Here is a 72,089-nt window from a genome sequence, read left to right as displayed (position 1 = left end):
TAGAACAACCCTCAGGCTTTGAAAACCACAAGAATCCAAATCACGTGTATAGACTGACAAAAGCCTTGTACGGTTTAAAGCAAGCTCCTAGAGCTTGGTATGAAAAGCTAAGTTGTTTTTTACTAGAAAATGGATTTATCAGAAGAAAGATAGATACTATTCATAAAGTCTAAGAAAGATGAAATTCTCCTAATTCAAGTATATGTAAATGATATCATATTTGGAGCTACAAATAAAGAATTGTGCAATGAGTTTGCTAGCACTTTGCAAAACGAATTTGAGATGAGCATGATGGGTGAATTAAATTTCTTCCTAGGAATTCAGATCAAACAAGAGAAACATGGAATATTTATAAATCAATTGAAGTATATTAGTGATCTACTCAAAAAGTTTAATATGGAAGATGGAAAAATACTAGGTACACCTATGAGCGCTTCATTGAAATTAGACAAAAATGAACAAGATATACCAGTAGATGTCAAGTTATATCGTGGAATGATTTGGTAGCTTACTATATCTGACTACCAGTCGATCTGATATAATGTTAAGTGTACGTTTGTGCGCAAGATTTCAGGCGGCACTAAAAGAGTCACATTTGTTAGTTGTCAAAACAAATACATAAATACCTGATAGGAATTGTGGAAATTGGGTTATGGTATTCTAAGTATACATTTTTGAGATTATCAGCTATTCAGATGCTGATTTTGTGGGTAGTAAAATGGATAGAAAGAGCACGAGTGGTACATATCATTTCTTAGGACATTCGTTGGTCTCTTCGTTTTCCAAGAAGCAAAGTTTAGTAGTTCTTTCCATAGCTAAGGCAGAATACATAGCGGCAAGAAGTTATTGTGCTCGAATGCTATACATGAAGCAACAACTGACAGATTTTGGATTAAGCTATGAAACAATCCCTATAATATGTGACAATATGAGTGCAATAAAGATTTCAAAGAATCCCATATTACATTCACAAACTAAGCATATAAAAATACGACATCATTTTCTTCGTGATCATGTGCAAAAAAGGGGATGTGACACTTGAGTTTGTATGCACCGATGAACAATGGGCAAACATATTCACGAAACCACTTGCGGAGGATAGGTTTATCCAAATTAGGCATGAATTAGGTCTGATGCATAGTCGATAGGTTGCCTAGAATTATATTAGAAGACATAATTTAGGGGGAGCAACATTACGTAATTTTCACAATTGGTATCACATTCGATATCACATTAATTAACATTTAGTATTCTCACATTATCTTTGAAATTTTCCATACTGTGTATGTTCACAATGCAATTTACATTCAACAACACAACTTTATGCATTAGCAAGGGGGAGAACTAAAATTTTCAAATATGATGGTTGAACAAGTTTTTAAAACTTTAAGATTTTAAAGGTGAAAAGAACATAGGTTATGTTCACTCATGTATTATTACTATACACCTTTTTGTTGATGTCAAAAGGAGGAGAAAAATCAGGAGCAAAAATTGTTAAAAATCAAATCAAGAGCAAAAATTGTTTAAAAGTCAGGAGCAAAAGCAAAAATTGTAGGCAAAACTAATTATGCAAAGGGGGAAAAGAATAATAGAAAAAATTGTTGGAAACACTAGTTGTGTAATGGGGGAGAAAAATCAGGCTATAGGAGAAGAATCAAGCTAAACAACTTGTGTACTCACATGAGCACATTTCATTTGGAATCGGGCTAAACAACGTGTGTATGAACATGAACATATTTCATTTGGCATGAGCATATTTCACTTACTGAATATTTGATACATTATTTGAGGGGGAGCCTTGTTAGGCATAACTCATTTTATTCTATATTTTTGATCATGCATTTGTCATCATCAAAAAGGGGGGATTGTTGACTCTAAGAGTCCAATCCGGTTTTGAAAATGACAAATTACTTGGTATTTGATTTGTGCACTGAGATTGTGAACAAGAACAATATTTAGCATGCACGGAAAGATAACAAGTCATGGAAGCCATGAAGACTAAAGCATACACATCTTGGCACAATCCATGGAACTAAAAGAGTTGAAGAATGAAGATGTAAACGGCAAAGTCAAGAATGTCATGGGAATGGGTACTTAGAACTAATGTATTTACATTTTCATATGATTTAATTTGAGGCTCAACATACTCTAGAATGACCTTCAGTCTTATGCATTTTATAAAGATCATTAGGGGATATTTATGGACTTAGAAATATTTTTAAAATCCTGAAAAATATTTTTATAAAAGATCCTAGAAAGAGAGTAAGGCATATTTTTCAAATTAAAAGAAAAAAATCCAGGAATTGGTAACTTCAGTAGACCGAACTCAATGTTCAGTCGCCTGAAGAATTTCTTTAGGACCTCAAAGATTAATTTCAGTCACCTGAAGAATTAATGGTGAAACATAAAACTTGGACGAAGCACCTTAGTAGACTGAACTTAGACTTCAGTCGCATGAACTCAACACTTCAGAAGATTGAACCCGACCTCAGTCACCTGACCCTGTGTCTAGGTTAATTTTTCAAAGTTCTAAGAAACTTCAATCGCCTGAACCTGCGGAAAGTTTAAAAATCTAATTTTTAATGAAAGAACACGCGAGCTATTTCTTTGATCCAACGGTTGGGATTGATTCTAAGGGTAAGACACCAATATATTGAACATCTAAATTCTAGTGCGTAACCTAAGATCAACGAGAAGAGAAGAGAACGTCTTTTTGAAAAAGACTTGAGAAACTTGAACATATAGTCATATGATTGTCTGCACACCAACTCATTCTCATTAGGCTTGGGCAAATCAACTAAGAAAAATAAAGGGATTTCATATACACTTCTTGATTTCTATTTGGTATTGAGGTTTGGTAAATAAATCTAGTCGTTAATAGTTATTCTCAGAGTTTCTTCATATAATCTAATTTGCGGATTGATATTTATTTTTTAAAGAGCTTGTCATTGCTAAATCCATTTTTGAATATTTGTTAAGAGGTTGATCTTGAGTGTGCATATATTAAATCATTTTGATAAGATTATCACTTGAGAAAATCTTTTGTTATTGATTAGATATTTTTTGTTCAAGTGAGTTCTCATTCAAAGACTTGATATTTTTAATATTTCAAAACTACTTATTTGAATATCCTTAGTGTTCATAACGATATATTATTGAGGGATATTTTCTAAAAATATTACATTAGGTTTTTAATCTTTGGAATACATATCGTTTATATATTTGCATATTGCAAAGATTGCATTGTGGTTGAATATTAGGAAGTAAACTTCTTGATTTTGATCGTTATAATAGTCAAAGATAAATCTTTTGATAAGATCATGGTTGATATTTATGCATTAAAGAAGTTGAACTTGAATCATAATTTCTCCAAGGCTTTTACTTAAATCATCATTTTGGGAGATTTGATAAAAAGGGAAATTGTGTGTTGAAGCATTTCATTTATAAAACGATTGTATCGTTTCATACATTCTGAGCTTCAATTTTCATCATATGATTATGTGTTAGGAATTTCCATTGTACTCACTAGTTTTGCTAGAAGCAACATTGAGTGTTTTGCAGATTTGATATTGTATTGTAATCAAGGTTCGGGTTGTGAACCAGGTTTGAGGACAGAGTTGTATCTCTAGTAAGCAGTGGAGTAGGAGGAAGTTGTACCTCTTGTAAGTAGCGGATGTAAGGGAAGCTTCATCCCAATTTAAGGAGTAGAGATTATAGTGGAATCCTTGAGCAGGTTGCTCAAGGCGAGGATGTAGGCCGGGTTGGCTGAATCTCGTAAAATCGTGTTTGCATTCTCTCTTCCCTTATCTTTTCATTTTTTATTTTTTTTGCACTGCATTTTATTACATGTATTGCATGTGTATGTTGAATAACTCCACATGCACTTAATTGGGTAAAAAGGATTCATTGATAAAATAAATTAAAATCAACCTCAAATTTTTTGCATCTAATTTGTTAAACATAGAAATCAGGATTAAGTGGTAAATAAGTTTGAAAGATTTTAAAATACCCGATTCACCCCCCCCCTCTTGGAATTACACCTAAATCAAAGGATGATATAATCATGCAACACACAATGACTGAAAGATATTATCACTAGATATAGAGTATAACAATGAATTATGTGAGATAGCATCTAATTTTTTAGAGCCGTATTTTTCTAAGTAAAGTGGCTGCCCCTCAAATTGTGCATTCTCTTTATTCTTGCAACTTGAGCATAAGACATAAATATTTTAACAATTTATAAATACACAGCATGACAAAAGATTATCATTTAAGATCATTTCATGCAATTTTGTCTTTAAAAGAAATCCCCCTTTAGAGATAATCAACAAGTGTTTTGGGGATAAAGTTTTCCACAAAAATATTTGTTGACCTCATTGGTTACACCCAGTTTTGATTATGACAATACTCTTGGTACTGATAGTTGTACTAAGAATTACATGCAGGTTCACCGTGCACGTGTATTTGGACTGAAAGACATATCATGATGGCGTGCGGTTTTCGTGCCGAAGAATGAAGATTTTTTGTGTTGTATTTGTATTTATGTGTTTATCTCTTCATTCTGGGATGTAATTTATTACGAACAGTGTGCGTGTATGGCTTGTAATAATTTGCATCATGCATGGTAGGTAGATATGCTCAAAATGACCATAGTTGGACTTCAAGTACCTACGCAGACCTTAGGGATTTTTCCATTAGGAAAGAAATTCCTTAGGTCTCTAAACAAATGCATAAAAAGTCCTTATTATCATATTCATATCAAGGGAATTATAACTGGCTAAAATATGGACTTAAATTGAAAAGGTTGAGAGCCTTGTAAAGCAGCTTGGATGACCGATCAAGTCAACATGTTGACTTAATTTCAGGCTATCGAACCTCTTTTGAACTTATCTTCCTCGGGCACTCGAGTGCTCTTTAGGGCACTTTTCAACTACTCGAGCAACCGTATGTTTACGTTCAAATAGAGGCTTGGGCGACTGAACTACCTGGTTCGGTTAACCGAACTCAACTTCGGGCACCCGAACCTCGGACATTTGGCTACTGACTTTGGTTCAGCCAACCGGTCCTCAACTCGGGCACCCGAACCTCTTAAAATTGAATTTTTGACTATGTCTGTTCGAACACCCAAACCTCAGGCCAGACACCCAAACCTTGCGGGTTAAAATAATTTTTACTGATTTTTAAATGGGGTAAACTAGGTTAATTTTCTTAATGATGTTATAAACAATTCTAATTATATCCATTGTATCCCCAATGGTCAAAAAATCCTCCTTGCCTATATATACCAGTTCATTTGTCTTAATTAGCAAGGATTAGCAAACTTGATTAGGACAAAAATTATCTCAACTCTCAAAACCCTAAAAACCCTATATTAGCCAAATACTTCTTGAAAACACTTACTTACTCCTCATTCTCTTTCTCTAAGCATTGTGAGCATCTCTATAAGGCTATTGTGCTCAAATCTCTCTAGCTTATACTCTTTTTTGGTATATTGATTGATTGATTTTATTTGAGAGTATAGACTAAAAGTTCTTTCACCGATTTCATTTGATAAATATAGTGTTGAAAGACTTTGAGGGTTTTTGGTTCTTGCATTATTGTTGCAAGTTACCTAAACCTAGATTTTGTGTGCAAAAATCTTTTCTCAAAAAGCTTGTTTTTCAAACAACTCCATTGTGCTTTATTCATTAAAATATTCTATTGAGTTTGTTTGATTTATCTTGCTTAGCATATTTGAAACCCTGATGTGATATTGTGATACTCAAATATTGTGTTTCAAATCTTGCTTAGATATACACTCTAGATCTGGACTAAAAGTATATACTTGATTGAGTGTTTACCACACATTAGAGCACTGAGCATATTTACATATCATTCGTGCTTGCATTATTGACTGAGCTATATTGGTGCACACATCTGGTTGTGTTGAAGCACATTTCCATGTAAAAAAATTTTCATACAGATTGATTGTATTCTAGGCACGGGCCTGAAGAGGGAGACTAGCTCTGTGGAATAGTCTCGGATTGGCTTAAACCCTGTTAAGAAAGCTAGGTGCGCCATCCTATTAAGGCATGTCGGTTGAGGTCAACCCCTTGAATTGACCTAGTTGTATAGGTGCCGCTCCACCTGTTTAAGAGAGCCTTTTAGTGGTAATCCTTGTGCTGCTGTGGCCAAGGCGGGGACGTACGCACAGGTGGCTGAACCCCGATAACATATCGTGCGTGTTCTTTACATTTCCACAATTTACATTTACTGCACGTGTATGTGTTTTTGATGATTGCATAGACTAACCCTAGGCTAAATTACATTGTTGTTAAAATCAGTAGACCTAGGCAACAAATTTTTAAATACCCAATTCACTCCCCCCCCCCCCCTCTTGGGGTTGCACTATAACTATCAATTGGTATCAAATCCTCATTACTTAGACTTAGAAGTTATTTTGTAAAAGATCATAATGGCTCGTGTTAGTGCATCCCCTTCCTGTGAGGGAAGATTCGTCACACACCCACTTGTATTCTGTTGTATTGATTATGCTGTATGGAAATTTAGAATAACTGTGTATTTAAAAGCTCTAAATTGGAAATTTTGGAAAGTCATTGATCAGGGTGATTGTGTGCCTATGAAGTCTATTGGGTGTACTGATGTTCCTAAATTTGAGTTTGAAATGAATGATCATGATAGGGACTTAGTACAAGTAAACTTTGATGCCATGAATACCTTACTGCATGCTTTAGATTCTAACGTTTTATGTAAGGTTAGGGCTTGTAGTAGTGCTAAGCATATTTGGGATAAACTTGAGTGGAAATATGATGCGTCCATGCAAAAGGGGGTCATCTCTCCATGAGACTCAGGCTCCACTGATCTTAAGGAAAGTAACCAGTGTTATGTAGCTTTAACCAATAATAAGGTTACTTCAATTCCATCTGTCTTAGTAGATGAATATGAGCATGATTCTTGTGCTGATTTGAATATTGCATTTGATACTGAATCATACGATAGCACTGATAGTGAAAGCATGCCTACTTATGAGGAATTGCAAATTGAATATCTTAGGACTCATAAGTTACTTGTTAAATGTAACAAGAAATATTCTACTTTGGAAAACAAGTATGAAGCATGCATGAAAGAATCTGACTCTAAAGTTCTTGCTGAAAGAGAAAATATTTTGAAAATCAATAGTCTAGAAAGTAAGAATTAAATCATTAGAAAATGAGATAACTTTTTTGAAATCTAAAATTTCTAATGATGATAGTAAATATTACTTGATTGCAGATCTTGAAAGTAAAGCAAACAATATGTCTAAAGAACTCTTGAAACTTCAGAATGTTTGCAAAAATTTGAAAAACTCAAAAATTCAAGATCTAGAGAAGAAAATAGAAGACCAATCTAAGATAATCTATACGTTCACTAGAGGCAAGGAAAACTTTGATAAACTGTTAGGTGCACAAAAGATGACCTTAGATAAAGAAGGTATAGGTTATAATGGGATTGAAAATAAGAAAAGAAAGAACCTATATATGGGGTACTTTGTAAAAGAATCAAAACACTATGCTAGTACCTCCTCTAGTCCATACATTCACACCACATGTATCTTATGTAAAAAGAAGGGGCACACAAAATTTGATTGCCCATTTAAAAGGAAAGATGTGAAACCTAAACAAGTATGGAAAGCCAAAGAATCACCAACCTCTAACTCATCAAAAGTAAAAAGAAGAAAAATGGTTTGCGTGATTAAGAAAGAAAAGGAAGGACTTACTCAAACAAGAATTACATGATCACATAGCTCTTCCTTAGTAGTTAGGATTAGTTATAGGGTGCAGCATTCTCTAAAAGGTTAGGAAGTGGCTTGGGGCTAATTAATATGAAATCCTATATATTCACCATTCAAAAGCATACCAAGCATCTTGGAGAATTAAGCCAATACGTAAATTCAAGTACAAAACCAATCTGGTCTAAATGAATATTCTTGTTGGTTTAAATATATATCATTGGCTATTTAAATAAAAATCCTCTCCTAAATGGACATGGCATGAGTGTCTTGCATTTAAACCTCAAATTGCTTAACCCTTGCTCAAATATGAACATCTTACGTTAAGCATACTCAGTCCATTGTTCTTCTCTGAGGTTTGGAATTAAAGTCATAAATCTTGTCCTAATCTTACCTTCAAGTCATTTCATTATCATAAATCCTATAGATAATCCATAGGGTCTCTTGCTTTAAGAATTATATCAAATAAGAACAAGTGGACCATTGTCGGGCGACCGAACCCATTATTACATTTGTACTTCGGTCGACCAAACCAGAAGGTTGACTAAGTCGTTGACCACACTTCGGGTGGCTGAACTATCAAGGTCAAATTATGTTGGGCTGCCGAACTATCTTCGGGTCCCTGAATATATACTCGGGCTACCGAACTGATCATTTTGGGTGACCAATTGTATTTGTTCAAAATCTGTTCGGGCGGCCGACCCTCGAAAATACAAAAATGGCACTTGAAATTTAGCCGATTGAACCTTGTTTCGAGCTGCCGAATAGACTCAGAGACCCTTCATAATTAAGGTTGTTTAGGCGACCGAACCAATGTTCAGGCACCCGAACCCCGCTGATATATATGGTTCTCTGAAAATTTCAATTCATTTCTTCCATTTCCTTGAGAGCCTTCCTAGTTTTCTCTCTCACATCCTTCCCCAGTTTTGTGTGAGATCTATTTGCATGGCCATAGAAAAGAGACGTGTTGCCATGGGTGTTCCATTGGATCAGTGGTTTCCCACACCCGATCGAAGAATAAAATATGAGAGGTTGTTTCGTCTGAAGGATCCCATTCTGGGAAAAGTCCTCGATATCGAATTCATGCAAACCCACTTCAACAATGTTCTAGACATGTTTCAATATCAGGGATGGTACGAGCTCATCGCCTTTCAGCCCAGGGGGATGTACCTGCTGCTCGTTCAGCTCTTCTATGCCAACCTTGCCCAAGATGGCCAGGGCTACTACACCAGAGTGCTGAAGATAGATATCCATTTTGATGATGCATACTTGGCGGAGACGTTTGATATCCAGAGTGGCGACTTCATCTACCCCGATTCTTCCTGCACCTGGATAGCTGAGTAGGACTTCTCTGTAAGTAACTTCGTTAATTTGGTCATGACACATCCAGTAGCTAATTTGACCCATACCCCCAGCTACAAATCCTTGACTTTAGAGGCAAAGGTGGTACACCACTTGATCTCCTATAACATTTTGCCCAAGTCAGGATCGAAGGATCATGTGTCCTACTTAGACTACTTTGTCATGTGGTGTCTCTTCACCAAAAAGAAGTTAGACCTACCTAGATTGATCCTACGATGGATGTTTGTCAAAACCGTGGGAAAGAGGATCATTTTACCCTACGGTGGGATTTTATCTAGGATATTTGTTAGGGAGAGGCTGAATAGGTCACCACTTGCCACCATCAAGAAAGTACGACCATCCGATGTCTTCAACTGCACCACCTTAAAGTTGATGGGATACGAGCTAACTGGCCACATGTGGTTGCCTACCGCACATGAGAGAGAGCTAGGAGCTCAGGAGGTCCCGCAAGAGCTGCCCCATGTACCATCTACCACTGAGATCATGGCAACCATCACCAATCTCTCCACCTCATTTTAGGAGTTTCGAGTCTCCATGACTGAGCAGACATCTTCTTCTCAGGCTAGACTTGACTCCTTTTACAGGAAGTTCACTAATTTCTGGTCCGAGGTGCGGGCTAACTTCCACATCCTTGGTGAGCGACTGCGAGAGATGAATGATGAGGATATTGGTGAGGACGACTAGATAGAGCTGAGTGGGAAAGAGGGAGATGATGATCATGATGACGGAGAGACCTAGGATTGCTTCATGAGGATCCAGTTCGTCATTCTACAACTCCTTATTTTATCATCTATGTTATTTTATTCAGATACATTTCTTTTATTTGGTCTGTACCTATACTTAAAACAGCTTATATATCTGTTCCTATTTGACTTTCACATTCACCACACACACACAGATACTACGTAGTACTTTGATTTGCATGTGTTTGTTTTTAAATGATTATTCTGTTAAATACACGCTTAGCATAGAAAGCCTCCTACATGGTAGATGCAGTGGTTGAGAATTGCCTACTGGTAGACTATAGGATCTCGCATGTCTTACTCTTGAAATATTGCCTGTTTGAGAATCGTTTTTGTGCAGGTTAATTTTGGGAAATGTCCTGTTTACAACCGGCATGCTACCAAATTTTCTGTAGACATTTGCCCAAAATAATTGAAATAATTTACTTTTTTGTGTGCAAATGTGATTTATACTTAAAATCTAAATACTTACGCTTGGCTCACTTGCGTTCTTTTTGGTTAAACTCCTTGCATATTTATTTAGAATACTGGCAGATTCTTATGAATTGTTTACATCTTTAAAAAATGCTGCCAAATTTTTGAAACCTTTGCACTTAACCTAATATCATTTTATTACTACTAAACTCTGTTGACCTTATAGGTCACGCTCGGTTTTGGTTATGACAAATAATCATTGTATTTAATGGGTGTTTGAGGTTTTGTGCAGGAACTAAAATTGTTAAAATCGAGATGGGCACAAAGCAAGTAAAGCTTGAAGACAAATTCTTGTTTTCAATTGTAATATATTCAGTTGTGTAATTGGTCTGTAATAGTAAATAGGGACTGGTTTGTAATAACCTCACACACATCACATGTATGATCTAATAGGTAAGCTCAAACAAACCATAAACTAAAAGTGACCTTAGAATGACCTTAGGGTTTACCCTTCAGTAGATCGAAAATCGATCGACATCAGAATTTTTTGGTGTCTTTAATTGGACATAAATGACCCTAAGACACTCACCATTGCACCTATGTATGTTAGGCACTTGATTAGTGTTTGTGTGATTTAAAACAGGATCGAAATGCTCACATTGTGCACTTTCAGTCAACTGACCTTAGTAGTTCATTCTGCCCCAGTCGACCGAAACAGGCTTGGGTCAACAATTGACCAAAGTCCTGGTCGACCAAACTAGTGTAGTTCAAATGCCCCAGTCGACCGAAACCTCCTAAGGTCAACAAATTGACCATCTGATCAACCGAGCCAAATTTGTATTGCAACTACCTTGTCGACTGAGGGTCTCGGGAGAAATCCCAACTGTCTGATCGACCGAACCATTCAGTTCAAAAGTGTCCTGGTCGATCGAACCATATGAACTTTGGTCGATCGAACTTGTTCTAGTCGACCGGACCTCTCGGATTGCCTTGATTTTTACCGCGGTTAAACATTTTTTAAACAGGGTTAAAATATTTGAAATGTCATTAAACTTTCCTAATAATTTCTAATAGGTCCCCAACGGTCATAATTCATAGGGTGTCTATATATACCCTTTCATTTGGGAAAATTAGGTACTTGATTAGCAAAACTAAAATCCAAAATTTTCTCTCAAGCAAAATATATCCTACTGCTCATACTCTCTCTAAAAACACTCCAACTTACCTCTTCACTTCTCTATATCCTCTGTAAGTGTATTGAGTGTCGGTATTTAGAGGTTTGCTCTTTTATTTGTTGAGTGTTTAAATCAATTTTTTACGAGAGCATAACCTAAGTATTCTTAGGAGGCTTTGCTAATAAGCCTACCCTAAAAAGACTTGTGTTGAATTTTCGAGTGTTGCATTCTCGTTGCAATAACTTAGGAAGTTTGTATTTGCTTTTGGCTTGCAAAAATATTTTCAAACTTACTCAAATATCTTGTGGAATCTGTATTGATATATTTGTAAAAAGATATTTGTGTTTGTTACTTTAATCTTTGTGGCAATATTTATTCAAGTATATATCATTTGCTAAATACAAAGATTGCATAGCTTTTGCAAACCAAGCATATACACTATATTCATGATTGAAACATCCTATTGATTGACATACTTGAAACTCGCTTGATATTCTGTGTGAACACGTTTGATTGAACATTTTGAGATACACAGATTGTTATTGACACTCTTACATACTCACTACACTGATAAAAAATATATTTGAAAGTTGAACTATTTAGACCACACTGAGCTTACATATTAAATCATCTGTGGTGTATGTGATTAAACGCATTTAGGTACAAATCTGCTTTACATGAAAGCACTTTTATATTGTACCATTTGATTGTAAAATTTAAGTGTTTCCAAGCGTAGCCTGAGGGGGCGGTAATCCAGCCCAGTAAGGATTGGTGTAATGGTTGAGGTCAGCCCTTGAATTGACCTGGTTTGTATCGGTGCTGCTCCACCCGTTTAAGTGAGCAAGTTATAGTCGTAATCCTTGTGCTTGTTAGCCAAGGCAGAGATGTAGCCAATTGGCCGAACCTCCATAACATTTCTGTGTGTCACTTTTATTTTATTGCTTTCTAGTGCATGTTGTTTTGATTAAGATTGCTTTACTTAATTTCTGGCATATTTACTTTACTTGCACTTGATTGTTCTTAAGGTTGTGAATATACTGGTCTTAGGTGATTGACCTAGAGTTTAAATTTAAAAATACCAATTCAACCCCACCTCTTGGGATCACGGTAAAGCTAGCAATTGGTATCAGAGCCACGTAGCATAGAATAGTTGTTATTTTGCAAAAAATCACATATGGCTCATAGCTCCATGACCCCTTTCCCTAAAGGGCCATCCTCCACATGACCTCCTGTTTTCAGTGGTGTTAATTACACCTTTTGGAAATAGAGACCTTCAAAATACTGATTGGAAGGTGTGGAGGATTGTCTCTAAAGGAAACTCTATCCCTATGAAAATTGAGGGTGCAGCTACAGTTCCTAAGACTGAGGATGAATATGATAATGATGATATGAAAGCTGTTAGTCTTAATGCCATTGCCATGAATATTTTATATTGTAGTATTGACGTAAATGAATTTAACAGGATTATGGCATGTTCTACCACAAAAGAAATATGGGATAAGTTAGAGGTCACATATGAGGGCACTAGAGATGTGAAAGACAGTAGGATAGACATATTGACCAGTGAGTATGAGGCTTTTAGGATTAATGTCGGTGAGTCCATTCAAAGCATGTACACTAGATTGTATAATCCTTGCATAATCATCCATTGGGGGGAGTATAGAACATCAAAATTGTTAACGTGCTGCATGCTACTTATACTTCCTTGATGCATATTCTATTTGAGTTAATTGATTAAAATATGTCATATACAATTCATTATAACTCCAAACAGGTCACTTAGGTACAGAGTTATGATTGGGAATAGTCTACTTTCAAACGGCATGCTGCCGATTTTTTTTAATCTTCCCAATATACTTCTTATATCTAATTGATGTGCTTTACCTTCACGCTTTATTGCTTAACCCTTTTTACTGTTGCCAAAAGGGGGAGAAGAGGCAAAAGTGGGTATTACTGTGCTTTATTTTACTTACATCTCTTATTACCCATATCTTTATGCATAAAGTCAGGGGGAGCCTTTCTTGGCTGAATCCACTTTTGCATAAGGTATTTGTCATCATCAAAAGGGGGAGATTGTTGACCTCATTAGTCACACCCAGTTTTGATTATGACAAATACTCTTGGTACTGATGGTTGTACTAAGAATTGCATGAAGGTTCACCGTGCACGTGTATTTGGACTGAAGACATTTCATGATAGCATGCGGTGTTCGTGCCGAAGAATGAAGATTTTTGTGCTGTATTTGTATTTATGTGTTTATCTCTTCATTCTGGGATATAATTTATTACGAATTGTGCGTGTGTATGACTTGTAATAATTTACATAATGCATGGTAGGTAGGTATGGTCAAAACAACCATAGTTGGACTTCAGGTACCTACACAGACCTTAGGGATTTTTCCGTTAGGACAGAAAGTCCTTAGGTCTCTAAAAAAAAGCACAAAAAGTCCCCATTATCATCTTCATATCAAGGGAATTACAACTGGCTAAAATATGGACTTAAATTGAAAAGGTTGAGAGGGTTCGGGCGACTGAACCCATCCCATGTAAAGTAGCTCGGGCGACCAATCAAGTCAACATGTTGACTTAACTTCGGGCGACCAAACCTCTTTTGAACGTATCTTCCTCGGGCACTCGAGTGCTCCTCAGAGCACTTTTTAGCTACTTGGGCGACCGTCTGTTTATGTTCAAATAGAGGCTCGAGCGACCAAACTACCTGGTTCAGTTAACCGAACTCAGCTTCGGGCACCCGAACCTCGGACATTTGGCTACTGACTTTGGTTCAGCCAATCGGTCCTCAACTCGGGCACCTAAACCTCTTAAAATTGAATTTTTGACTATGTCTGTTCGGGCAACCGAACCACAGGCCGGGCACCCGAACCTTGCGGGTTAAAATAATTTTTACTGATTTTTAAATGGGGTAAACTGGGTTAATTTTCTTAATGATGTTTTAAACAATTCTAATTATATCCATTGTATCCCCAACGATAAAAAAATCCTCCTTGCCTATATGTACCAATTCATTTGTCTTAATTAGCAAGGATTAGCAAACTTGATTAGGGCAAAAATTCTCTCAACTCTCAAAACCCTAAAAACCCTATATTAGCCAAATACTTCTTGAAAACACTCACTTACTCCTCATTCTCTTTCTCTAAGCGTTGTGAGTATCTCTATAAGGCTATTGTGCTTAAATCTCTCTAGCTTGTACTCTCTCTTGGTATATTGATTGATTGATTTTATTTGAGAGTATAGCCTAAAAGTTCTTCTACTAATTTCATTTGATAAATCTAGTGTGGAAAGACTTTGAGGGTTTTTGGTTCTTGCATTATTGTTGCAAGTTACCTAAACCTAGATTTTGTGTGCAAAAGTATTTTCTTAAAAAGCTAGTTTTTCAAACAACTCCATTGTGCTTTATACATTGAAATATTCCATTGAGTTTGTTTGATTTATCTTGCTTAGCATATTTGAAACCCTGATATGATATTGTGATACTCAAATATTGTGTTTCAAATCTTACTTAGATATACACTCTAGATTTAGACTGAAAATATATACTTGATTGAGTGTTTTGCACACATTAGAGCACTGAGCTTATTTACATATCATTCGTGCTTGCATTATTGACTGAGCTATATTGGTGCACACATCTACTTCTATTGAAGCACATTTCCGTGTACAAACATTTTCATACACATTGATTGTATTCTAGGCACGAGCCTGAAGAGGGAGACTAGCCCTGTGGAATAGTCCCAGATTGGCTTAAACCCGGTTAGGAAAGCTAGGTGCGTCATCCTGTTAAGGCGTGTCGGTTGAGGTTAGCCCCTTGAATTTACCTAGTTGTATAGGTGCCACTCCACTCGTTTAAGAGAGCATTTTAGTGGTAATCCTTGTGCTGGTGTGGCCAAGGCAGGGACGTAGGCACAGTTGGCCGAACCCCAATAACATATCGTGCGTGTTCTTTACATTTCCGCAATTTACACTTACTGCATGTGTATGTGTGTTTGATGATTGCATAGACTAACCCTAGGCTAAATTACATTGTTGTTAAAATCAGTAGACCTAGGCAATAAATTTTTAAATACCCATTTCACCCCCCCTCTTGGGGTTGCACCATAACTATCAATATTGAATTTTAGTCCAGCAAGATGATTGCAGTTAACTAGAACAAATCATTCTTAGAATAATCATGATGCACAAAAAGTGATGTTCTAGAAACACAAACTCATATTATAGTGCAGTTATATATATATATACAGGATGTGTGCAATGAATTTGGGAGAATTTTGGTTGCATTTCGTCTGAAAATAGAGTTTTTCCCATGGAAATCTGCTTAAAACAAAATTGATTTTTATCATATGAAGCTCAATAGTGATGCATCATCCAAATGCCATTTAAGTCCTTTACTTTGAATAACATGATCTGTAAAGAATTTAAACACATGCTCAAGCTTCAGATGTTTCAAGTTAATTTGAGCTAAGTCCAAGTAATTTAAAACAGATTTTGCATGCACATCCATTAATATTTAGAAAAAGTTTGAATATTTTGGGAAATGTCAAATGAAAATCCGACAACATGTCATCTGTAAATAGGACATTTCCCATAAAAACTTGCATTAAAAAGATTCAAGTAACCAGTATATCATCCAATTTGACCATGCGAGAACCTAAAATTTCTACCAGAAGGAAACACTCATCAACTGCATCCGCCATGTGGGAGGCATCAATCAGGCAAATAGAATAATCAAAAACATTTAAGAGCATGTAAGCCATTATATAAAAATTGAAGTCAATCACCACTAAATAGTAAATATAGGTGTGTGTGTGTGTGTGTGAGTGTGGTGGGTGGAAGTGTATAGCAGAAAAGTGCAAAAATAAAAGTTGTATAGTTAATACAGTCCCAAGTGTATATATGTAAAAGATAAGATATATGAAATGAATTTTATGAGCTGCAAATCCTTAGGCACTAGGCCTCTCCATCATCAGGCCCTTCCTCGTCATCCCTTGTAAGAACCCAAACCGTGATAAATGGGTGTAAATAAATAAGAGAGGGGAGAATTGGGAATTTGGTAGAATTCGTCGACAAATCCAGATTTCGCCGACGAAGCCTTTGTTCTTCTCGTCGATGAAATTCAGAGACTCGTCGATGAGGAGAAGCTGAGGAGTCTCGAAAAAACTGGTGGTCTCAGATTCGTCGATGAGGCCACCAATTCGTCAACGAGATCAGTGGAAGATTCTTCAATGAAAGCACCATTTTGTCGGTGAATTGGGTCGGGTCAAAGGGCTATAAATATCATTTTCCCTTATTTCCTCACTAAGAAAACTCGATTCTATCTCTCTCTCTCTCTAGAACTCTCTCTACACTCCTTCTTTCTAAATTTCTTCACCGATCGTTGCTGGAATCGGAGATCTGAAGTTACCATGAGGATCGTGGAAGGATTCTCTACAACTTCTACGGATTGGAATCTCGTTTCGAAGATTTTTGGGTTTTGGCGAAAAATCGAGGTAAGGCTCGACTTTCAATTCTGATCTGGTAGTTTTGTAGGTAACGGTCTTGTGAACATATTATGTACTGTGATTTGTAGGTTTTGGAATTCGATTCGCTGTTTAGGGCCCTTGGAGTTCGGGATTTGTTTTTTAGGGAAAAGGTAAGGGGAACTATGTTTATATTGGTTATTTTTGAAATCGAACTCGGTGGAATTGTGGTTCACGGTCCTTTGTGTGTTTTGGCTACTCATTTGGGGGAATCTAACGGGGAAAACTATGGGTTTTTCATTATTACAGTTTTGGGAAGAGGGGGCGACAGGCTACATCCCTGGTTTTGTTGAAAATCGTGGGTATATATTGATTTATACTGTGATATTGGGATGGCCGTGCCTTGACTTTTTTAAACTATATTTGTTTGGAAAACCATGATTTAGATTACCAAATGGGTGTGGTTTGTTTGGTTATATGAGCATGCATGTGTGTGTGTGATATGTTGAAATGCTAGTAGGAACGCGATTCCAAAATGATTCCAGGTACTGAGAGTGTCCGGCTCTATATCCAAGGGCGTGTATTTTTATCACCTACCATGTGGGCAAGAGTGTCTGGATCTATATCCAAGGGCGTTTATTTTTACTGCCTGCCATGTGGGCAAGAGTGTCCGGCTCTATATCTGAGGGCGTGTGTTTATCGGCTGCCACGTAGGCAAGAGTGTCTGACTCTTTATCCGAGGGCATGAGCCTATTCCGGAAAATCAGGCCAAAGGGTGTGGATCCACTAGTTATACGCTGGTACGATGCCATGGGAGTCTAGGACTCACCATGTTTCGGTGGCACCGTGCTTCACGGGTTGGCTATGGGCCAACGCTGGATTGTCGCGGACCGGCTTTAGGCCAAAGGGTGTGACGACACCGAGATTAATGATCACGTGTATGTTTATGGGTGTGTGTGTGCACTATGTAAATTAGTACTGGAATGCATTTAACTGCATGTATTTTGTATCATGATAACACTCAAATGCCCACACTAATAAAATCTGTGTTCTTCCTTACTGAGAGGTGTCTCACCCCTTCTGTACGTACATTTTTACAGGTCCTTCAAGTAACTGGAACTAGCCCCCTGGTGTAGGGAGTGTAGTGGCCGGTGTACTGCATTTAGCCCTTGGCTAAGTGCTAGGACTGTATTTTGATGGGTTGCCTTTTTGGGATGTGTTAGGCACCTAGTTTGTACGTTTTGATAGAGCTATGTTCTGCTCTTGTATAGACTCTGGTATGGTACTGTATATGTTTATATAGAATGACTTTTCCGCTGCGTATATGATTGTGTTTGGATGTGTTTAGGGTGCTTGGGAACCCCACGGGGTCGGACCCTCATCCATTGTACTGTATCTTTGGGATGTTTTATCAGATACAAGGAAAGGTTAGTTATATTTTCACCCTTGGGTCCCATTTCGGGGTTTAGGGCGTGACAGCTTGGTATCATAGCTAACTAGGTTACTAGATTAGGCTTAGTTGTGAGTACATACCAGAGTATAGAATGTGGATATGGGTAGAGTTGGTTAAGGGTTGTTCAATTGCTAGATCGGGATTTGTCGACGGTATTCCGTGTTTTTTCTGAGATGATGATTCCAATAAAAGCAAGGCAGATCATTGATGACTTTCGTGTCAGTGTGATAGGACAAACCTAGACCTGGTAGGGAGTAGTTAACACGATTAGTGTAGATCATTGTGATAACTATATGTGTTATAGGGATACTGATAGATTCCTATTGTGTTGCAGAATGGAGCCCAAGGATAATAACCTGGGAAGTGGCTCTGAGGAGACTTCAAGTGATGAGTCTCCTTTTACGCCTCGAGGTTTGACGAGGCAGGTATTATGAGAGATCAGGCGGAGTGTGAGGAGACGTGAGTGCTCTCCTACTGCTGCAGGGTGCACCATTGAGAGGTTCACATGCCTGCATCCTCCGACGTTCTCTAGAGGACCTGACCCAACGACAGCCGAGGATTGGATGGAGAAGACTGAGAGGATTCTGGAAGTCTTGTACTGCACGGATAGGCAGCGAGTCCTCTATGCTACTTTCCAGCTATCTGGGGAGGTGGGTTGATGGTGGACTTCGGTGAATCTACTGGAGAAGCAGAGGGGTGGTCCTAAGGAGATAACGTGGAGCCGTTTCAAGGAGGTATTCTTCGATAGATACTTTTTGGCTTCTGTACGTGATGCGAAGGTAGAAAAGTTTTTTGCACTGACTCAGGGGAGTTTGACGGTGCAGGGGTATGCGGGTCGATACATAGAGTTGTCCCGCTTCGCACCATGTATGATCTCGAGTGAGTATGAGAAGACTCGGAGGTTCGAGAAGGGTTTGAGGAAGGATATCTGTAGAATGGTGGGTATGCTTCAAATCCGTGAGTTCTCGGTGTTGGTGGATAAGGCCATGGTGATTGAGACTGGTATCCAAGAGGATGAGGTGGATCAGGAATCGCAGAATAGGATAGTACCTTCTGGTTCTCAAACAGGATCTCGTCAGGGATCATGGAAGAAGAGGAGCAAGGGATCGGCTTACCATCAAAATGCCGAGTGCCAAGATTCTCAAATGATCCGAGCTGGTGGTCATTGTACTAGATGTCACAGGTGGCATGCGGGTGAGTGCTGGTCATTTGGGACTAATTGCTACAATTGTGGTCGGTCAGGCCACATGTCTCATGATTGTCGTGCACCAAAGAGAGAAGTGCCTACATTTAGGGGGGACCGAGGGAGCAATCAGATACCTTGGGGAACCATTCAGGCGAATACAACTCTGGCCAGAGTATACTCTCTTACTCCAACGGATGCTGAGCATGCAGGTAACATGGTGACAGGTACCTTATTATTGCTTTCGAGTAAAGCTTCTATTTTGGTTGAATCGGGTGCGACCCATTCCTTTGTGTCTGTGAATTTTGTGGGACGGTGTGGGGTTGAGAACCGAGACATGAATAAGGTGTTATCTGTTGCTACGTCATCTGGGAGTGTATCTTTTTATAGGAAGATGTTGGTAAACTGCCCAGTGGAAATTCAGGGGAAGCTGCTATTGGTGAATCTTGTGGTATACGATATATCGGGGTTTGATGTCATTCTAGGGATGGATTGGTTGTTCTCTAGTTATATTGTGATTGACTGTCGTAGGAAGGTGGTAGTTTTCAGACCTCATAGGGAGCAGGAGTATGAATTCGTGGGATCGTGTGTGCGTTATGCGGCACTACAAGCGAGGAAGCTACTCTTGGATGGAGGTCAAGGGTACTTAGCTTGTATGAAGGAACCGCCTCGAGATAAGTTGAGACTCGAGGACATTCGAGTAGTCAGCGAATTCCCAGATGTGTTTCCAAATGATTTACCCGATTTACCTCCGGATCGTGAGGTGGAGTTTTTGATATAATTGCTACTCGGTAAGGCACCGATCTCTAAAGCTCCATACCAGATGGCTCCAGCAGAACTTCGGGAGTTGAAGGAGAAGTTACAGAAATTACTGGATGGGGGATTCATTCGACCTAGTGTTTCGCCCTGGGAAGCTCCAGTATTGTTTGTGAAGAAGAAGGACGGGTTGATGCGAATGTACATTGATTACCGTGAGATTAACAAAGTAACTGTGAAGAATTGCTATCCTTTACCTCGTATAGATGATCTTTTTTACCAATTGCAGGGAATGCGGGTCTTTTCGAAGATCGACTTGCGGTCAGGATATCATTAGGTGAGGATTAGAGTGGAGAATGTAGCGAAGACAGCTTTCCAAACCAGATATGGCCACTATGAGTTCTTAATCATGCCATTTGGGTTGACAAATGCTCCGGCGGTGTTCATGGATCTGATGAATAGGGTTTTCCATGAGTACCTAGATCAATTCGTAGTGGTATTCATTGATGACATTTTGGTATACTCGAGGAGTATAGAAGAGCACGTGGAACATTTGAGGTTAGTTTTACAAATTCTGCCGGAAAAGAAGTTGTATGCTAAAATGAAGAAGTGTGAATTTTGGTTGAGTTAGATTGCGTTCTTAGGCCATGTGGTTACTGGGGATGGTATATCAGTTGATCCTAGCAAGATTGAAGTTATGGTCGACTGGGTAAGGCAGAAGAATGTGCAGGAGGTTCAAAGTTTTCTAGGACTGGCAGGTTATTATTGTCGGTTCGTAGAGGGTTTCTCCAAACTATCTGGGCCTCTGACTCGATTGACCAAAAAAGGAGTACAGTTTGATTGGACTAGTGATTATGAGCAGTGCTTTCAGGAATTGAAGCACCGGCTGGTTACTGCTCCAGTGTTGACCATTCCTTCGGGGGATGGTGGGTTTGTGATTTATAGCAACGCGTCTCTGAAGGGTTTGAGATGTGTGCTTATGCAGCAGGGTAAGGTAGTGGCGTATGATTCTAGGTAATTAAAAGAGTATGAGAAGAATTACCCTATGCACGATTTGGAGTTGGCTGCTGTGGTATATGCACTGAAGATCTATCAACATTATCTGTACGTGGTGTAGTGTGAGATCTTCACTGACCATAAGAGCCTCAGGTATTTCTTCACATAGAAGGAGTTGAACATGAGATAGAGGCAGTGGCTAGAGTTGATTAAAGACTATGATTACACGATCAGTTATCACTAGGGGAAGGCTAATGTGGTAGCTGATGCATTGAGTCGGAAGTCAGGGCCTACAACTATATCTGCAGTTGTAACTCAGTGTCACATCAGAAGGGATTTGGAAAGCTCAGGTATAGAGTCAGTGGTTGGTGATCATCAAGCTTTCATTGCTGGTTTGGTGGTCCAACTGACCTTGTTTGAGCGTATAAAAGTCGCGCAGGCTAGTGATGCAAAGTTGGCAGAGGTTAGGGAAAAGGTACAGCAGGGACTGGCTACAGAGTTTAACATCTCTAAGGGAGGTGTGCTGAGGTTTGGAACCAGGTTGTGTGTTCCGAATGATGATGAGATCAGAAGGACAATTTTGGAGGAAATGCATCATTCTATGCTTACGGTACATCCTGGTAGTACAAAGATGTATCAAAACTTGCGCGAGACCTTATGATGGTTTGGTATAAAGAGGCAGATTGCTCAATTCGTGGAGCAGTGTCTGACGTGTTAGCAGATGAAAGCTGAACATCAAAGGCCGGTAGGGCCGTTGCAGCCTTTGCCTATTCCGGTGTGGAAATGGGAGCATATTTCCATGGATTTTGTGACTGGTTTGCCACCAATGCTTCACGGGCAGAATGCTATCTAGGTGATCGTGGATAGAATGACGAAATCTGCTCATTTCATACTGATGAAAGTTGGCTATCCTTTGAGTAGGCTAGTAGAGTTGTATGTGCATGAGATTGTGAGAATGCATGGGTTACCGGTGTCCATTGTATTGGATCGAGATCTGAGGTTTACTTCTCGATTCTAGACAAGCTTGCAAGAGGCACTGGGGACGAAGCTTACTTTCATTACAACGTTCCACCCCCAGACTGATGGATAGTTGGAGAGGACGATATAGATATTGGAAGATATGTTGCGAGCTTGTGTGTTAGACTTTGGTGGTAACTGGATATAGTTTATGCCACTTATAGAGTTCGCTTATAATAACAGCTTCCAGTCTAGTATCACAATGGCACCGTTCAAGGCTTTGTATGGTCGGAGGTGTCGATCTCCTTTGTGTTGGGATGAGATTGGTGAACGTCAGGTGCTACAGGCATCTGAGAAGTTGGGTTTGATTCGAGAGAGGATTAGATCAGCTTAGAGTCGGCAGAAGAGTTACGCAAATGTTCATCGCCATGAGTTAGAGTTTGAAGTGGGAGGTAAGGTATTTTTGCGTATTGCTCTTATGAAAGGGGTGATGAGATTTGGCAAGAAGGGCAACCTGAGCCCGAGGTATATTGAACCTTTCGAGCTACTTAAGCAAGTGGGTCCGATAGCCTATAGAGTTGCACTACCTCCAGTACTTTCGAGGGTCCACGATGTGTTTCATGTATCCATGTTGAGGAGGTACGTGTTGAATCCTTCACATGTTATCAGTTATGATGAGTTGGAAATTGGAGAAACTTTAGCATATGAGGAGATACCGGTTCAAGTACTGGACCGTAAAGTTCATAAGCTTCATACCAAAGATATACTGTTAGTGAAGGTATTGTGGTAGAACCACGAGGTTGAGGAAGCTTCTTGGAAATTGGAAACGGAAATACGCCGAAAGTATCCACAATTGTTTTGAGCACTTGTACATGATCCTACTGTGGGTTGAGATAGATGGTTAGTTGTCGAGAGTGCATGTATACTGTGAACTCCTGAGACAGTTGTATGTGTAACCACGGTATTCCTCCGCCATAAGTGAGGGTATATATGTGTATGGGTATGATGGGGCTGCGCTATAGTAGTCGCCAGTTTCTTATTGGTATCTCGTGTATATGTTTTCAGTATACGAGTTTGTGAATGAGAGATGGAAAATTTCAAGGACGAAATTTTTGTAAGGAGGGCAGATTGTAAGAACCTGAACCGTGATAAATGGGTTTAAATAAATAAGGGAGGGGAAAATTGGGAATTTGGCAGATTTCGTCGGTAAAGCCAGATTTTGTCGACGAAGCCTTTGTTCTTCTCATCGACGAGGAGAAGTTGAGGAGTCTCAGAAAACTAGTGATCTCAGATTCGTCGACGACGCCACCAATTCGTCGACGTGGTCAGTGGAAGATTTGTCGACGAAGGCACCATTTTGTCGACGAATTGGGCCGGGTTAAAGGGCTATAAATATCATTTTCCTTTACCTCCTCACTAAGAAAACTCAATTCTATCTCTTTCTCTCTCTAAAACTCTCTCTACACTCCTTCTCTCTAGATTTCTTCGTCGATCGTTGTTGGAATCGGAGATCTAAAGTTACCATGAGGATCATGGAAGGATTCTCTACAACTTCTACAGATCGGAATCTCGTTTTAGAGATTTTTGGGTTTTGGCAAAAAATCGAGGTAAGGCTCGATTTTCAATTTTGATCCAGTAGGTTTGAAGGTGACGGTCTTGTGAACATATTCTGTACTATGATTTGTAGGTATTGGAACTCGGTTCGCTGTTTAGGGGTCTTGGAGTTCGGGATTTGCTTTTCAGGGAAAAGGTGACGGGAACTATGTTTATATTGGTTATTTTTGAAATCGAACTCAGTGGAACTATGGTTCACGATCCTATGTGTGTTTTGGCTACTCATTTGGGGGGATCTAATGGGGAAAACTATGGGTTTTTCATTATTACAGTTTTGGGAAAAGGAGGCGACGGGCTGCATCCCTGGTTTTGTTGAAAACCATGGGTATATGTTGATTTATACTGTGATATTGGGATCGTCGTGCCTTGACTTGTTTAAACTATATTTTTTTGGAAAACCATGATTTAGATTACCAAATGGGTGTGGTTTTTTTGGTTATATGAGCATGCATGTCTGTGTGTGATATGTTGAAATGCTAGTAGGAACACGGTTCCGAAATGATTCCAGGTATTGAGAGTGTCCGACTCTATATCCGAGGGCGTGTATTTTTACCGCCTGCCATGTGGGCAAGATTGTCTAGCTCTATATCCGAGGGCGTGTATTTTTACCACATGCCATGTGGGAAAGAGTGTCTGGCTCTATATCTGAGGGCATGCGTTTATCACTTACCACGTAGGCAAGAGTGTCCGGCTCTATATCTGAGGGCGTGAGCCTATTCCGGTAGATTAGGCCGAAGGGTGTGGATCCACTAGTTATGCCCCGGTACGATGCCATGGGAGTCTGGGACTCGCCATGTTCCGGTGGAGCCGTGCTTCGCGGGTTAGCTACAGGCCAACGCCGGATTATCGCGAACCAGTTTCGGGCTGAAGGGTGTGACGACACCAAGATTACTGATCGTGCATATGTGTATGGGTGAGTGTGTGCACTGTGGAAATTAGTACTAGAATTCATTTAACTGTGTGTATGTTATCATGATAACACTCAAATGCCACACACCGATATAACCTGTGTTCTTCCTTACTAAGAGGTGTCTCACCCCTGCTGTACGTACATTTTTACAGGTCCTTCGAGTAACCGGAACTAGCGTCCTAGTATAGGGAGCGTAGTGGCCAGTGTACTACGTTTAGCGCTTGGGTAAGTGCTAGGACTGTGTTTTGATGGGTTTCCATTTTGGATTTGTTGGCCACCCAGTTTGTACATTTTGATAGAGCCATTTTCTGCTCTTTTATAGACTCTGGTATGGTACTGTATATGTTTATATAGAATGACATTTTTGCTGCGTATATGGTTGTTTTTGGATGTGTTTAGGGAGCTTGGGAACCCCATGGGGTCGGACCCTCATCCATTGTACTGTATATTTGGGATGTTTTATTAGATACAAGGACATGTTAGTTGCATTTTCACCCTTGGGTCCCATTTTGGGGTTCAGGGCATGACATCCCTACTCACGTCCATTTGCTTCTCACCGACATCCTCATCATTCATCTCCCTCAAGCGCTCACCAAGGATATGGAAGTTTGCCTTTACAACAGGCTGAAACTCTGAGAACTTGACGTAAAACTCAAAATGCCTCGCCTGGAATGATGAAGCATGCTCCTTGATCTCACTCTAGATAGACGTTTTAAACTCACCAAAGGACGCATTGAGACCAGTGATGGCTACCATAATCTCAACATTGGATGGCATGTGGGGCTGCATCTAAGGAACCTCCTGTGGCCCTGGTCCTTTCTCAGGTACAATTGGCAACCACAAGTTTTCGGTCAGCTCATAACCCATCAGCTTTAGGGTCGTGAAGGAGAAGGAATTTGTGCCCTTAATCTTCTTTAGCACTACATACAGAGTTCTGGTGACTCTCTCTCTGACAAAAATCTTAGTCAGGATGCCCCCGTTTGGAAAAATAATCCCCTTACCCACATTTTTCACAAACATCCACTTTAAAATCAGTCTAAGCAAGTCTAGCTTCTTTCTCGAAAAGAGGCACCACATCACAAAGCAGTTTAGGTATGAAAAGTGATCTCTAGACCCAAACTTTGGCAGAATGTTATAGGAGATCAGGTGGTGTACAACTTTCGCCTCGAGTGTCAGAGACCTGTAGCTGGGGGTGTAACTATGATCAACCACAGGGTTAGTCATAACCAGATTAACAAAAGTACTCACAGTGAAATCTTGCTCGTTAATTCAAGTAGATACCGAGTCGGGGCAATCAAAATCTCCTCTCTAGATATCGAAGGCGTCGGCCAGATATCTGTCGTCAAATCGTATATCGGTCTCAAACACCCAGGAGTAGTATCTCTGGTTACCCTGTCCGAGGTTTGCATAAAATAGACGGACAAGAATGGGATATATCCCTCTGGGCTGATAGCTAATGAATCTGTACCATCCTTGATATTTTAACATCTTAAGCACATTATTAAAATGATTTTACATGAATTCTATGTCAAGAACTTTACCTAGGATAGGCTCTTTGAGCCTAAAGACTCTCTCGTATTTGATCCTCCTTTCTGCAGAAATGAACCATTACTCGAGAGCAATTCCAGATTCAGCTCTCCTTTGATCTCTAGACATGGCTAAAGCGGTCTTCTGAAGAATACTTGTCTTGGAATGGAAGTAGGGAACAATAGGAAGGGAGAGAAACTGAGGAGCTCTCAAGAAATATGAAAAAATGAACCTATTTCTCATGGCCAAAGTATATATAGATCGCGGTTCGGTTGCCCGATCCAATGTTCGATCGCCCGAACCATAATAATTACCCCAGAGGCTGAGTTTGTTCAGTTGGCCGAATAAAGATTCGGTTGGCTGAATCTCATGTGTCTTTTCAGATTTTGACCCTTGGTAGCCTGAATAAACTCAGTTCATTTCAGTTCAGTTGGCTGAACCTCTCTGATGAAAAGCTTCGGTCGCTCGAAGTTTAGTTTGGTCTAACGAACCATGTTTGGTGGCCCAAACTAACTTTCAACTAAAATGTTCAAGCGCCCAAATAGGTCAACGTGCTGGTCAACCTTCCTTATTCAGTCGATCGAATGGTCTAGGCTGAAAAGGGTTTAGCCAACCGAACCTAGTCAACTTTTCTCCTTCTGAATTATTCTCAAACAACATGACCCCCTATGATTTAGATACATAACTTAAGGATTATTAAGTGCACCAATTCTAATCTTTTGATGCTTAGATCATATTTTGGGTCAAAAAGAGATGGATTTGGGTTTTTCTTTGACTCATCACACTTGCTTCATTTTTACCCCTTTCCGTTTGAATGGACAATCAAACTTTGTGTGCCCCTTCTTTTTACATAATGTGCAGTAGGTATGAGTATATGGACTGGAGGAGGTACTAGCATAATGTTTTGACTCTCTCACAAAGTACCCTATGTATAGTTCTTCTTCTTTCTATTTCCAACTCCATTATATCTTATATCTTCCTTATCTAAGGTCATCTTTTATGAACTTAACAACTTATTAAAGTTGTCCTTGCCTCTAGGGAATGTATGGATGATCTTAGCTTGGTCATCTATTTTCTTTTCTAGATCTCTAATTTTTAAGTTCTTTAGACCTTCGCAAACATCCTTTAATTTCACAAATTTTTTGGTCATGTTGTTTGCCTTATATTCAAGTTCTGCAATGAGAAGATCTTTATTATTATCACTTGAAGTTTGAGATCTTACAACATTCAATTCTTTTTCCAACTTTTCATTCTTGTTTACTAACTTTTTGATTTTGAAATCATTTTCTCTTTCAACAAGAACTTTTGACTCACATTTTTTCAAAGATGCCTCATACTTGTTTTTCAATGCAGTATATCTTTCGTTAGCTTTAACAAGTGACTTATGAATTCTAACATATTCAACTTGAAATTCTTCATAAGTAGGCTTGCTTTCACTACCAGAACTATCACATGATTCATTATCAAATGCATCATTAGAATTATCATATGAATAATTACTAGGATTATTGATAAAATAGAAGGCGATGAATTTACCTCATTGTCAGTTAAAGCTATAAAGCACCATTTTTTTCCTTCAAGATCCTTTGAGCTTGAGTCACAAGGAGTGATCGCCTTTTCTTGCTTAGTTGCTCCATATCTCTTTTCAAGTTCCTCTGATATCTCTTTAGCACCATTGCATGCCATAACTTCACAAAGAATGGTAGAATATAAAGCATGCAACAAAGTGTTCATGACATCAAAATTTATTTCCATTAAGTTACTACTATTATCAATCAGCTCAATTTCAGACTTGGGAACATTAGCACAATCAATGACTTTCATTGGTATACAATCTCAGTGGGCAATAACTTTCCAGAATCTCCAATTCAAGGCTATAACAAATATAGTCATTCTAAATTTCCATACGGTGAAATTTTCACTGCAAAACACTAGAGGGTTCATAAATAACCTTCCCTCATATGAAGGGGATGCACCAACACGAGTCATCATGATATTTTTACAAACTAATGATTAAGCCTAGGTAACAAGGCTCTAATACCAATTGTTGACTTTGGTGCAATCCCAAGAGGGGGGTGAATTGGAGATTAAAAAATTTCCTCCTAAGTTCAACTAATCCAGCAGCAATATTACATAACCTAGGGGAAGTCTAAGTATGTATGAATTTGTAGATATGATATATTAAATAATTTTTAGTACATGCATCACAATTTCAATATTTCTCAACCAGATACAATACCGTGTCAATCAAATGTGTTGTATATTCAGCAGGGAAAATAAATCAAGCACAAAGCAAAATATAATGCAAGAAATGTAAAAGTGACACCGAATATGATATTAGGGTTTGGCCTATACTGCCTACGTCCTTGCCTTGGCTCAAAAGCACAAGGATTCCACCAAGGCTCACTTCAAGGGTGGAGCAGCACCGATTACAACACCTTACTAGGATGGTGAACCTAACTTTCTCAACTGGGTCAAGGCCAATCCGAGACTTTTCACAGGGCAAGTCTCCCTCTTCAGACCCACACCGAGAATACAATCAGATATGAAATTTTGCATACAATTTAAGCGCTTCTACACAAGCATATATGTACTACAATATAGTCCAGATAAATATGCACACATAGATGATAGAATTTATGCTCAATGCAAATAAAGTGTGCTAACACTCAATCCGATGTAAATATACAATCAAGTCCAAGAGTGTATTTTCAAACAATCTTTGAAATAAAAGTATTAATATTAATCAATCACAACAGGTTTCAAAGAATTCCAATAAGGGTATTCAAAATATCTCATAAATAATTTTCTCAAAATATTTGCTCAAGAGATATTTGAAAAATCAGTAAGCTTGTGAAAAAAAGATTTTACACAATAAAAAACACACAAGCTTGATGAGTCTTGCAATAATGATGCAAAAACTCACTAGCTACAAAGGTTTTCCCAAACAAAGATTTATTAGTTAAATCGAGGGAAAAATCTTGGCTAAAACCCTCAATCAAAAACAATAGATCAACTAGAACAAAGAGGGTTTGAGCACATGCAGACAATGTAGGATTAACTCAAGGGCACTCTCACCAAACTTGGTTTAGCAAAGGAATATCAATGGGTGAGTATTTGGCTTTGTATAGGAAAAATATGCACTCAAAAAATTAGAGGATTTTTAGGCTAATCCAAAATGCTAATCTTCTATTAATTGTTCCAATGAACCCATATATATAAAGAAGACTAAAATTATAACCGTTGGGGACTCTCAGGGAATTATTAAAATTGTTTAAAAAGTGTATAAGATATTAACCTTGTTTAACCCGAATTAATTGTGGTAAAACTTTGGCCAACCCGAGAGTTTCGGTCAACCGAACCTATGGCTTGGTCGACCGAATAGACACAATAGAAAAATTAATTTTTGAAGTTTGGGTGCCTGATCAAGGGTTTGGTCTGTTGACCAAGGTGATTTTCCAATCTATCTGAGGTTCGGTCACCTGGTCTCAAGTTTGGTCCGCCGAATTTGCACATTCGGTCGCCCGAGGGTATTTTGAACCTAAAGTTCGGGTGCCCGAGTTGTTGGAAAAAGTAAGGGTATGAGTTTGGTCGACCGTGGACACTCAATTCATTTTGAGTTCAGTCACCCGAAGGCAGGTCAACTTGTTTGACCAATCAACAGTTGGTCAACCGAGACAATTTGACTTGCCTGGTTCGGTCGCCCGAAGCCCTTATGATTTTAAGCATAAGTTCCATTCTTTAATTTAAATTTACCCCTGATGACATGTGAGTGTAGTGGGGTCTTGTGCACTAAGTGTGCAGGAGCCTAAGGTCGATCTAGGGCAACCTGAGCATACAGCCCTTTCATGCATGATGCAGTTATTACAGACCATATTGAATTCCAAGCCAAAATGAAGAATATACAAATTACAAATACAAATTAAGCATAATACTCTTCAATCTCCCGTGGAGTCACCATACGCTATCATGATATAACGTTCTCTCCAATTCCATGCATAAAGTGAACCTGCATGCAACCTCAGAGCAAACATTAGTACCAATGTATTTGTCATTATCAAAACAAGATATGACCAATTAGGTCAACAATTTATGTTTTCCATCTCAGAAATATAAGGTTCCAAGGATTTTAGCTAGTTGCGCCCTTAACCTTTACTTTGAACAAATTTGAGGAATGATATGAGATATGTGGAGACCAACATCTCACTCAAGTTGAAATTATCTCATTCCTTTTCAACTCAAAGTTTAGCTTGCTATAGTCAATAATCTCAAATTATAACTAATCATTATATGCATTCATTAAGTTCTGATTGAATATATTACTTGAATTTTCATATTGCCTTAATTATCTAAGATTCTTAGTTTAACCATAGTGTATAGTGAATACATGCACAAATATTTAACATTTTAAGAACAAACCAATTCCCAAGCCTATAGTTATCACTACCCCTTTTCTTTAATTAACTAGTCATACGCTTTAAGGAAGAATTAATCAATTATGTAATTCAGATTGGATATATTACTTGAATTTTCATATTGGCTTAATTATCTAAGATTCTTAGTATAACCATAGTGTATAGTGAATACATGTACAACGATTTAACATTTTAAGCACAAACCACTTCCCAAGCCTATAGTCATCACTACCCCTTTTCTTTAATTAACTAGTCCTATGCTCTAAGGAAGAATTAATCAATTATTTAATTCCTATTGGAACTCATTCCTCCTTTGGTCCTAAGGGGTTTCCCTTCTTGATTATCTATATCATTTTTCCATCCTTGCTTTTGGCACCTCTAAATGGACAAGTGTATCTAATGTGCCGTTTCTTTTTACCATATGAAGCATAAAGATGATTATGGGATTTGTAGGATAAACCCAAATCCTTTTTGAAAGATCTATTTCTTTTAGTTCCTAAGGATTTATTTGTGTTATTCTTTTACTTGTAATATTACTCTAGAATAATCATCCATTTTTCTCTCCAAGCAAGCAATTTTTAAGATCTTTTCAATCTTTTTCTTTTCTAAGGTGGCATAATATTCTCTTAGATCTTCTAATTGTTTTTCCAACCTTTTGTTTTCATTTCTCAAGAAGGTTTTCTTCTTAGATATCTTAACAAGAATCCTATGCATTTTGACTGAGGCATTTTCTAGTTCTTCGTTTAAGGGCATGATTTCATCATTAAATTCTTTGCATGACTTATCGTAGGATTTATCATAATAATTATTACATGAATCAATGCATGCATCACTAATAGACTTATCACAAGGGTCAACAAATGATTCAACGCATGATATATCACAACATTTAACACACGAATCATCAATAGAGGTAGAGTGAGAAGCACTTATCTCTCCATTTGCTAATGCAATATGACAACACCTTCTCCATTTTGATCATTTGAGCTCAGAGCGTCCTGAGAGGTGGCATTGGACTCTCCATACCTCTTGTCAAGCTCTTCCCAAAATTATTTTGCATATTTACATGCCATAATTTCATGAAAAACATTGGAATCTAAAGCGCAATATAATATATTCATGGCATTTGAATTTGCATGCATTAAACTAACATCATTTTCATTCACTGGCATACAAATTCCTTTAACAATCATTTGTCATCCCCCCCCCCCCCCCCAAAAAAACCATTGATTTTATAAAGATACTCATTTTTAGTTTCCAAATGGAAAAATTTTCACCATAGAATATTGCAAGCCTATAACAAGATTGTCCCTCACAAAATGGGGATGCACCAACACGAGCCATTACGATATTTAAAAAAGGCGTTTAAGCTTTTTGCAGTGAGACTCTGATACCAATAGATAGTTAAGGTGTAATCCCAAAAGGGGGGTGAATTGGAGATTTAAAAAATTTAGGACACTTTTTCGCTAATTTTAAAACCACAACCAATATATCACAACCAAAGGTCTTTTTATACAATCTCAAATACAAATATCAAAAAATGAAAATATTTAAATCATGCACATTCACAATAAATCAAATATAAACATTGATGTGCTAGAAAGATAAATAGTAAAGGGAGAAAGAGAATGACACCGGGATTTTTAATGAGGTTCGGGAAATCCCGTCTATATCCTCGCCTTGGGCAAACCCCTTAAGGATTCCACTAACCCTACTCACTTAAACGAGTGAAGCACAAATTGTTACAACAACTCCTTAAAGGATGGAGCCCTCCTCTACAGGTGATACCCCACACCTGGCACACTCCTTATAGGATGGAGCCCTCCTCCTTAGGTGATGCCCCACATCTGGAACACTCCTATAGGATGGAGCCCTCTTCTTTAGGTGATACCTCACACCTGGAACACAATTCACTGCCCAAACCGCAGAGATAAAAAAGATATATAATTTTTTGTACAAGATAATGCTTCTTAAATGAGCAGGTATGTACAAATTAAAATCCAATATACACTCTCAAATGATATTAAATTTGAAGCTCAATAGAGTCAGGGTGTAATAAACCAAGAAATTCCCACAGGACTCGTCAATGAACACAGGGGTTTCGTCGATAAGGGCTCTTCAGGATCTCATCGATGAAGATCCATCTCATCGACAAGAAGATACCGAGAGAGGGTTTAAAGCATATTGAAACTCGTTGATGAGGGTGTGGGTTCATCGGTAAACTTTCTACAGGACTCGTCGACCAGGTGACGTTTCTCGTCGACGAATCCAGCCCTATAAATAGCCGAAACTCAGATTTTTAATCAAATCTTCAGCGCAGAAGCCCTCCTTTCTCTCTCTCTCTCTCTCTCTCTCTCTCTCTCTCTCTCTCTCTCTCTCTCTCTCTCTCTCTCTCTCATGAACCCCTCCCCTTCTCTCTTTGATTCTGGCCCCATTTCTCGCTAGATTGAAGATCTGAGGCCACCACGATGCTCCTGGCAAAGTTTTCTGCAAGTCTGCTGAAGCAAATCGTGGGAAAAGTTGGTTTGAAATTCATCCCAGATCTAGGGTAAGGTATTTTATTCAGATTGTGTCTTCCTTGTAGTTATAAAAAATGTTGTAGGTAATAAAATACTGATGTTTTTTTTCTGGGGGATATTGTTTTCAGGATGTTGAGTTAGGAACCCTGCGGGTATAGGGCCATAATTTAGTAGGGGCTTTTCAGATTTAAGGTAAGGGAAATATGGTATGCTAGCAGTTCTAATATGTATACAGAATATTATGAATGAGTATTTACAAGCATGCAGATCAGATTATTTTTTTTAGAGAATTATGAATATTATTTTTATAGCAGAATTATAGAAATTGAGCATGAGACTGTGTTTATTCAAATGTGTGGCATAAGTTTATTACAGTACAATTTATAGAAATTTTATAGTATTATAGATATACAGATATTCTGATATTTCAAATTTTTAGCAATGAATGAGACTTACAGTATTTCCAAAAGAAAACGTGATTTCTAAACCATAATGCTCGGACAGTTTATTCAGACAGATTATACAGTGATAGCATCAAGATGCTACAGCAAATATACAGAGTATATAGAGATTATATACAGAGCACATAGATATTATATACAGAGCATACAAATATTATATACAGAGTATACATATATTATATACAGAGATTTTATATAGATATTAAAGATAGTACAGACAGAAAACACAAATATTACAGACAAATAATATATATATATATATATATATATCTTTCAGTCAGATATCTCAGATAATACAGTTCAAAATTATAGTGTTAAGGTTATTTTTGAAATCATGTTAAAAGTAGAAAGATGATTATCTATTTATATATATATATATATATATATATATATATATATAGTATTACACGATATTAGATCCTTGTGGAAATTACAAACAGATATATTTACAGCAGAGCACAGTACCGTTGCTAGTTTTAGACACGTGCAACCACATGACTCAAATATCATGTGGATTCCATCTAACCGTACTAGGAGAGATTTGCAGTCTCCTCAGCATGCTAGGTTGAGGTAGCCGGTTAGATGATGACAGAGGTTTGAGATAGCCTGGAGTGATTGCAGTGGGCTAGGATCTACATAGATCATTACAGATTGGTGGATGATAGAGATTATCTTACCTAGAGGGGTGACCAGAGTATGTACAGCCTACGGACCGCACAACCCTATCATGAGGGGATATATCATGATATACAGATCCTAAGGTATAGCAAAAGTTCCTATGTACAGATATTATACACAGCAGCAGTTATATTATTATATTAGCAATACCTTCAGATAGCAAACTCAGATATACAGTTATATTTTAAAGATTACATGATAGATATATATTCTACACAGTTTACAAATTTTCTCAGATTACAGTATTATTTCAGTATTTTAAATGATTAACTCAGCTGCCACACAGTAGTAATAACATATTTTCACTTACTGAGTGTTGTCTCATCCCAGTGACTTATCATTTTTCAGGAGATCCAACTAGGTGAGCAAATTAGGCTCGCGGGTAGAGGTTGACTTGTGCTGCCCTTACAGAAAAGGGCAGGTTTTTGAGATACTAGAGTTTTGGGATAGTTTTTAGAGTATAGTGACGTCATTGGGTATATTGTATTGTAAATATATTTTAGAGCTCTATAGTTTTCTGGTATTGTATTGTATATAGCAATTCCCAGTTTTGTGTACCGTTGCTTAGTTATGTATGATAGAAAGAGTTTCCTCAGTCCTCTTTGGGTCTGAGATGTTATTATCAGTATTTAGACAGATGATACTTGCAAAAAGAAAAAAAAAGAGTTGAATAAATAGAAGGTCTTACAGTTTGGTATCAAAGCCTAGGTTGCTAGGTTCTATAGACTCTAGAATGCAGCGGATGCAATACTAGAATATAGGAAAAGATTTTGAGGATTTGTTATATGGTCTGAATACAAGTTTATCGTGGTGGTTTCTGTGTTTTTCCTGGGGTGACGATTTTAGGAAAACTATAGTAAACTATCGACGAATCGTGTGTTTGGGTCGCAGGATTGTATTTTGGGGCAGGAACAAGGGAAATAGTTGATAGTGAATTTGAGATTTTAGTTGGATGGAGTAAAGTAGATCTGTGTAGGTTTTTAAAATAGCGTTTTGTGTATTTTCAGGATGGATTCGGGTAGCAGTGGTACGAATATTGGAGGTGACAGACCAGGACCCTTCAATATGGGAGGGGAAGATACAGATGTCATACTACGCAGCGTCACTCAATAGGTGATGGCTGAGATAGCCAGTAGTGGAGGAGAGCGTAGCTGCATGATCGAGTAGTTTACGCAAATGATGCCTCCTTCTTTTGTTTGAGGACCTAACCCGATTGTGACTAAGAATTGGGTTTAGGATATCTAGGACATCTTAGCAGTAGTGGCATGTACAGACAAGCAGAAAGTGGCATTTACGACGTTTAAACTAACAGGAGAGGCAAAGCACTAGTGGAGATCAACGCGTATGATTGAGGAACTGAGGTCGGATCCAGTGCTAGTGTCATGGAGTCGATTCAAGGATTTCTTCTTCAAGCGATATTTCCCTGCTATCGTTCGGAGCAAAAAGGCAGCAGAGTTTCTACATATGACTCAGGGGTTGATGATGATGACACAGTATGTTGCACGATTTCTTGAGTTATACCATTTTGCCCCACATTTAGCACTAAACGAAGAGAAAAATGCTAGGAAGTTTGAAGAGGGATTGAAGTAGAGTTTATTTGAGCAAGTTATCAGCTTTCGAGCTCATATGTTTCCTGAGGTGGTGGATATAGCTGTTGTTATTGAGAGTGGTATGCAGAGGAACGCTGCAGCTCAGGGTCAGAGGAAGAGGTCTGCAGCTCAGGGTCAGAGGAAGAGGTCTGCACCTCAGGATTTACAAGCGAGCTCTAGCCAAAGGCCATGAAGAGGAGATTGCTATGGAGGTGGTCAGGGACGGATGATGGGCCGTGGTGGTTTTCAGGGTGGACGGGCTGCTCCTACCTGTCCTAGATGTGGCCACAGACATCCAGGTGAATGCAGGATGGGTGAGGATGTCTGCTATAGATGTGGGAGACCCAGGAACTGATTGTGGTCGTGTCAGGGATTGCTAGCTTAGGAACCAGCTTCCAGACCATACTGGGGTGGTTATCAGGCACCCCGTGGAGGACAGTAGAGAAACACGGCACCGGTGAGAGTGTACGCATTGACACTGGGTGATGCCGATGCAGCTGGAGACGTAGTTACAGGTACCCTTACTGTTTTCTCATTTATAGCTATTGTTTTATTTGATACAGGTGCCACTCACTCTTTGGTGTCTGTGGTATATGCTAAGTTAATCGGGTATGAGGCACAGTTGTTAGATATTAGGTTGGCTGTAGCTATGCCGATTAGGTCGATGATGAGATGTAGAAGGGTACTCAGAAGTTTTCTAGTAACTATTCAGGGGAAAATATTACCTGCTGATTTGGTGATATTAGATATGCAAGGATTTGATGTAATTCTGGGTATGGACTGGTTAGCAGATAATCATGCTAGTATTGACTGTCATTTAAAAGAAGTGATTTTCAGACCTCCAGGCAAGCCAGAATATAGATTTCTTGGTTCGCAGGTATGTTCTTCGCCCAACTTGCGTCAGCTGTTCAAGTGATAAAATTGATCCAAGAAGGGTGCCAAAGATTTGTTGCTTACATCAAGGAATCACTGAAAGAAGAATTGAAACAAGATGATGTCCCTGTAGTTAAAGAATTCTCAGATGTATGTCCATAAGAATTACCTAGTTTGCCACCAAACCGTGAAGTAGAGTTTACAGTGGATTTTCTACCAGGGTCAGCACTAGTATATAAGGCTCCTTATCAAATGGCCCCAGCCGAGTTAAAAGAATTAAAAGACCAATTGCAAGAATTACTGGATAAGGGATTTATCAAGCCCAGTATGTCACCCTGGGGAGTACCAGTCTTATTTGTGAAAAAGAAATATGGAACCATGAGGTTGTGTATCGATTACAGAGATATAAATAAATTGACAATTAAGAATAAATATCCTCTTCCCAGGATCGACAATTTATTTGATCAGCTCCAGGGGACCTAGGTTTATTCTAAAATCGACCTACGGTCAGGTTACCATCAAGTGAAAGTGAGGGCAGAGGACGTCTCGAAGACGGTGTTTCATACGAGATATGGTCATTACGAGTTCTTAGTAATTCCATTTGGGTTGACTAATGCACCAGCGATATTTATGGATTTAATGAATCGAGTGTTCCATCAGTACCTGGACCAGTTTGTGGTTGTATTCATTGATGATATACTAGTCTACTCGAGGAGTTTTGAGGAGCACGAGCATCATTTGAGGCTGGTATTGCAGACGTTGAGAGAGAGGAAGTTATATACAAAGTTTAAGAAATGTGAATTCTAGCTGAGCCAGGTTTCTTTTCTCGACCATATGATCTCTGAGGCTGGTGTATGTGTCGATCCGAGTAAGATAGAGGTAGTGGTAAATTGGATGAGGCCTGGAAATGTTCAAGAGGTTCAGAGTTTTTTGGGTTTAGCAGGCTATTATCAGCGCTTCATGGATGGTTTCTCCAATTTGTCAGGTATGTTGACATGACTTACGAGGAAAAATGTAAGGTTTGACTGGACTAATGACCGTGAGCAGAGATTTTAGGAGTTGAAGCAAAGGTTGGTGACTGCCCCAGTGTTGGCTATTCCATTAGGAGAGGATGGGTTTGTGATATACAGTGATGCATCCCTAAAGGGGCTTGGGTGCATATTGATGCAGCATGGCAGGGTCATTGCATATGCTTCTAGACAACATAAAGAATATGAGAAGAGTTACCCTGTACATGATTTGGAGTTAGCTACAGTGGTGTACGCTCTTAAAATCTGGAGGCATTATCTGTATGGTAGGAAATGTGAAATCTTCACAGATCACAAGAGTTTGAAATATTTCTTCACCCAGAGAGAATTGAACATGAGGCAAAGAAGGTGGTTAGAACTTATCAAAGATTATGACTGTATTATTAGTTACCACCCAGGGAAAACAAATGTAGTGGCAGATGCTCTGAGTAGGAAGTTAGTAGAACCAATACTAGCAGCCATAGAGATTCAGCACCCTATCCTAATGGATTTGGAGAGACTCGGTATAGAGTTGGTAGAAGATAGTCCACAAGCTTTTGTTGCCAGCCTAGTTATATAGCCTACCCTATATGAGAAAATTAAAGCAGCTCAGGGTGATGTTGTAGAGTTGGAAGAGGTTATGGCTAGAGTGCGGGATGGTTAAGGAGAGGAGTTCAGCATATCAGATGACGAAGCCCTGCATTTCTGTACTAGACTATGTGTTCCCGCAGATATCAAGATCAAAAGAATTATATTGGAGGAGGCTCACAAATCACTATACACAGTCCATCCTAGCAGTACTAAAATGTACAAGGATCTGTGAGAGTACTTTTGGTGGAGTGGAATGAAAAGAGAAATTGCTAAATTTGTACAGCAGTGCTTGATGTGCTAGTAGGTTAAGGCTGAGCACCATAGACCAGCAAGACAGTTGCAGCCGTTGTTTATTCCAGAGTGGAAGTGGGACCACATTTTTATGGATTTTGTTACGAGGTTACCACCAGTGCGGCAGGGATTGAATGCAATTTGGGTAGTTGTTGATCGTTTGATGAAGGCTGCCTATTTTATCCCTATTAAAGTTGACTATTCCACAGACAAACTGGAAGATATATATGTTCAAGAGATAGTTTGCATCCATGGTGTACTACTATCCATAGTCTCAAACCAGGATCCTTGGTTTACTTCACGATTCTGGAAAAGCTTTCAGGAGGCTATAGGTACACAGTTAGCATTTAGTACAACTTTCCATCCCCAGATTGATGGTCCGACTGAGAGGAAAATTTAGACCTTAGAAGATATGCTTTGTGCATGCGTGCTAGATTTTTGGGTAGTTGGACTCAGTTTTTACCACTAGTTGAATTTACTTATAATAACAGCTACCATTCTAGTATCGACATGGCTACATACGAGGTATTGTATGGAAGGAGATGTTGTTCTCCTTTCTTCTGGGATGAGGTAGGTGAGAGATGAGTTTTGGGTCCAGAGATTGTACAACAGGCTTGGGAAAAGGTCCTACTAATTAAAGAAAGAATCAGTACCGCACAGAGTCGGCAGAAAAGTTATATAGACACTCGCCATTGGGAGTTAGAGTTTGAAGTGGGAGATCGAGTATTCTTAAAAGTAGCTTCTATGAGAGGGATTATGAGATTTGGGAAGAAGGGCAAGTTGATCCCTAGGTATATTGGCCCTTTTGAGATACTAGAGAGAATAGGGTCAGTTGCCTACAGGCTAGCTTTGCCGCCAGTTTTATCTAGAATACACGACGTGTTTCATGCTGCTATGTTGAGGAAATACGTCCCAAACCCATCCCACATCATTAGCTATGTAGAGATAGAGCTTAAGGATTCATTAGCTTATGAAGAAGCACCAGTACATATATTAGACAGAAAGACACAAGAATTACACACAAAAGAAATTCGGTTAGGGAAAGTTTTGTGGAAGAATTATGCTATAGAAGAAGCTTCTTGGGAACTCGAGGAGCAGATCAAACAGAGATACCCACAGTTGTTCCAAAAGGTATAAAGGTAATTAGGTAAAGTATAATAATTAGATAAGTTTCTTTTGTAGGTACATGTATGGATTTAGTTAGTAAATAGTTTTAGTTTTATATATGTAATCTCCCAGAACATAGTATGTAACCACGGTATTCCTCCGCCATAAGTGAGGGTAAGTAATAAAATAAGTAGACCATTTTCTTTTATGGGATGGTAGAAGGTAATACAAACAGTAAATTTTGAGGACAAAATTTTATAAGGAGTGAGAATGTAATAACCCAAGAAATTCCCACAGGACTCGTCAATGAACACAGGGGTTTCGTCGATAAGGGCTCTTTAAGATCTCGTCGACGAGAAGATACCGAGAGAGGGTTTAAAACATATTGAAACTCGTCAATGAGGGTGTGGGTTCGTCGACGAACTTTCTACAGGATTCGTCGATGAGGTGACGTGTCTCGTCGACGAATCCAGCCCTATAAATAGCTGAAACTCGAATTTTTAATCAAATCTTCAACGCATATACCCTCCTCTCTCTCTCTCTCTCTCTCTCATAATCCCCTCCTCTTCTCTCTTCGATCCTGGCCCCATTTCTCGTCGGGTTAAAGATCTGAGGCCACCACGACGCTCTTGGCAAAGTTTTCTGCAAGTCTGCCAGAGCAGATCGTAGGAAAAGTTGGTTTGAAATTCATCCCAAATCCAGGGTAAGGTATTTTATTCAGATTATGCCTTCCTTGTAGTTATAAGAAATGTTGTAGGTAAGAAAATACTAATGTTTTGTTGTGGGGGATATTGTTTTCAGGATGTTGAGCTAGGAACCCTGCGGGTATGGGGCCATAATTTAGTAGGGGCATTTCAGATTTAAGGTAAGGGAAATATGCTATGCTAGCAGTTTTAATATGTATACATAATATTATGAATGAGTATTTACAAGCATGCAGATCAGATTATTTTTTTCAGAGAATTATGAATATTATTTTTATAGCATAATTAGCTAAATTGAGCATGAGACTGTGTTTATTCAAATGTGTGGCATGAGTTTATTATAGTACAATATATAAACAGTAAAATATATATATATATATATATATATATATATAAATTTTACAGTATTACAGATATACAGACATTCAGATATTTTAGATTATTAGCAATGAATGAGACTTACAATATTTCCAGAAAAAAGCATGATTTCTAAACCATAACACTTAGACAGTTTATTTAGACAGATTATATAGTGATAGCATCAAGATGCTAGAGCAGATATACAAAGTATACAGAGATTATATACAGAGCACACAAATATTATGTATAAAGCATACATATATTATATACAGAGTATACATATATTATATACAGAGATTTTATACAGATATTATAGATAGTATAGAAAGAAAACACAGATATCATATATAGAGATTTTATACAGATATTATAGATAGTATAGAAAGAAAACATAGATATTACAGATAGATAATATATATATATATATATATATATATCTTTCAGTCAGATATCTCAAATAATACAGTTCAGAATTATAGTGGTATGGTTGTTTTTGAAATCATGTTAAAAGCAGCAAGATGATTATCTATTTATATATGTATACAGTATTACACGATATCAGATCCCTGTGGAAATTATAGATAGATATATTTACAGAAAAGCACAGTACTATTGCTAGTTTCAGACACGTGTAACCACATGACTCAGATAGCATGTGGATTCCATCTAACCGTGCCAGGAGAGATTTGCAGTCTCCCCAACATGCTGGGTTGAGGTAGCCAATTAGACGATGACAGAGGTTTGAGATAACCCAGAGTGATTGCAGTGGGCTAGGATCTACATAGATCATTACAGATTGGCAGAAGATAGGGATTGACTTACCTAGAGGGCCGACTAGAGTAAGTCCAGCCTACGGGCCGCACAACCCTATCATGAGGGGATATATCATGATATACAGATCCCAGGGTATAGCAGAAGTTCCTATGTACAGATATATCACATAGCAGCAGCTATATTATTATATTAGCAGTACCTTCAGATAGCAAAATCAGATACACAGTTATATTTTAAAGATTACATGATAGATATATGTTCTATACAGTTTACGAGTTTTCTCATATTACAATATTATTTTAGTATTTTAAATGATTAACTCAGTTGCCACACACTAGTAATAGCATATTTCCACTTATTGAGCGTTGTCTCATCCCAGTGACTTATCATTTTTCAGGAGATCCAGCTAGGCGAGCAGATTAGGCTTGCGGGTAGAGGTTGACTTGTGCTACCCTTATAAAAAAGGGTAGGTTTTTGAGATACCAGAGTTTTGGGATAGTTTTCATATTATAGTGACGTCACTGGGTATATTGTATTGTAAATATATTTTAGAGCTCTATAGTTTTCTGGTATTGTATTGTATATAGCAGTTCTCAGTTTTGTGTACCGCTGCTTAGTTATGTATGACAGACAGAGTTTCCTCAATGCTCTTTGGGCCCGAGATGTTATTATCAATATTCAGACAAATGATACTTACAAAAAGAAAAAAAAGAGTTGAATAAATAGCAGGTCGTTACACAGGGTTTTCCTCTTAAAATATTTTTCAAGTAAAGACTGAGAGTTTGGAAAATGTTTTTCCCTAAGATTGACCTGTAGTAAAATTGAAATCTAAGAAGCTTTTCAAGAAAAAAAAATATATGAATGAATATATTGCTCAAAGCTCTTTTGATTTACTCAAAGATTTCTCCACAAACAATTTTTAATGATGATGTGTATAGGAGAGTTTGATCTTTGAGATTAAAATAAAAGAAAAGGCTCTCAATCTAGATATATGAAATAAATATGAACTCAAACCTTTTTCAAGAATCCATTACAAATTTCTCGAAAATAGTTTTCAAAAGAAAGTATATAGGAGAAATTTGATATTTGAAATCTAAAAGACAAGAAGGCTTTCAAGAACAATATGTGTAAGATTAGATATGTGCACGAGCCTCTTTGAGTATAATCTAAAATAATTCCCCCAAAGATATTTTCAAAAATAAAGAGTGGGAGAAATAATCTTTGATCTTCAAAAAGGAGTATAAAATATATTTGGAATCAAAGAATATACAAGAACGCTTCCTAAGAGTTTTTTTGTAAACTCTTACAAGTTTCTTAAGCTTGTATTTATAGGCCAAACTCAAAACTAGTCATTATATGGCCGTTAGGAATAAAATAATATTATTATTTTGAATTTTATGGCTGTTGAAAGCTCAATCTATGCTAAACCCAAGAGGTCTGGTCGATTGGGACAAGGTCCGATCAACTGGGACAAGGTCTGGTCGACTGGGACAAGGTCCGGTCTACTGGGGCTATTTAATTACATATTTCTGGCCAAGTGAACTGGTCAGTCGACAGACCCAAGTATACTTGTGGGAGGCTAGTCGACTGAGCCTTTGTATAAAAACTCGTTATTGGCCTTAAAAGCACTCCGGTCGATTGGCCTTAACTAAAGTGAGTTTTTGGCCTTGTCTTTGATTTCAAAATATTTCAAACCTTTTGTAGAAGCTAATATTTAAGTATAAAGAGGTTTTTATGAGTTTAGGGTTCTTAAGGTCAATTTAGGTCTAGTTTGAACATCAATTAAAATCATATGAGCATGCATGCACCTATAAACCCTAATTATTATTACAACTTAAAAATTGTAAAGTCTTTAGGCTCAGTTCTTTAAAAAACTCCATGGAATACGCGTTGGAATATAATCGTGTAGGGAGCTTTTCAAGGCTTCCATATTACATCATCAGTTGTGCTTTTTAAGAAAGATAGACTTGTACAAACTTGGCACACAAATGAGAAGTTGTGGTTTGTCATAATAACAATAGGGATTGGACTCAAAAAGTCAACATTACTCATCAAATGGGCCATTACGAGTGAGTCATGCTCACTTCTCTATGCCTCATGAGTTGTGCTCATCAAATGGGCCATTATGGCTGAGTCGTGCTCACTCATTTATGTCTCATGAGCTGTACCCATTAGATGGGTCATTATGGGTGAGTTATGCTCACTCCTTTGTTGCCTTATGAGCTGTGCCCATCAAGTGGGCAAGTTTTCAGGGTCTGATGAGCTATGCTCATCAGATGTACCATTATGGATGAGTCGCGTCCACTCCTTTGTGCCTCATGAGTTATGCTCATCAAATGGGCCATTATAGGTGAGTCATGCTCACTCCTTTGTTGCCTCATGAGTTGTACTCATCAGATGAGCCATTATGGGTGAGTTGTGCTCATTAGATAGGCTATTATGGGTGAGTCATGCTTACTCCTTTATTGCCTCATGAGTTATGCTCATCAGATGGGCCATTTATGGGTGAGCTCCGCTCACTCCTTTGTTACCTTATAAGTTGTGCTCATCAAATGGGCATGTCTTTAAAGGCCTCACGAGCAATGCTCATCAAGTGGGCCGTTATTAGTCTGGGCAAATTGATCCATGCCATTGGGATTTTTGTCATTGAGATTTATGCCATTGGGGTTCGCATCACTTGGGTTCGCGTGCCATGAGTCTATAAGTCATTTCCTTCCCTTCCTTAGCCGCTTCACCCAAGTCACTTAGACTCTTCCTTTTCATATTGGTCCGACTCCCTTTTGTGGTCATGGTCAAGGATAGAAAACCTCCCAAGGGTTCCTACAGACGGCGCCAAATATTGCTACTAAAAATCAAATAGCTTTAATTGAACTATCCTTCAACTGTGACCACCTAAAAGGAATCAAATAATAACAGCTTGGAGGATCCAAGGTGTACTCCAAGGTATCACTTTGATGCCTAAGTTAGGGAATAAGAGGTTCATATTGCAAAAGTAAATGAAAAGTGAGTGAGAATGAGGTAGGATCCCTTTTTATAGTGGTGGAGGCAAACCCTCCTTTAGCTTGGCATTTATGAGTGTGACATTATGCTTAATTAAGGGAGGTTATGCAAGACATCAATAGTAGCTTTCTTATAACTGTACCATTAAGCTTAGGGAGGTTATAGGTAACTTAAGGAATGTTATGCAAGACATCAATAATAACTCTATTGTAAACATACCATTAAGTTTAGGGGGTTTTAGGTAACTTAAAGGCTATTACGTGAGACATCAATGTTGGTCTTATAATTGTCCAACCCTATGAGCATTCCTATTATTTTGGGTGTATCAGATACGCATTTTGTTAAATAAGTACAACATTTATTTTATTTCATCAATAATTAATATGTCATAATACAAAATAATAAATTATTATTTTCCAAATAATATTTTAAATTAAATTATTAGTATTCTCAAATTAAATTAATTTATTTTCATAAAAATTTAAATAATTTTTATTAATTAAAACAACATATGAATATAGTGTCTTCTTATTAATATATATTTATAGCATATGATTATTAATATATATTATTAATATTATCATATTTATAACATATGAATATTATCTTATTAATTTATGCTAATTATAACATTCTTAATTAAACTAATCAATTTATTTTAATTTAATTTTAATTAAAATAATAAAATCAGTTCTTTCCTTCACTCGTAGATTGTCGCTTCTTCACATTTGAGAAGAAGTTTGACACTGTAGAATAAGGATGGCATCAATAGATCGTAGAGGGGGAGGAGGCAGTGGTAGCACCGCTAACAACTTGCGGATGAGGAGGTGACAGCATCGGTAGCGGCATGTTAGCATCCAAAATCTGAAAAGTAAGGGTTCAAGAGAGAAGAGAGGTGGGGGGGCTCAAGAGACCACAAAGCAAAGAGGGTTCGGTGTTGGCTAGACTGATCTTAGAGTCGAAGCATCATTATTCAATTGTAGAGCACCACCAGACCAATCGATTTGAGTTGGATGGTGCAACCTGAGGGGGAGGAAAGAAAAAAATTAGTTCCCTGGGAGGACTAACATGGTCCTCCCATCATCTTATCATCCAATGAAAATACTTTATGAATCTCACATAATAGGATCCACATACAATTTAATAGGACTCACTATTTGGAGTGTTTTCTTGAACGGAAAGGTCGAGGAATTAATTTTTTCTTGAGGGGAAAATGTTGACATTATAGGTCACACCCGATTTTGATAATGACAAATACATGCTGTATTTGATGGCTATCTAAGGATATGTGCAAGTATATAATTAGCAAATCAAAATGATGGCACATGAAGTAGAGCGTGAAGACCCTGAAGACCATACTTATATTGTACTTTAAATTCATTTTATGTAATGCGGGTCTGTAATAGTAAGTAGGAGAAAAATGGTCTGTAATAATCAAATGCATTACATGCATGATATGATAAGTAAGCTCAAAAAGACCTAGAATGACCCTAGGATCCACATGCATGCATAAAACATATATGCTTATATGAATAAGGTGAATATATAAGGGAGTTGGAACTGAAAGGCATTAAAAATACATATTCGATCGACCAAACTGGAATATATAAAAATATTCAGTCCATCAAACCGGTCAAGAGGTCAATAGTTTGACCATAGCTCGGTAGACCATACCATGCCAAGTTCATATAACTTGGTCGACCAAACTCCCATCTGGTCAACGTTTGACTTCTCGGTCGACCGACCAAAAATTTATACGGGCAATGCCCTGGTCGACTGAACCCCCATGTGGGAGAATCCAACTGTCCAGTCAACCAAACTTCATAGTTCAAAATCACTAGGTCTACTGAACTGCGCGAAAATGGAAAAATCTCCTTTGGGACCCTTAGTCTGGTCGACCGAACTCTCAGTTCAAATTTCTCCTAGTCGACCGAACTTTGTCACTTGGTCAACTGAACCTCAAGTCCTGTCGACCGGTGCTCTCGAGTTGAAATTTTTTTTAACCGCAGTTAAATTTTTTAAATGGGGTTAATTGTGCTAAAATGTTTTAAAACAATACTAATAATACCCTATGTGTCCTAGACGGTTATAATTATGGGGTAGTTTATATATACCCCCTCATTTGAAAAGATTACTACAAAAAATTAGCAATCTTGATTAGCAAAATTCTCTAAAATTCAAAATTCTCGTATACTCATTTTTAAGCCTTCTACACTCACTCTTGCTAGTTTTAATTGCTAAAATCTCTTTATAAGTGTGTGCTCGAGTGTTCTTGTTGTTAGGCTATTGCTCTCCCATGCTTGGTTGATTGAGATTATTTTCTTTGGGAACAAAGCTTTAAGTTTTTCCTAGGATACTTTATTGATAAGCCTTCCTTAGGAAAACTTCATTCGAGCTTGTGAGTATTGCATTCTCATTGCAATATCTCAGGGAGTTCACGTTGCCTTTTGATTGCCAAAAATATTTTTCAAATCATCTTCAAATATCTCGTGTGATTTACTTTGAAAAATATTTGTTGAGATAATTTTGCATATGCAAAAAGATCTTTGTAACAATATCCTTTGATTAATTTTATCTTCTTGAACACAAAGATCAAATCATTTTATAAATTAAATCTGAATATCTCTTGAGGCTTATGTTTGTAGAAAAAATATTTGTTAAGATATTTAAAGTGTGCTAAGGATCTTGTTTGTACATTGTGATTGAAATCATTATTTTGACACAAAGATCATATCATTCACACTCTCACGCACTGATTGCAATATTTGCATAAATATTTGAGAGTAGACACTTAGACCATATTGAGCTTACTTCATCATATCATTCGGTGGTGTATTGATTAGATTGGGTACATATTTGCTTTACTGAGAAGCATAATCACTATACTGGTATCATTGTGAAAAATACTGTTATATTCCAAGTGTGACCTAAGGAGGTGGTAATCCATTCTGGTAAGGATTGTTTGTAAATGTTGAGGTCAGCCCTGTGCTAATTGACCTAGTTGATTTGGTCCCGCTGCACCCATTAAGTGAGTCTTATAGTGGTAATCCTTGTGCTTATTAGCCAAGGTGGGGACGTAGGCAATTTTCCGAACCTCGATAACATTTTTGGGTATCATCTCTTATTTACAGTTTTCTAGCACATGCTCACTTATCATGCAATTTAATTTTCACTCCGTATTTAAATTAATTTAATTTATTTGCATTAGATTGACCATAAGGTTGTGTAATACTGCTATGGGGGGATTTACCTAGGGCATCAATTTTGAAAATACCAATTCACCCTCCCCCCCTCTTGGGTTAACGGTAAAACTAACAATTGGTATCAGAGCCACGTAGCATAGACTTAATAGTTAATTTGCAAAAGATCTAGGATGGCTCATAGTATCGTGACCCCTTTCCCTAAGGGACCCTCTTCCACAAAACCTCCGATTTTCAGTGGTGTTAATTACACCTTCTAGAAATAGAGGATGCACATCTACCTTCAAAATATAGATTGTAAGGTGTGGAGGATTGTCTATAAGGGAAATTATGTTCCTATGAAAATAGAAGGTGAGACTAGAGTTCCTAAAACTGAGGAAGAATATAATGATGATGATGATATGAAAGTTGTTAGTTTGAATGCCACTGCTTTGAATAATTTGTATTGTGGTCTTGATGTGAATGAGTTTAATAAAGTAATGACATGTGCTACTGCAAAAAAAAAAAAAAAATGTGGGATAAATTAGAAGTCACATATGAAGGCACTAGGGATATAAAAGATAGTAGGATAAACATGCTGACTAGTGAGTATGAGGCTTTTAAGATGAATGTAGGTGAGTCCATTCAAAGTATGTACACCAAATTCACACACGTTATAAACTAAATACATGCATTAGGTAAGAGCTATCCTACATATGAGATGATTAGGAAGATCCTTAGAGGCTTGCCTCCTGTTTAGAAAGCTAAGGCTACGGCCATTTATGAGGGTAGAGACCTTAAGGCCATGACTCTAGATGAATTGAAAAGTTCCCTGATCACCTATGAATTAGCTATAAATGAGAGACTCAATGGACATAATAGGGCGAAATAAGGTGACTACATTGAAAACCTCCACTAATACATCTAGTGAATGCAGCAAACCTGACTCTAAGGATGATATGGCCATGTTAACTAGAAAATTCAGCAAATTCTTTAAGAAGAATAGAAAGCCATACAAAATATATAGGGAGTCTGCATCTGAGAAGGGAGAGTCTAGTAAAAGAAAATAAAAATCAAATGCTCACACGTGTTACAATTACAAAAAAGTTGGGCACATCAAACCAGACTGCCCACTACTGAAAAAGGATGCTAGGAAAAAGAAGAAAGTCATGAAAGCAGGCACTTCATGGGATAAATTAAGTAGTAGTGACTCAAACTCAGGCTGCAGCAACTTAGAGGTTGCTAATCTGTGCTTGATGGCACATGATGATGAGGTATCATTTTCTTGCTCTTTATCTTCATATTATTCTTTTGATGATTATGATTCTGATTGCAAGCCTACGTTTAGAGAATTACAATTTGAATATATTTGTGTATCTAAACTATTGAATAAAATGACCAAAGAAAATGATGACTTGAAAAAGAAATGCGAAAATTAGTCAAAATTGTTTGGAATTTCAAAAACCTTCTATGCTTCGATTTTGAAAGAAAAAGATGTTACTATTGCTGAGCTTGAGAGGAAATTGGAGGATAGCTCCAAAATTGTTTTTAAATTCATCGAGGGCAAACGCAATTTTGAAAAACTACTTGGTGCCCAGAGAAATTCTCTAAGTAAAGACGGTCTAGGTTTTAAAGGCATTGAAAATGTTAGATGACCTAATCTTTATTTGGGACATTTCACACGCGAATCAAAATCTCAAGTCCCACCTAAAGATCTTAAGTGTAGAATGAAATGTTTTAAATGCAAACAAATTGGCCATATTCAGTTTGATTGTCCACTTAGGAATAAGCATGCAAAAATTAGAAAGGTGTGGGTAGTTAAGGGTGATCCAGTTACTTACCCCCATGGACCCAACAAAATTTGGGGACCATCATCAGTCACTTAGTCTATCTTGCAGGTGTACTTGAGAGCATCCTCCTCCAAGGACAGGTGGTACCAAGATAGTGGGTGCTCATGGCACATGACCGGCGACAAGGCAAAATTTGCATCTATCATTCCCAAGGATAGAGGATATGTGACGTTTGGCGACAATGCAAAGGGACACATCATTGGCGTATGTAAGGTCGGTAAGGATCCTTCCCTGGTTATTGATAATGTTATATTAGTTGATGGGTTGAAGCATAATTTATTGAGCATAAGCCAATTGTGTGATAAAGGATATAAGGTTTCATTTGAAAATGATAAATGTATAGTTGAAAATAAATCAGATCATAAAATTTCTTTCACTGCATACCGGCATGAAAATGTATATACTATTACTTTTGACAATTTAGCTTCACAATAAGTAACTTGTTTTTCTACAATAAATGAAGATAGTTGGTTATGGCATAGGCACTTAGGACACGTTAGCATGGACTTATTGTCAAAACTAGTAAGAAAAGATTTAGTAAAAGGCTTGCCAAAAACACCATTTGTGAAAGATAAAATATGTAATGCATGTCAAATGGGTAAGCAAGCAAAATCAAATTTTAAGAAAAAGAAATTCATATCTACCACTAGACCACTGGAAATGCTTCACTTGGATTTGTTTGGTCTTAATTCTGTGCAAAGTCTTGGTGGTAAATCATATGCTTTTGTCATTATTGATGACTTTTCAAGGTTCACATGGGTGCTATTTCTCTCACATAAAAATGAATCATGTGAATAGTTTACTAAACTTTGCAGGAGAATTCAAAATGAAAAAGGCTATAAGATAACTCACATAAGAAGTGATAGAGGTACTGAATTTAAAAATGAAAGGATAGAAGATTATTGTGACTTAGAGGGTATATCACATAACTTTTCTGTACCTAGGATCACTCAACAAAATGGTGTGGTTGAAAGAAAGAATAGGTCATTACAAGAAATGGGTAGGATCATGTTAAATGAGCATAAACTACCTAAATATTTTTGGGCTGAGGCCACAAATACTGCATGTTATGTCATGAATAAGGTGTTGATTAGATCGTCACTTAATAACACCCCTTATGAATTGTGGAACAACCATAGGCCTAATATTTCGTATTTTCATATCTTTGGTTGTAAATGTTTTGTACTTTGGGATAATGAACATCTAGGGAAATTTGATTCTAAATCCGATGAAGGCATTTTCCTAGGCTATGCTCTTAATAGTAAAGCATATAGAGTTTTCAATAAAAGAACATTGATTGTCATTGAATCTATCTATATCGTATTTGATGAATCTAATCCATTTTCTAAGAAAGATTATGAATATGATATTGACATTAGAAAATGCTTAGACAAGTTATCTATTGAAAACAATGCAAGTGAAAATTCAGAAATAAATGATAAATCATCTAAAGATAATGACAAGGAAAAATGAAGTTCAGGAGTTGTCTAGAGATTGGAAATTCATTAGGAAGCATCCTATAGATCAAACCATAGGTGAACCATCTCGTGGTGTAGCCAAAAGATCTTCCTTGAAGAACCTAGTGAGTCATTCTGCTTTCTTGTCCCAAGAAGAACCTAAAAATATTAAAGAAACAATAGAGGATGATTCTTGGGTAATGTCCATGCAAGAAGAACTTAATCAATTTGAAAGAAACAAAGTGTGGACCCTAATTCCCAGGCCAAGTGATTATACAATTATTAGAACCAAATGGGTATATAGAAATAAGAAAGATGAGAATGGAGTAGTAACTAGGAATAAGGCTAGACTAGTTGCCCAGGGTTATAATCAGGAAGAGGGAATTGATTTTGATGAAACCTATGCTCCCGTTGCTAGAATGGAAGTCATTTGTATGCTACTTGCTTATGCCGCTTTTAAAAAATTTAAATTGTTTTAAATGGATGTTAAAAACGCTTTTCTAAATGGCTATATTAATGAGGAAGTGTATGTAGAACAACCACCCGATTTTGAAAATCATAAATATCCAAATCATGTATACCGATTGTTTAAGGCCTTGTATGGATTGAAACAAGCTCCTAGAGTTTGGTATGAAAGGCTTAGCGGTTTTCTACTAGAAAATGGGTTTACCCGTGGCAAGATTGACACTACACTCTTCATCAAATCCAAAAATGATGATATGCTCCTACTTCAAATTTATGTTGAAGATATCATTTTTGGAGCAACCAATGATGATTTATGTAATGAGTTTGCCAAATGCATGCAAAGTGAATTTGAAATGAACATAATGGGTGAGCTTAGTTTCTTTTTAGGGCTACAAATTAAACAAGCTAAATTTGGAACTTTTATATGCCCACCCAAATATGTTAGGGATTTGTTAAAGAGATTTAACATGGAAGACGGTAAAATTCTTGGTACTCCTATGAGCTCTTCCACTAATCTTGATAAAGATGAACAAGGAATCCCTGTTGATGTAAAATTATATCGTGACATGATTCAGAGTCTTATATATCTTACTGCTAGTCGACTTGATATCATGTTTAGTGTGTGCATATGTGCTAGGTTTCAGGCCACTCCTAAGGAATTTCATCTATTAGCAGTTAAACGAATTCTTAGATATCTAGTTGGAACCATAGAGTTAAGCTTATTATATCCTAAACATACTACTTTTGAGATTTTTAGTTATACTAATGCTGACTTTGCTGGTAGTAAGGTTGATAGGAAAAGCACTAGCGGAACTTGTCACTTTTTAGGACAATCTCTCATTTCCTAATTCTCCAAGAAACAGAACTCAATCGCCTTATCTACAGCCAAAGCAGAATATATTGCGGCTGGAAGTTGTTGTGCTCAAACTCTTTATATTAAACAACAACTTGTGGATTTTGGATTGCACTACGATATAGTCTCGATTAAATATGATAATACTAGTGCAATCAACATCTCTAAAAATCTTATCTCACATTCACGAACAAAACACATTGAGATTAGACATCACTTCCTTCATGATCACGTGCAGAAAGGGGATATGGTTCTTGAGTTTGTATGCACTAGTGAGCAGTGGGCGAATATTTTCACTAAACCACTTCTAGAAGATAGGTTCATACAAATTAGACGTGAACTAGGTCTCATGCATAGTAAAGATGCTTCCTAGATATTTCATAGTTTGCATAAACTTAGGGGGAGCTGTCTAAAAATTTCAAAGTCTAACAATTAATATAACAATTAGAATCTTTCATTGGCTTGGACTTTATGAAATTGATTATGTTTTACAATGCACAATTCTCATATCTACTGCATGATGATGATTCTATTTATGTTTTATGTATTGATCATATTGAAACTGTTTGAGTTGAGTAGTTGTGGATAAACTATTAGATCTTAAAAACTCAAAACAGGTCATTTTTATACAGAATTGTTTTTGGGAAATGTCCTATGTTCAAATGGCATGCTACAGAAATTTTTTAAAATTTCCCAAACTTATCGTGTATACTAATGATTTACACCCATTGCCTAAAGCTATTACTTTCATAGCCCTTTTTACTATTGCCAAAAAGGGGAAATGGATAAGAGGCAAAAATTGGTTTGCACTTGCACTTCAGAAAAATATTTTGCATTGACGAACTTTTACATATTGCATATTGTTAGGGGGAGCCTTCTAAGGCTATACCCATTTTTTGCATGGTGTTAACTTTACTGTGATCCCAAGAGGGGGGTGAATTGGTGTTTTTAAATTTAATGCCCTAGGTCAGTATCCTAACAGCAGTATATTCACAACCCTAAGGTCAATCTAGTGCAAGTAAAATAAATCAGTTATAATATGTACCAGAATTTAAATGACACAATTTAATTAACTATGTATGCACTCGAAAGCAGTAAAGGAAAGTGACACGTGGAAATGTTATCGAGGTTTGGCAAATTACCTACATTCCTGTCTTGGCTAACAAGTACAAGGATTACCACTATACTTGCTCACTTAAACGAGTGGAGCGGCACATAAACAAACTAGGTCAATTAGCACAGGACTGACCTCAACCTTTGCAACCAATCCTTACTGGACTGGATTACCGCTCCTTTAGGCCATGCTTGGAAACACAACAGTATGTTCACAATAATGAAATTGGTACAGTGATTATGCTTTCATGTAAAGCAGATGTGTACCCAATCTAAGCAATCGCATACACCACCAAATGATATAATGAAGTAAGCTCAATGTGGTCTTAGATGTCTACTATCAAATATTTATACAAGCATTGTAATCAATGCGAGAGAGTGCAAATAATACGATCTTTGTATCACACAATATATTCAATCACAATGCTCAAACAAAGATATCAGAAACACTTCAGATATCTCAACGAATAGTTTTTCTCAACGTATAAAGCTCAAGAGATGTATAAATTTTGTTTGCAAAAAGGATTTGATCTTTGTGTTCAACAAACAATATTACTCAAGGAATATTGCAAAAAAAATCTTTAAAACATAAACAAATATCTCTTCAAAAATTTCTCTCAAAATGAAACACACGAGATATTTGAAAATGATTTGAAAAGATTTTTAGCAACCAAAATCGAATAAGAACTTCTTAAGATATTGCAATGATAGTGTAATACTCAAAAGCTCAAGTGAAGTCTTCTTACGAAAGACTTATCAATAAAGCCTCCTAAGAAAAACTTGAGGTCATGCTCTCAAACAAAAATAATATCAGACAATCATAGATTTGAGAGAGCAAACCTATAGGACAAGAACGCTCAATTCAATTCAAACTTACAAACGAATTTTTTGCAATATGGTAAGGTAAGTATAAGTGTAGGATACTTGGAAGTAAGAGAGAATGATTTTGAAATTTAGAGAAAAATCACTAATCAAGTTTGCTAATCTTGTACTAATTATTCCAAATGAGGGGGTATATATAGATTTCCCCTAAAACATAACCGTTTAGAACACATATAGAATAATTACAAATGTTTTAAAACAATTTAACCAAATTAACGTCGTTTAAACATTTTAACCATGGTAAAAATATTGGGGCAACCTGAGAGCACCGGTTGAATGAAGGAAGGTTCGGTTGACCGAGCTGTGCAAGTTTGGTTGACCGAGAATAAATTGAACTTGAAGTTCGGTCGACCGGACATGGTGTCCCAAGGGGCGATTTTTCTATTTAGCACGGTTCGATTGATCGAGAGCTTTTGAACTGGGTAGTTCGATCGATCGGGGCGTTGAGTTCTCACACGTGAGAACTCGGTCGACCAGGAAGTTAGTTTACATTTTGGGCTCGGTCGACCATATGGTCAAAGTGTTGACTCATAGGGAGTTTGGTCGGTGAGAAAGAATAGGCATGTCACGGTCGACCAGGCATTGGTCAAAGTGTTGACCCGGTCCCGGTTTGATCGACCGGGTGATAGTGTACTTGAGCAGTATTGTAATGACCTGAAGAAAAATGGTATTTAAATAATTAAAAGGGATAGAAATGGAAAAAGAAACAGAAGGAGACGGCAGACTTCGTCGACGACATTGTACTTTAGGGATAATAACTGAAAATTTTCCTTGGTCCTCATCGACGAATATAGGGGATTCGTCAACGAGGGTATAGCAGGACCTCGTCGACGAAGGTTAAGCTTCGTTGACGAGAAAATACCGAAACCTTCGTCGACGAGAAAATACCGAGAGAATGTTTGGGTGGCTCTGAATTTCGTTGACGAAGGGCATGGTTCATTGACGAATTGTCTCTTGACCTCGCTAATGAGATGACGTGGCTCATTGATGAAGGCCGCAGTATAAATAGCCTAAACTTGGTTTATACGCAGGATTTTCGGTGTAAAACTCCCCTCTCTCTCTCTCTCTCTCTCTCTCTCTCTCTCTCTCTCTCTCTCTCTCTCTCTCTCTCCTGGACGGTTCTTCCTCCCCTTTTATTCGATTTTGGCCCCATCAGTCGCTAGATTGACTATCTGAGGCCACCACGATGCTCCTAGAAGAGTTTCCTTCAAGTCTGCTGGGGCGAATCGTCAGTGGGATCAAGTCAAATTTCTCCCTAGAATCAGGGTAAGATCTTTTAGCCAATTTTTGACCTTATGACAGTTGTAGGAAATGATGTAGGCCAAGAAATATTGATATTTTGTTCTGAAAAATTTGGTTTTCAGGGTGTGGAATAGGAAGCCCTGCGGGTGTAGGACTAGTATACGATAGGGACTTTTTGACAGCTTGGTAAGGGAAACATGCTATGTTAGGAAAACCTAGTATGATTTCAATATGAAGTTTATGATTTTACCAGGTTACTATTCAAAGCAGAGCAGAAATTTATGCAATTTATTATTGATGTTAAAACATTTTAAATTATTGTGTGGCATGAGAGTATGAATACAGTATAGAAACATGTTTTTACGGTATTTTCAGGTATATGTTTTACAGAATATACAGACAATGAAATGCGTTTACAGTATCTTTCAGAATACCATGATTTTACAATTTTATAGCACCATAACAAGTAGATTTACAGTTTATCTCAGAAAGATACAGTTATTACAGAATCATGGTAAAACAGTTAGTTGTATATAGAAACGTATTATATAGTATCAGACTCTGATGGATCAAACAGCAGAGCACGGTACCGTAGCTACAGATATACAAATAATCAGTTCAGAGTGCAACCACTTAACTCAGATAGTAAGTAGTATGAGGTCAATCGTGCCTAGTTGTGGACAAGCTCCCCATCAGATATGGGTTGAGGAGGCCCGATCTGACCGAGGAGTAGAGTGGTTTACCCTGGTAGGCCAACCAGGATAAATCCAGCCTTCGGGCTGCACAACCCTATCATGAGGGGTTAAATCATGACATATAGTCATCCAGGGAAATATTCTCAGATATTATAGTATTATCAGATTTCTGAAATAGTAGTATTATTATGGAAAGTAATCTCAAATAGTTTGACATGTTAAATTATGTAGTTAAAGGTTTTATAATATGTTATGTAGTATTAGCATTTTCAGTTTTAGTTATTTGTACTACTCTTAACTCGGATTAATTTTTACAAATCCACATCTCAGTAGCCACACACTAGTGATAACATGTTTTGTCTTACTGAGCTTTGGCTGATTCCAATGTTGAATTATTTTTCAGGTGAGCCAATTGGGTGAGCGGAGTAGGCTCACAGATAGAGAAGCTATTAGTTTATTCTTTTTTAAGGTGAGTGTTTTTGGGGTACAATCTTGTTAGCCCTAGTATTAGTAAGAGTAGTTCTTGAGGGTACAGTAAAATATGTAATATTTGTAGAATATTTAGACACTCTGGTGTTGTATATATATATATATATATAAGGTTGTGTTTCATGTTAGTTGCTTTTCGTTGTGTAGGAAATTGTTTTAATTTAGAATAGTAGAGAATTTATATATATATATATATATATATATATATATATATATAAGGGGGTTGTTACAAGTACAGTCGACCGAACGTGCATATTTAGTGCATTTCGGTCCTTTTTACTTATGTGATCACCCATTCCTTTTAACTATATATATGCATGTGTGAGTGTCCTAGGGTCATTCTAGGTATTTTTCGTTTGAGCTTACCTATCATACCATGCAGGTGATGCATATAATTATTACAATCCAAGAACCTATTTACTATTACAGACCCATAATGAATAAATACTTTAAATACAACATAAATAGGATCTTCAGGGCCTTCAACTTTTACTCCTTGTGCCATCATCTTGACCTGCCAACTGTATAAATGCACATATCCTCAAACATAAATCAAATACAAAAAGTATTTCTCATTATCAAAACCGGGTGTAACCTATAAGGTCAACATTCTCCTCCTTTTTTATGATGACAAATACATCACGAAAAAAATATGGATATAGCCATAAATGGCTCCCCCTAACAATATGCATTAAGTGCAATCTAATTTCAACCTAGTTTTTGCCTTTTCATCTCCCCCTTTTGGCAACAGCAAAAAGGGCCATAAAAATTATAGCTTTAGGCAATGGGTAAAAATCATTTTTATACACACTAAGTTTGAAATATTTTTGAAAAATTTCGGTAGCATGTCGTTTGAAAATAGGATATTCTAAAACAAATCATGTATTCAAAAATGACATGTTCGGAGTTTATAAGACCGAGCAATTTATACATAACTACTCAAACAATTCCAGTATTATCAAAATATAAAACATAAATGCAAGCATGATTTGGCAGTAGATATAAGAATTATACATCACTGACAATAATCAAGTTTCACAAAGTCTAAGACAATACAGGATATCAACAATTATATTAATTGTAGTTAGACTTGTAAACTTATTAAATGCTCCCCCTAAATTTTTGCAAACTATGAAATATCTAGGAAGCATCTCTACTATGCATGAGCCCTAATTCACATCTGATTCGAATGAACCTATCTTCTGAAAGTGGTTTAGTGAAAATATCCGCCCACTGCTCATTAGTGCATACAATCTCAAGAGCAACATCCCCTTTCTGCACATGATCACGAAGGAAGAGATGTCTAATTTCAATGTGTTTAGATCGTGAATGTGATATAGGATTTTTAGAGATGTTGATTGCACTAGTATTATCACATTTAATCGGTACTGTATCATAGTGCAACCCAAAATCCATAAGTTGTTGCTTCATATAAAGAGTTTGAGCACAGCAACTTCCAGCCGCAATATATTCTGCTTCGACTATGGAGAAGGCAACTGACTTTTGTTTCTTAAAGAACTAAGAAATGAGAGATTGTCCTAAATAGTGACAAGTGCCGCTGGTACTCTTTCTATCAATCTTACTACCGGCAAAGTCAGCATCAATATAACTCAAAATCTCAAAGGTAGTATGCGTAGGGTACCATAAGCCTAACTCTATAGTTCCACTTAGATACCTAAGCATTCGTTTAATAGCTAATAGATGGGATTCCTTAGGAGCAACCTAAAACCTAGCATACATACACACACTAAACATAATATCAAGCCTACTAGCAGTGAGATATAGAAGACTCTCAATCATGCCACGATACAATTTCATGTCAACATGGATACCTTGCTCATCTTTATCAAGTTTAATGGAAGAACTCATTGGGGTACCAAGAATTTTACAATCTTCCATATTAAATTTCTTTAGTAAGTACCTGACATATTTAGATTGTCATGTGAAAGTTCCATATTCAGCTTGTTTAATTTGCAGCCCTAAGAAGAAACTAAGTTCACCCATCATAATCATTTCAAATTCACTTTGCATGCATTTGGCTAAGTTATTACACAACTCATCATTAGTGGCTCCAAAAATGATATCATCCACATAAATTTGAACAAGGAGTATATCATCATTTTTGGATTTGATGAAAAGTGTAGTGTCAATTTTGCCACGGGTAAACCCATTTTCTAGCAGAAAATCACTAAGCCTCTCATACCAAACTCTAGGCACTTGTTTCAATCCATACAAAGCCTTAGACAACCGGTAAACATGATCTGGATATTTATGATTTTCAAAACCGGGTGGTTGTTCTACACATACTTTCTCATTAATATAGCAATTTAGAAAAACACTTTTAACATCCATTTGAAACAATTTAAAATTTTTAAAAGCGGCATAAGAAAGTAGTATATGAATGACTTCTAACCTAACAACAGGAGCATATGTTTCATCAAAGTTGATCCTCTCCTCCTGATTATAACCTTGGGCAACTAGTCTAACTTTATTTCTAGTTACTACCCCATTCTCATCTTTCTTATTTATATATACCCATTTGGCTCCAATAATTGTATGATCATTAGGCCTAAGAACTAGGGTCCACACTTTACTTCTTTCAAATTGATTAAGTTCTTCTTGCATGGACATTGCCCAAGACTCATCTTCTATAGCTTCTTTAATGCTTTTAGGTTCTTCTTGGCACAAGGAAGTAGAATGACTCACTAAGTTTTTCAAGGAGGATCTTGTGGCTACACCACGGGATGGTTCACATATGATTTGATCTATAGGATGGTTTCTAATAAATTTCCAATCTCTAGGCCACTCCTAAATTTCATTTTCATTATCTTCATATGATTTATCTTTTACTTCTGAATTTTCACTTGCGTTGTTTTCAATATATAATTTATCTAAGCATTTTATAATATCAATATCATATTTCTTAAAAAATGGATTAGATTCATCAAACACAACATGGATAGATTCAATGATAGTCAATGGTTTTTTATTGAAAACCCTATATGCTTTACTATTAAGAGCATAGCTTAGGAAAATAACTTCATCAAATTTAGAGTCAAATTTCTCTAGATGTTCATTATCCCTAAGCATAAAGCATTTACAACCAAAAACATGAAAATAGGAAATATTAGGTTTATGGTTGTTCCACAATTCATAATGGGTTTTATTAATTGATGGTCTAATCAACACCCTATTCATGATATAACAAGCAGTATTTATGGCATCGACCCAAAAATATTTAGGTAAGTTATGTTTATTCAGTATAGTTCTACCCATTTCTTGTAATGACCTATTCTTTATTTCTACCACACTGTTTTGTTGAGGGGTCCTAGGTATAGAAAAGTTATGTGATATGCCCTCTAGGTCACAATAATTTTCTATGTCTTCATTCTTAAATTCAGTGTCTCTATTACTTCTTATATGAGTTATCTTATAGCCCTTTTCATTTTGAATTCTCCTACAAAGCTTGGTAAACTATTCACGTGATTCATTTTTATGTGAAAGAAATAACACCCATGTGAATCTAGAAAAGTCATCAACAATAACAAAATCATATGATTTACCACCTAGAATTTGCACAGAATTAGGACCAAACAAATCCAAGTGAAGCATTTCAAGTGGTCTAGTGGTGGATAAGAATTTATTTTTCTTAAAACTAGATTTTGTTTGCTTACCCATTTGACATGCATCACAAATTTTATTTTTTACAATTCGCATTTTAGGCAAGCCTTTTATTAATTCTTTTCTAACAAGTTTTGACAATAACTCCATGCTAGCATGTCCTAAGTGCTTATGCCATAACCAACTAACTTCATTTATAACTAAAAAACAAGTTACTTGTTGTAAAGCTAAGTTATCCAAAAAAGTAGTATAAACATTTTCATGGCAAACTGCAGCAAAAATCACTTTGTGATCTTATTTATTTTCAACTATGCATTTATCATTTTCAAATGATACCTTATATCCTTTATCACACAATTGACTTATGCTCAATAAATTATGCTTCAGCCTATTAACCAATAAAACATTATCAATAGTAAGGGAAGAATCCTTACTAGCCTTTCCTACATCGATGGTGCATCCTTTTGCATTGTCGCCGAATGTTACATATCCTCCATCCTTGGGAATGATTTATGCGAATTTTCCCTTGTTGTTGGTCATGTGCCGTGAGTACCTACTATCCAGGTACCACCTATCCTTAGAGGAGGATAATCTCAAATATACCAGCAAAATAGACTAAGTAACTGATACTGGTCCCCAAATTTTGTTGGGTCCACGGGGGTTAGTAATTGGATCACCCTTAACAACCCGCACTCTTATAATTTTCACATGCTTATTCCTAAATGGACAATCAAATTGAATACGGTCAATTTGTTTGCATTTAAAACATTTCATTCTACACTTAGGATCTTTAGGTGGGGCTTGAGATTTTGATTCACGTGTGAACTGTTCCAAGTAAAGATTAGGTCGTCTAACATTTTCAACACCATTACAACCTAGACCCTCTTTACTTAAAGAATTTCATTGGGCCCCAAGTAGTTTTTCAAAATTACGTTTGCCCTCAGTGAATTTAAAAATAATTTTGGAGCTATCCTACAATTTCCTCTTAAGTTCAACAATAGTCACATCTTTTTCTTTCAAAATAAAAGCATGAGAGGTTTTTGCAATACCAAACAATTTTGACCAATTTTCACATTTTTTTTTTAAATCATCATTTTCTTTGGTCATTTTACTCAATAGTTTAGATACACAAATATATTCAAATTGTAATTCTCAAAACGTAGGCATGCAATCAGAATCAGAATCATCAGATGAATAATAAGAAGATAAGGAACAAAAGGACAATACCTCATCACAATGTGCCATCAAGCACATATTAGCAACCTTGAGTCGCTGTGGTCTGAGCCTGAGTCACTGTTGCTCAATTTATCCCATGAAGTGCTTGCTTTCATGACTTTTTTCTTTTTCTTAGCCTAATTTTTTAGTAGTGGGCAGTCTGGTTTGATGTGCCCGACTTTGTTGCAATTGTAACACGTGGGAACATTTGATTTTTCTTTTCTTTTGCTAGACACTTCCTTCTCAGATGTGGACTCCCTATATTTTTTGTATGACTTTCTATTCTTCCTGAAGAATTTGCTAAATTTTCTAGTTAACATTGTCATATCATCATCAGTGTCAGGTTCACTACATTCACTAGATGTGTCAGCGGAGGTTTTCAATGTAGTCACTTTCTTCGCCCCATTATGTTAATTGAGTCTCTCATTTATGACTAATTCATAGGTGATCAGGGAACCTATCAATTCATCTAGAGTCATGGCCTTAAGGTCTCTACCCTTAGCAAAGGTCGTAGCTTTGGCTTCCTAAACAGGAGGCAAGCCTCTAAGGATCTTCCTAATCATCTCATATGTGGGATAGGTCTTTCCTAATACATGTAGTGAGTTTATGATGTGTGTGAATCTAGTGTACATGCTCTGAATGGACTCACCTACATTGATCTGAAAGGCCTCATACTCACTAGTCAACATTTCTATTCTACTATCTTTCACATCCCTAATACCCTCATATGTGACTTCTAACTTATCCCAAATTTCTTTTGCAGTAGAATATGCCATAATTCTGTTAAATTCATTTACATGAAGACTACAATACAGAATGTTCATAGCGGTGTCATTCAAACTAATAACTTTCATGTCATCATCATCACATTCTTCCTCAGTTTTAGAAACTTTAGTTGCACCCTTTGTTTTCATAGGAACAATTTCCCTTAGAGACAATCCTCCACACCTTCCAATCTGTATTTTGGAGGTAGATGCACATCCTCTATTTCTAGAAGGTGTAATTAACACCACTAAAAATCGGAGGTTGGGGTCATAGAGCTATGAGCTATATAAGATCTTTTGCAAAATAATTACTAGTCTATGCTACGTGTCTCTGATACCAATTGTTAGCTTTACCGTGATCCCAAGAGAGGGGGTGAATTGGTGATTTTAAATTTAATGCCCTAGGTCAGTATCCTAATAGTAGTATATTCAGAACCCTAAGGTCAATTTAGTGCAAGTAAAATAAATCAATTATAATATGTACCAGAATTTAAACGACACAATTTAATTAACTACACATGCACTAGAAAGCAGTAAAGGAAAGTGACACGCGAAAATGTTATCGAGGTTCAGCAAATTGCCTACGTCCCCGCCTTGGCTAACAAGCACAAGGATTACCACTATACTTGCTCACTTAAACGGGTGGAGCGGCACCTAAACAAACCAAGTCGATTAGCACAGGGCTGACCTCAACCTTTACAACCAATCCTTACCAGGCTAGATTACCGCCCCCTTGGGCCATGCTTGGAAACACAACAGTATGTTCATAATAATGAAATTGGTACAGTGATTATGCTTTCATGTAAAGCAGATGTGTACCTAATCTAAGCAATCGCATACACCACCAAATGATATAATGAAGTAAGCTCAATGTGGTCTTAGATGTCTACTCTCAAATATTTATACAAGCGTTGTAATCAATGCGAGAGAGTGCAAATAATACGATTTTGTAACACACAATATATTCAATCACAATGCTAAAACAAAGATATTAGCAACACTTCAGATATCTCAACGAATAGTTTTTCTCAATGTATAAAGCTCAAGAGATGTATAAATTTTGTTTGCAAAAAGGATTTGATCTTTGTGTTCAACAAATAATATTACTCAAGGAATATTGTAACAAAGATCTTTAGAACATAAACAAATATCTCTTCAAAAATTTCTCTCAAAATGAAACACACGAGATATTTGAAAATGATTTGAAAAGATTTTTAGCAACCAAAATCGAATATGAGCTTCTTAAGATATTGCAATGATAGTGCAATACTTAGAAGCTCAAGTGAAGTCTTCTTAGGAAAGACTTATCAATAAAGCCTCCTAAGAAAACTTTAGATCTTGCTCTCAAACAAAATAATATCAAACAATCACAGATTTGAGAGAGCAAACCTATAGGACAAGAACGCTTAATTCAATTCAAACTTACAAACGAATTTTTGGCAAAATGGCAAGGTAAGTATGAGTGTAGGATACTTGGAAGTAAGAGAGAATGATTTTGAAATTCAGAGAAATATCACTAATTAAGTTTTCTAATCTTGTACTAATTATTCCAAATAAGGGGGTATATATAGACTTCCCCTAAAATATAACCGTTTAGAACACATATAGAATAATTACAAATGTTTTAAAAAAATTTAACCAAATTAACGTCGTTTAAACATTTCAACCATGGTAAAAATATTGGGGCAACCTGAGAGCACCGGTTGAATGAAGGAAGGTTCGGTTGACCGAGCTGTGCAAGTTTGGTTAACCGAGAATAAATTGAACTTGAAGTTCGGTCGACCAGACATGGTGTCCCAGGGGCGATTTTTCTATTTAGCACGGTTCGATCGATCGAGAGCTTTTGAACTGGGTAGTTCGATCGACCGGGGCGTTGAGTTCTCACACGTGAGAACTCGGTCGACCAGGAAGTTAGTTTACATTTTGGGCTCGGTCGACCATATGGTCAAAGTGTTGACTGAGAGGGAGTTTGATCGGTGAGAATGAACAGGCATGTCACGGTCGACCGGGCAATGTTCAAAGTGTTAACCCGGTCCTGGTTCGGTCGACTAGGTGATAGTGTATTTGAGCAGTACAGCCGATCGAACGTGCATATTTAGTGCATTTCAATCCTTTTGACTTATGTGATCACCCATTCCTTTTAACCATATATATGTGTGTGTGTGTGTGTGTGTGTGTGTGTGTGTGTGTGTCCTAGGGTCATTCTAGGTATTTTTCGTTTGAGCTTACCTATCATACCATGCAGGTGATGCATATAATTATTACAGTCTAAGAACCTATTTACTATTACAAACCCATAATGAATAAAGACTTTAAATACAACATAAATAGGATGCCTTCAACTTTTACTCCTTGTACCATCATCTTGACTTGCCAACTATATACCTGCACATATCCTCAAACATGCATCAAATACAACAAGTATTTGTCATTATCAAAACCGGATGTGACCTATAAGGTCAACACATGGTGTATTTTTCATCATCAAAAAGGGAAAGAATGTTGACCTTATAGGTCACACCCAGTCTTGATAATGACAAATACTTGTTGTATTTGACGGGTATCTAAGGATATGTGCAGGTATATAATTAGCAAATCAAAATTATGGCACATGAAGTAAAACGTGATGACCCTGAAAACCATACTTATGTTGTACTTCAAATTTATTTTATGTAATGCGGGTCGGTAATAGTAAATAGGAGAAAAATGGTATGTAATAATCAAATGCATTACATGCATGATATGATAGGTAAGCTCAAAAAGACCTAAAATGACCCTAGGATTCACATGCATGCATAAAACATATATGCTTATATGAATAGGGTGAATATATAAGGGAGTTGGAATCAAAATGCATTAAAAATGTATATTCGGTCGACCGAATCGGAACAAATAAAAATATTTGGTCGACCAAACCGGTCAAGAGGTCAACAGTTTGACCATAGCTCGATCGACTGTACCGTGCTAAGTTCATATAACTTGGTCGACCGAACTCCCACTAGGTCAACGTTTGACTCCTCAATCAACTGACCAGATTTATACGGGCAACGCCTTGGTTGACCGAAATCCCATGTGCGAGAATCCAACTACCCGATCAACCGAACTTCATAGTTCAAAATCACCAGGTCGATCGAACCACGCGAAAATGGAAAAATCGCCTTTGGGACCCTTAGTTTGGTCGACCGAACTCTCAATTCAAATTTCTCCCGGTCGACCAAAATTTTTATCACTTGGTCAACCGACCCTCAAGTCCGGTTGACCGATGCTCTCAGGTTGAAATTTTTTTTTACCGCAATTAAATTTTTTAAATGGGGTTAATTGTACTAAAATGTTTTAAAACAATACTAATAATACCCTATGTGTCCTGGACGGTTATAATTATGGGGTAGTCTATATACACCCCCTCATTTGAAAAGATTAGTATAAAAAAATAGCAATCTTGATTAGCAAAATTCTCTAAAATTCAAATTTCTTATATACTCATTTTGAAGCCTCATATACTCACTATTGCTAGTTCTTATTGCTAAAATCTCTTCGTTAGTGTGTGCTTGAGTGTTCTTGTTGTTAGGCTATTGCTCTCCCATGCTTGGTTGATTGAGATTATTTTCTTTGGGAACAAAGTTTTAAGTTTTTCCTAGGAGACTTTATTGATAAGCCTTCCTTAGGAAAACTTCATTCGAGATTGTGAGTATTGCATTCTCATTACAATATCTTAGGGAGTTCACATTGCCTTTTGATTGCCAAAAATATTTTTCAAATCATCTTCAAATATCTCGTGTGATTTACTTTGAAAAATATTTGTTAAGATATTTGTGCATGTGCAAAAAGATCTTTGTAACAGTATCCTTTGATTGATTTTATCTTCTTGAACACAAAGATCAAATCATTTTATAAATTAAATCTGAATATCTCTTGAGGCTTATATTTGTAGAAAAATATTTGTTTAGATATTTAAAGTGTGCTAAGGATCTTTGTTTGGGCATTGTGATTAAAATCATTATTTTGACACAAAGATCATATCATTTACACTCTCACACCCTGATTGAAATATTTGCATAAATATTTAAGAGTAGACACTTAGGCCACATTGAACTTACTTCATCATATCATTCAGTGGTGTATTGGTTAGATTGGATACATATCTGTTTTACTGAGAAGTATAATCATTGTACCAGTATCATTGTGAAAAATACTTTTGTATTCCAAGCGTCGCCTGAGGGGGGGCGGTAATCCAACTCGGTAAGGATTGTTTGTAAAAGTTGAAGTCAGCCCTATGCTAATTGACCTAATTAGGTGCCGCTTCACCCGTTAAGTGAGCCTTATAGTGGTAATCCTTGTGCTTGTTAGCCAAGATGGGGAAATAGGTAATTTTCCGAACCTCGATAATATTTTTGGGTGTCAAATCTTATTTACAAATTTCTAGTGCATGCCCAATTAATTTTATTGTGCAATTTAATTTCCATTGTGTATTTAAATTAATTTAATTTATCTTCATTAGATTGACCATAAGGTTGTGTAATACTGTTATTTAGGGAGCTAGGGCATCAGTTTTGAAAATACCAATTCACCCCCCCCCCCTTTTGGGTTAATGGTAAAGCTAACAGAAAAGGACTTGGGAAAGTTCAAGGAGAGGGAGGGAGAGAGACAGCTGAAGGAGGAGTCTTATGAGAGAGAGGCTATGAGGATTACTTAAAACTACAATTTGGCCACTGAAGTTCACTATATTTACAAATGACAATCGTCTCTCTATAGTGCTTATTTATAAATAGGCAAAAAGCAATTCAATTTGACTTTTTAAAGTTCACTTAAAATTTTTCAAAAAAAAAAAATTGGTTGCACAATACCACTTTTGCAAAAGCACTTGTTGTAATATCAACCAAATACCACTTTTTTTAAAGAGTATTTGTAACACCCCCGACCGGCCACGTGGCCCTGGGGTGCTACTTTAGTGATGTTTGTGTACCTATTACCTTATTCATCATATATGAAACGCACATACGTAGTGGAAATAAATAAAAAAATCCTCAAATTACATTACCAGAATTCTAACAATCTTTATACACAAATATTTCAATTTTCACATAATTACGTCTCATAAAACTATACAAAAATAAAATCTCTATTTATACACACCACCTACATAAATTTAAACCACTAGCCTGGCTCCTCAAGCCTGTTAGACCCGATCTCTAAGATTTCCTAAAAAGATATTTTATAAAGTAGGGGTGAAACACAACTCAATAAAGGAAAGATTAAGTTAATGTTATTGTGTGACCAACATGCATTTAGTGTACATAAAATAACTAGTTCCCTAAGTAAATAAACACATTTATGAAATCATTCTTATTTTACACTCACACACACAATTAGCCGAGGATAAGGAAGATTACCCGCCCATACAAGTAGCTTCCCTCTGCTCTAATACCATTACTACTATTAGGGCACTCACCTTTCTCAGCAAACCCTCAAAGTTATCTTATTAATTATTCATATTCACATAAATTAACAAATATGCATATAAGACAATTCCCTAGGACTAATCACCATGTATAAACCCCCGTGGTCAGGGTTGTGCGGCTCGAAGGATGGACTAATGTCCTGGGGGATCTATCCAGACAATAGTCATCTATACTCTCTGCTAACATACTCCGCAAGTATATCCAACTCCAGCTACTGGTCCAATTGCCCCTTACCCAGGAGGGTACGTTCACCTCACATAGGTAAATCGGACAAGGCCACCTTATACCTCTCAGCACAAGTGTGGGTGCACATAACTACATAACAAATCCCTAACAATGATACTGTGCTTATAATTCACTAGTTCTCAGAGTTCTTAGAGCACCCCCGACCACAAAATACAACCCGACGTATAGCTATCAATTAAAACTCGGTCTTCGGCCGTCAAATAATAATCTTGGCCTTTGCCCAATCAAACAATACCAAGCCACTGGCCGTTATTTCAAACTCCTGCATTTCATAAATAGTTCCAGTATTTTCGCAAGCATTTCCAGTATTTCTTAAACAATTCAGTATTTTATAATTTCCAACCCATTCAGATCATTTGCCACATAATTTCACATTTAAACGCCCCCATATATATATATATATATATATATATATATATATATTCAACTGTCCTCCGTTCATTTTATATAAAATTACATATCCTAATTTTGTAAAATGAATCAATCAGAACTGGGGTTTTTGAAAATAACCTCTGAATTCTCAAATCAAGTTATATAAATAAACATAACAATTAAATTGATTCAAATTCCATAAAATTACTGAATTAACTTAATCCCTTTACGTGATACTTGAGAAGTTTGGTAAAAATTCCAACCCACGCCAGGCGCAATCAAAACTTCAAACCCTGAAATCACACATTATCCCCAATAAAATCAATTCAACCCTAAAATTATAATTTCCTTAATATTCCCAAACTCACAAAATTCTCAATAAGTATTTAACATTTCCTAAACTTATAAACTCCAAATAAATAATTAGATTCCCAAAAAAAAATCAATTTAATTAATTTCCTAAATCTCACTCTTACTTTGAATTGGTGTTTAGGACCCTCAAATTGAAAATTCACTCTAACCAAAATGATGACGATTGAGATTTGGATACCTTAGTGGTGCCCAATTGTCAATTTGGCTGGAGATTAAAGGAGAAATTAAGAAAAGAAAGGGAGTATACCTTTCCCTAGGAGTGGTGCCTATATGGCTCCCACAATAAATCCGTTCCAGTAGGAATGTTAGTGGCAGAGATAGGAACCCAACGGTATCTTTGATTTTCCGATCGACTAAATATTAGCCAAAAAAATGAGAGTGGGAGAGAACAAAGAGATGAGAGAGACGAGAGACTGAGCGCAGATTACCTCTCTATTTCTCAGATTCTGATTCCCAAACTTTCTCAGGAGGTAACTAACCTATATAAAATATATATATATATATACATATATATATATATATATACATATATATATATATATATATATATATAACATTAATATAATATTATACATTACTTTATTATATCCTTATATATATATATATATAAAATATTATATCTTATTATATTATTTTTTTAATTAATTAATTTATTTATGTATTTACTATAATAATAATAATAATAATAATAATAATTATTATTATTATTATTATTTACATTTCCAAGTATATCATTTTCTGGGACATTACGGTATTCATCTTATTAAGTTTTATAAATATTTATTTTTAAGTGCTTGTAAACGATATATTGTGAATTTACAGATGAAATGATGAAATTTGTAATAAAATTGAATTTGGATTATTATATGTTTGAAATAAATATGAAGTTTTTAGAAAATAGAGGAGGTGCAGCTGAAATTTTATTAGCTCATAACTAAATGAATATTTTAAATTTCACTATTTAACATTGATGGTTAGCGCCAAATTTTTTGCATTTAAATTAAGCTTTTTTTTTTGGCATGCCTTTAGCAAGTGTGTATCTATGGAATGTTTTGGAATTACAACTTTTTGTTCCATTTCTTTATTTACTTCTTTTAAAAAAATCCTACATGGATGAACCCTAAACTATGTAAGCTCTTTTTAGTTATGGAGAAAAACTTATATAATTGTCGTTTTGGCAAATCTCAGAGAATGCTTCTAATATTTTTGAAATCTCAAGGCTTTGAAATCTCAGTAGATGAGTGTCTTTTTCCCTAATTATACTAATATAATTTCATTAGATTCATATTTGTTCGTTTTTCTTATTTAATAGGTGAATTAAAATCAATAATGTTGTAAACAAGATTGAATTTCTTAGTATATTGAATTTTTTAATAATGATGAAATAAAATAATTTATTACAAGAATTGATATAATATTGTTAGCTTGAGTGGCTACATGATTCTAATTGTCATGTTTTGATGATAACAACTTATTAGTCATTCTAAGTCAAACTAATCTTTGCATATCAAGTTAGTACAGATACGACATAAAAATACAGGATTAAATGCAAAGATCGAGTGAACATTCAAGTAGGAAAGATCAAAGTGTATAATCACTCAGAAGAACTCAGGCACATCCAATAAAGCTGATGAAGAATCAAATGTAATGGGGTGTGTTTGAAGCAGTATTTGTTGTAACTCTTGTATTTATGTTTCATACACATTTATTGAGTAAAAGTTGAGTAATTGCATGTGCATACTAGTATATAGGATATCACCAAATCATAAGTTTCATACTCATGAGTTTTCAAAGATAAAATAATAAGTTTTACATGAAAATATCCTATACTCAATTTTGTTTAAAATGGGACAAGTGTTAAATAGTCCAAATATTATATATCTTCACATACTTGGTCCCAGTTGGGTTAAAGCCATAGTTAAGCACCTAAAAATCAAGTTAATCAAGAAACATGATAAACCATTGATGGTTTGGGCTAGGTGTAATGACAGTTTTAGGCAAAGAGTTTAATGGAATTTGGCCTAAATGAAACCGTCTACAATTTGAGGAGAAACGGTCGACGGTTTAGGGAATCCGTCGACGGTTCACGCTAGGATTCTAAGCCCAACGACTATAAACAGTTAGTTTTCAAAGTATTTAATTATTGTATAAACCTAACGGCCATATAATACCTAGTTCTTCAATTTGCATATAAATACAAGGCCCAAGATTTGTTTAATGATTGATCTTAGTAATTAACATTAAGTGATTATCATTTCCAAGCGCACTACATTTTTGTTCATCATTTTTGTGCTCAATATCTCTCTTACTCTCTAATCTTGTTGTGATTCATTACTTGAGAGATTAGGAATTGTTTTGTAATGTATTAGATATCAACTCATTCAAGGACCATTGTTTTTGTAAATCATTTTCATCTTGTAAGGGTTCTTTGTGAACCAAGTATTAACGGATTTGTTTCCTTGTAAAGTCTCTGTGCGAGTAATAGGGTTTGGTTCCCGTGTGAAAGTCATGTATAAACAAAAGGGATTTATTCCTTTATAAAGGCTCTAGGTGAGCGTTAAGGGATTTGTTCCCTTGTGGTCTAAAAGCTTTTCCGCCGATGAAGGAGATTGTCATAATGGATTGAGAATTCTTGAATCAAGACGTTGACGTAGGCCAGGGGCTAAACCACGTTCATATTGTTTGTTGGGTTTTTCTTCCCTACTCTTTAATTTATTTCTTGTGCATGGTTTAAATTTTATATATATATATATATATATATATATATATATATATATTTTTTGCATCTTGTCAATATTTTATATTTTGTAGAGAAAAGTGAAAATATGCAAAAGAGTCTATTCACCCCACTCTAAACTCGACTCTAGGACCAACAAATATAATACAATTTCTTTTCATGTTTTTAGTGAGAAAAACTTTCCATTCAAAATTATCGTGTCTTTAGCAACAATTACCAATTTAAGAGGAGAGACTGTGAGAGGTCGAGGCTTTAAGAGACCAACTGGTCATCCCATTGATGCTCTAAGAGGAAAAAAAAAATGTCTTCACATTCCATTATATGAAAATAAATAAATACACCATGACGATTCGGACGAGAGATGGAGAGGGAGAGACA

Source organism: Malania oleifera, chromosome 9, assembly GCF_029873635.1.
Source record: "Malania oleifera isolate guangnan ecotype guangnan chromosome 9, ASM2987363v1, whole genome shotgun sequence".
In the NCBI taxonomy this organism is placed as follows: Eukaryota; Viridiplantae; Streptophyta; class Magnoliopsida; order Santalales; family Ximeniaceae; genus Malania; species Malania oleifera.
Note: the sequence above shows the minus strand (reverse complement) of the source record.